The sequence below is a fragment of the Sebastes umbrosus genome, chromosome 12 (assembly GCF_015220745.1).
Source record: "Sebastes umbrosus isolate fSebUmb1 chromosome 12, fSebUmb1.pri, whole genome shotgun sequence".
In the NCBI taxonomy this organism is placed as follows: Eukaryota; Metazoa; Chordata; class Actinopteri; order Perciformes; family Sebastidae; genus Sebastes; species Sebastes umbrosus.
Genome location: NC_051280.1, coordinates 16,834,112 through 16,906,200, shown reverse-complemented (window position 1 = coordinate 16,906,200; position 72,089 = coordinate 16,834,112). Strand labels below are relative to the sequence as shown.

The window sequence follows — 72,089 nt, the reverse complement described above, 5'->3', positions numbered from 1 at the left end:
TGTGTGTGTATGTGTCCCTCCACGGATTGTACGATGTGTGTTTATCCTGCCACTCAGAGTCAGATCAGACAGCGACGAAAAGGAGTGTAGCGGTGATACAAGTAAAGCCATATACCTCCTCCACATGCTGCCTGACACCCCTCCTCTTCCTCCTCCTCCTCTTCCTCCTCCTCCACTCTCCCCTGCTTTGTTTGTGCTCATTTCATTCCGTGTGCAGCCTCCTGGCAGGCAGGTCAAGGTTTACCCTCGCACCACACACCATTTCCCTCGCACGCCGCCCGGGGGAGGAACACTAGAGGCCCGAGGCAAGGGCAAGCCCAAACAGCTCACACAACATTGCCGCCATCACCACCTCTAACCATACTGATAGGAGGACAGAAATACTGAGCTCACAATCACACAGTTGGATCTTTTCCTTTTTCCCTTTCTTTCACCAATTATACCTTAGTTTTTTCTCTCTTTCTTTTCTTCTATGCCCTTTATCTTATTGTACATTATTGATTTCTGTCAGCAGTAAGGTATATGTCTATTAACCGACAGATTTAATAGAGCGACAATATAAAGCTACTCATTTGTTCCCCCCGTAGTGTAAGTGTTCATTTTGAGAGTCTGATACTAACCCTGGCTAGGAGCTAGTGCTGGATTTTTAGCTGTAAATGGAAAACGCCTGTGGGCTTTTCATTTTCTGGGCCCAGACGTTCCCTTCATGGTGTCGGAGCCCTTGTGTTCACAGAGTTCATGTTTTGCTGCGGGGCTTTTTTTTATTTTGTTTTATCTCATAGCTTAGACTAGCAGGGCTTTAACTCCCAGAGGACTCCTGCGTAGCAACAGCAGAGATCAACAAAGTAAGTTTGTTTATGTTGGCTGTGTCCGCATGTTGTCGACTTATACATTTCTCAGTCTCCATTTCCTGCCTCTCCTTGCCCCAGGGGAAAGGAGCCCTCTAATTGGATCTTGTTCTAATTGAGCCTAATACTGGAGCTAACCGGAGTTGGGCCCTGTGGCTAATGAAGAGCTGAATCAAAACTAAGCACTAAAACTTTGGCTGTGTGTGCGTGTGTGTGTGTGTGTGTATGCCTGCGTTTTTTTTTGCTCTACATTCTATCATGAATGCATCATTACTCCTTTCGGTCTTTGCTTTTTACCTTATATTGTGTAGCCTACAGCCAATACGTATTCTTAGCCAGGGAACAAGTGTTTGTGAGGACCACAGACAGAGCAACAATAGTTTGTCAAGTCACAATTGTTTTTTTTGTTTTTTGCGAATCACATAATTAAAATTGCACGTAACTCACTCTCAAACTCACATTTAGCACGCTGCAGATTCTCCACAAGAGAGAGCTGTTCAATCATTGTCAGGCCAGTTTTACACATGACATCCTGTGACACCAGCTGCAAGTTAGATCTACATGGAGACACTATAGACTGTATATAAAGATGGGCGACAAGACCGCTCTCCAAAAGTGAAGCCAAAACATCTCGATCGCCCCCTGGTGGCTGGCTGCAGTATAGGTCATAAATCCCGCCCCCTCCATGTTAGCGGATGGGACATGGGCCAAACTAAAAAGTCAAAGTACACGCCAAATACATTTTTCCCAAAGATGGTTTCTGCCATTTTTGGTAGTTCTTATCACGCTGATGTACAAGTGTTAATTTTTCTGACAAATTTGGTTTTAATTAGTTATTTGATGCTATAAAAAAAGGGGTTAGACGTCATGATTGACAGCTGTGATTGATAGCTGCTCTGAGTGAAGTAGTTGCGGAGCCGGAGGCTCGGGAATTGTACGAGAGAGGAGATGTAACTTTAACTTTCCATAACTGTCACAAGTCTGTGTAATAGTACATGTGTCAATTTGATCATAAATGTAGATATAGAAATATTATGGTTAGTTGTTGTGTCTTTCTAGCCAAACAGCTACCGTGGTGCTAACGTAGCAGCTAGGTGGCTCATGCTAACAAGCTACGGCCATGCCTGGCTCGTCCTTACCAAAACAAAGTTTATTCAACTGTGCTATTAGTATACTTTTTTTAAACTTAAAATAAGTATACTTTCAGTTTACTTTTTATGTACTCATCAGAGATTTACTTAATCCCTTGCTGTCATAGCTGTTGTTTTGTTTGCTTTAGACATTTTCACACATCCACACAAGCTTAAATTATGGATTACTGACTTTCCATGTTTGTACTGTTCTTTTTTGGTTACTTTGTAAATGCCTACTTATTACTTTTATACTCATCTGGTCTCCCACTTGTGTTGTGTTGCAGCCTTTTCCTCAAATTCCCTCTTCCTCATAGACTATTCAGACATTTTCCTTCCCTCTTTGCCCCATTACCTGAGTGGCACACCCATCGACACACCTGCTTCCACTTCCCTCATCTGCTTTGCAATTACCTGGCCTTCCCCGCCCACCTCACCTGTATCTCATTGTCTAACCAGTCACTCACTACATATACCGGTTCACTTCCTTTGTTCCTTTGTCCGTTCTGGTCTCCTGCCTTCGCCGACGCCCTCCTGACCAGTTTCACCTGTCTGTCCTGCCCCTGCGCCGTCCGCCTAAGGGGTCTTGCTCATCAGCTCTCTGTCCTCTGGGCCGTCCTCCGGAGAGGTTCTGCCCGTCTCCAAGCCGTCCGCCTGAGGGGTCTTGCTCATCAGCTCTCTGTCCTCGGGGCCGTCCTCCAGAGAGGTTCTGCCCGTCTCCAGGCCGTACGCCTTAGGTTCCCTGCTCCACCTCTGCCCCCAAGGCCTATTGAAAGAGGCTGTGACACTGGTCTTGGGGCATGAGGTATAACACGTGCAGTGTAACTGGAGCTGCAGTCGTGCATTGTGATTGGCTCAATTTCGGCGAGTGCAGACCAGATAATTTAAATTTAGTTTTATATTAGATAATGAAAGCTATAGGGAGTCATGACTAAACATTAACTTAGCTTAAAACAAACAATATATAGACTAATCCTGCTCTGCAGGAACTTTGTTGTTCCTGTATATGTTTGTCCTTCATGTCAGGATCAGTGAGCTTTTCCTCTTATTTGAATGGCCTCTTCATTCACAGTACTCCGCCGACGATATTGTGAATGTAGCTCTCAAATGCATATTGTAATCCTTTCTGTCTACCTCTCTGAGATTTCAGAATAATTATTTCAGAAATCTGCCGGTATTTCCTTTGGAATATATCTTACTTATATCGTTAAAAACGCCATATTGACATGCCGGGTGCGAAAGCTTGAAAAGCCTAGCAAAGGGTGAATTCCATTTAGCGGCTTCGGTTTGAGGGTCCATTGTGCATGCTCGTGCGCTCTCACACTGTCCTAAGTCACTGGGACACTTGAATAGAACAGAGCCATATTTAATATTATTTTTAACACCTGTGCTTTTCCTATTATGACAAGTCAAAATGTCTGCTGGAAAAAAAAAAAACGTCCATGTGCGCATCCTCTACATGCATGTCAAAAATTGCGGTTAGTTTTCTTGCTAATAGGCGTCAGGTTGGACTGTCACTGCAGCTCTGAAACAGTTGTCACTGCAGCTCTGTGTGTGCCCTTGTTCGTAAACTTACCATCAGACACTGTAGCGCTGATGAAAAACCCATTTTCAAAGGATTGATTTTTTCACTTATTCTCTTTTCCTCTGTCACACTAAATGTTAATCCATTGGATATAAAATGGAACAAGCCAAGCACATGCTGCAGTTTCAACAGTCGCATATAGACAACAGAGAAATGGAAATGAATGACGCCAAGGTTTGCTGCTAGAGGGCTGGAAAAAGAAATGACTTCTCTCTCTTGCCTCCAGCTAAGAGACTGTCTTTAAAAATATTTTTACCTATCTGCAAATCATCTTCCCTCTTAACACAAGAACAGACACGTGTGTACAATGTGAGTAAATATACCAAATGGTCATCGTACATCTGTGTCCACAATGTGTTATTTAATCACATTCATCAACATTGGAACATTCATATCCATCCATCCATCCATCCATCCAGTTTCTGTAACCGCTTATCTTATTCAGGGGCGCGGGGGGGCTGGAGTCGTGGACTGTGGGAGGAAACTGGAGAACCCGGAGAAAACCGGAACATTCATATATATTAATTAATTCATAATTGATTTTTAAAGTTTAAAGAGTGTATCTTAGCAGTAGTTAAGAAACTTTTAATTTGTTTTGCTGCTGTAACATAAATAGTTTTTAGCCTGTGCAGATTTTGGCACTTCTAGGCAGCCTAACCACATATGGCTCAATTTAAGTCTTACTTTTTATTTAGCAATCTACTTAGCTGTCTTAGTTATTATGATTACAAGTCCATTTTACACCTCCTTTGCATGGATCTTGAAAGTTATTTTAAGGGAATATTAGCTGGCAAGAGGTGCTAGCTCAAGGTGTTGCTGCTGTGGAGCAAACTGTTAGCCAGTTGGTACCAGAAATAAACATGGGAATAGTACAGTGTGCACTTAACAGCACACAGTTCAACTTTCTTTTTCTATACCCAGCATCTCATCTCTGCTTTTAAAAAAAAAAATCTAGCGTGTATATGGTAACGGGGGTGCTGCCATAACATAGCTGTGGTCAAGCTTTCTATTGGCCACATATGCTTCAAATCCATTCTCTCAGCTTTGTACTGTACAAAGTGGTGTTTGGAATCTGGCATTATTCAATCTTGATCTCCAGATTGTGATGTCTTTCCAAGCAGTTTGCTGTAGTTGGAGGCCTGCGAGGCACAAAAAAGCAATGCTGCACAGTGTCGGTGACTACCACCAGAGGGGGGTTGGGTGGAGACGCAGCACTCCAGGTGGGCCGAGTTGCACCCCGCCTCCGGCGCTCTCTGCCATGTCTCGAGAAGGAGGGAGGGCACGGTAAATGGTTCCAGAGCAAATATAGCCTTCCAAACCGCCTGCCTCGAGGATATAGCCTAAAGGCCAATAGGAAGATTGGAAGCAGATGAAAGAAAGAAACTTTGGTGGCTGTTATGAAACCCTGCTGGATGAAAGCTTTTTCTGTTTCATTTTCTTCTATATTTTCCTTTTTTTGGGTATGAACAGTTGGACATGTATAGACCTGAGAGTACACATGGGTGTGTGTGTTTCATAGTCATTCAAGAGTGGGATTGCATTGTCTGAGTAGCCCTCCAGCTCTTGTCTTTGTTTGTTGACAGTATTAAACAAATGGTCAGAAAGCCCATTACTCAAGGGAGAATGAAGTGAAACCGTATGTGCATGTTTTGTGTGGATATGTGTGTGCTCTGCATGGCCCCTCCCTGGCCCTGCAGCTTTCTCTGGGGTTTCTTGTCACCCTGTGTCTTGGAGGTGAGAGGGCGGGTGATAATTGAACACTCTCTGGCACTTTTAACAAATGTATTGAAAGGGGGAATCGAAAAACCTGTTAATGAGATTTCCCTCCCCAGGCGACGCTCAGGGATATTATTCTTATAATTTTCTTAATCTAATGAGTTACTCAAAGTTTATTTTCAAATGTATTTCTCTCATTCGCCCTATAGGGCTCCTGTTTTATTAGCCTCCGTTCCTCGGCAGCACACAAACTTTATTAATAAATCAATTTACAATACTTTGGAGGAGGAGGAGGCCTCTTCTGAGACTTGAGCAGTCAGAATCTTTCAAACCAAAAACAAATGCTAAGACAAGGACACATAGAGCACAGTGCGAATGATGGAGCAGCACTGGCTCTGAACCAAGGTGCACATCTTTGTACTTGTTTTTTTTTATTTACCTCGCAAGATGGCTCCTGGCTTAGGGAATGGACCATGAAAATGGCTGCTCCCATGTGCCTGCAGCGCTCTATATAGATTGGAGTTTTTTCATGTGGCAGTTAGGCTGCTGGGATATCCACCCCAGGGGATGTGCTCTCATTAAGGACAGTAGCTCTGGGCACTTTTTGCACTGCTTCCTGTGGCCACTGACCTCCTTTTCACCCGTTGGGCTCGCAGCTACACACCACAGCTCTGCTTCTTGGTCTCCCTGTCACTCCCAACAACGCCCTGGGGTTGTCACATGACTCGAGTGACTCCTGACCCGCTTGCCCTCCTCGAAACCCCTCCCTTCCTGTCGGCGAGTCTGTTAGAATGATCGCAGACAGCGTAAGGGTCACATTTGCCCCAACCAAAATGGCGGTTATGTCCTTGGGCTTTTGAAGGAAGAATTTTCCCCGAGTTGACAGTGTCAAAACATCATGTCAGAAATGGCCAGCCTTATGTGTCATCTTAAAGCAGTACAGCTGCAATATTATTCATGTGGGAAAAAAAAGTTTGGGCACTACAGTAAAACTAAACATCTGTCATTTCTACAATAGTCACTGAGAGCAAATTAGTGATAGAAAGCACCTGTCTTACCTTGAGTTCAAGCAAATACTTTGCTGCTTGAACGGACACAAGCGGGATAATAACATTGCTTCGTCACCGTCCTCCCTGAGCCATTTCTGCAGCCATTTCCTCCACGTTGTGGTTCATTTTAGCCACAAGACAAACTAGCTTTGCGAGGAACACCTAAAGGTGATCTACGACCCCGACTAAGGTAGTTAATCATTGATCAAAAAAACATTACTGGGGACTCGGGGCGTTATAGTCCTGTGCCCGAAGTGTGCAGAGAAATATCAATAAAAATCCCCCTGATCTTTTTTTAATTAAAGGCTAAAAGCCTGATGCTCTCTGTTGCTGTCGTACTTGAACACAGACTTTAAAGCATCCTCATTTTCATTGTCCCTTTTAGGAAAAAAAACAGATTTTATAAGCATGTTATGCTCACATACGCAGTATTAGTACATGTGAATTTGAGAGGTAGGCTGCGGGGTGGCCCTGCGTAGCCGATTGGTGGATTGAGATATCAGACCAGTTCTCATCAGCACCATCCATACTTATACCTGCAGGCTAAACAATTTTGTCCTCCACTAGTAAGCAATTAGATTATATTCAAACACGCATACACACAGACAGCCTCCACAAAACTGTGTTCCCCCTATGCAGCAGTCTTCCTCAGTATGACACTTGCTTCCTCCATATGTGTGAGTTTTTGTTAACACAAGGATGCGAGCAGACACACACACACACACACCCTGTAGGTATAAGGTTCCAGTTGGTATATCTCTGTCTCTAAGCCCCAGTTTGATGCCCTAGTCTCATGGTATCCAACCCCCACTCTTTTCTGCATCCCCTCAGGCTCCTGTGTGTGTGTGTGTGTGTGTGTGTATGTGTAATATGGCTACTGAACCAAGAGGGCATTGTTTCTCTCCAGCGGGGTTTCATAATTGAACGTTCACATTTATGCACTCATTCGAATGGATACTAAATGTAGAAGTGAAGCACGTAACCACGTTCTACACTCGAATTATCCACGGCCAAATTGAAACTCAAGATGGAACTCGGAGATTATTGTCGCGAGGTATCATCATGCGCGACTCCTACATGCTGAAAACATTTTTTTTTTGGTGGATGGATGCACATGCAGCAGATGATAAGACATGCACTGATTGGGAGGGTTTCCACAGGAGGTGCAAACTCCAGTCAGCCTGCATCAGGTTGTGTGTTTCTTTTTAGGCATGTGTGTGTGTGTGTGTGTGTGAGTGAAACAGGGAAGAGAAAAGACAGCGGGCAGCAGGGACAAACCCGTCAGCCACTCAGATCACATCAGGTCTGTCGGGACACATTGGAGCACAGCGAGCCTGATGGGAAATGCCCCCCGGGGGTGCGAAGCAGGCCAGATGACATACAGACGCAGGGGCAGGCGAAGAAGGAAGGAAGAATAGAGGATGGCACATCCTGCCTTCAACGCACAATATGTTCCAATAACATGCATGCACTTATGAATGCTAACCGTGACTACATTATGTACTAATTATACAGTAACACCATAGCATCACTGGCGTATACAATCACGCATTCTCCCACCCCCAACACAACGCACATGCACGCACGATATCGCCATAAACATGTAGCCTGGATCTCACACCAGATAACCTACATCTTAAACAACATGGCACATATGCTAATGTGAAAGGCATGATGTTTACGAGCTGCACACGATGCATATGCTCTTGCGTGTGGGTAAATGCGCAGACACGCTTGGGTACATATGTCCGCGGGGGGGACAAAATGGGAAATAGACACTTCTCTTCATGCCTGTTTTTTAATTGGGGCATTTATTGTTTTGTGGTGGTGTTTACTTCATTAAATTAAGGCACATTTAAAAAAAAAAAAAAATGCAGCATGTTTCAAGGTTTATATAAGCAAAATGATGCTTTCAGCCATTAAGTTGCAAATTAACATATCTTTATGACTGTGGGATATGCCAGTTGAAGACGCTTTTACATTTTCACACTAATCAACTTGACTTTAACATGTTGGATTTCAGTTTGATTTGCTTTCATCACAAATATTGTTTCCCCCCTCGGCTGTGTGTGTGTGCGTCTGCACGTGTACTTGAGTGGAGCCGCGTTAGTGTGTGCGTGCATGTGGGTGTGTGTACGCTTGTGTTAGTTGTCCATGGCACCGTCATGTCACCCCAACTGTTCTCTCTCTTAGTAAATCACAAAGTGTGTGTGTGTGTGAGAGAGAGAGAGAGAGTGTGTGTGTGAGGAGGGTGGGTGGGGGGGTGGTACAAGGACAAAATGAACTAATGTTGAATATTCCGTATTGGTTTTACTGTAATTCTTTTCTAATTCTTAGTTTATTCAATTTCATCTCCTTGAGGCTGGTAGGTATGGAAATGAGGTCTGTTCTTTTTTTTTTTTTTTTTTTTGCCTGTGTAAATTGCAGCTATCACCTCGAGCCTTTTGAACAAGATTACCCAGATGGCCTTGCGTGGTGTGCCTGAAGTTTTATTTTCCTCCTTTGCCTGCTTTTCCTTCTTGGCTGCGGGGGAAAGGAGAGGGAGCTGGGAAGCCTCCTGAATACTCTGGGCGAGGCCAGGAGGCAGCAGCTGTGGCAAAGAGAGATCTGGGGGAAGAAGGAGAAGAAGAAGAAGAAGAAGAAGAAGAAGAAGAGGAGTGAGTTGGGGAGGGAGCGCTGGGGGGTGGATGAGACTGGTGCAGGGGGCGTTGTTGTGTGCATGTGTGTGTGAAAGGAGGGGGCACTAAAATCTAAAGCTGAGAACACCAGCTATTATGAACACTACCCCCTACCTGGCTTGGCTGTCAAGGGGACCGGAATAACCCTTGGAGTACTCAAAGAGGGGGCTGGTGGAGTGGGTACGGTCTGGATGGGAACAGGAAGAACTTGGGAGGGGACGGGGACGTGAACATGTGTTTGGAGTAAGGAGTTGTTTGCAGATACAGCGAAGTGTGTCCCAGTGTAAACATAGCATTACCACATCACCAGTCACATTAGCAATACTTACAATTCAAAGAATCGCACTCCCTTAAATGTCAGGATTTGGTGAAAAGCATGATAAATAGCAACCTCCTGCCCAGGTGATCATTGTTGTGTGCGAGTGGTGGGATTTGTCATTGGGTTTCCACTCACCGTGCCCTGGACATAATCTGCTGCTGGTTTTCTGCCCCGAGGAAGAATATGATTTTAATACATTAAAGGTGGCGCAGAGATAGAGAATTATGCAGAGTTAAAGTGTTCACCTGTTTATTATTCTAACATGCAACAGCCTCCATCCACACTAATCTCCAAAAGAACACACCCAACACCCAGATTGCTGATCTTGGCTCGAGGGCGACAGTGAAAGGAGATTCTCACCTGAGATAAGGTGAGCAGAGGAGCAAGAGGAGCTGCATATATCACTTAAAAATATACTTACAAAAGCGTATTGGAGGAAAAGATGCTGGGAGACAGTGATCTTCCACTTCTAATGGTGCCTTCAAATGAAACTCGTGAGCTCGTGTTTACAACAGGGGAAGTGGTGTTCATATGCGTTGGCGTACAAGTGGTTCAAGTCGTGAGAACACCGCTGCTGAGCGATAGCAATATTAACGTTACTGTCAGCATCTAGAAGCCACATAGGCTAACAATTTAGCAAGCTGGTAACATAATGCAGGAACTGCAAAAGCATAATGACAGAGGAAAAATATGAGGCTATTGGAAATATCAACATTTTCCTCAGACCTATTATAAAATTATGAAGAAAAACAATAGAGTGCTCCAGAGATGACGTATTTTTGTAGGCCAGCCAGGAAGTTAGCATCGTCTTGGGTTCCCCTCGACAAAAAGCCAATGGGATTTTTCCATTGGGTTTTGGATTATTGCAGAAAATAAGCTCTGTGGCAAACAAACGTTTATGATACTAACAAGTTTTGTTCAGCAAGATAATCTTCACATATGAACACCACTTTTATGACTTTTGAAGTGTAAATGCAATCACCAGAAGTACAAAGCTAATGTTAGGCTATAAATGAACTACACCACGGTCGCATGAGCTTGTGTGTACACAACGAGGCTGTAAGGCAGACAAATCGGCATGATGACGTTTAGTAGTCTCATTTGTTAGCAACCACCTTTTTTAAGACACATAAAGGCTTCAAAATTCACGAGTTGTATTCTCTACAATTTGAATTTGATGTATCCATGACTGAGAATCAGTTAGGTCCTTTGTAGCCAGCTGTGGCTGTCTGTGTGTATGTTGGTGTCAGGTATGATTGATTGATGTGTTGTGTCATGGGTGAGTGTTGTTCAGGAAAACAAAACTTAACTTTCCCTGTAGGGTGACTGTTCTATTGATTTTATGTTGTAGAACAAAACATTAAAATCTCTTTAGCTTGTGTTAACCACAGCCCTTATTTTAGGCATCTAAGTAAAAACCCATTCAAAAAGCCCATTGACTTCCAGACGAGGGAACGAAAAGTGCTAAAATGCTAAATCATGTCTGGGTTTTAGGACTCATTCCTGTAGCACGACTATATACGACGAAAATTACAATATATTCACTTGTTATGTACCAGAAAAATAAACTTCCATGGCCTCTGCCATTTCTGACAACATCAACAAACACGTCACAACTCGGGAACTCTGAGCTTTCAGAAATGTTGCACTTACGAGGTCGTGAATACCGAAAGAGGGGGTCGTTCATACGGACTCTTCTGGTGACCACGATAAGCACGACCCCATTTGAAGGGCACCGCAACTCTAAACAAGATCCAGAACACGTGCATTTTATTAAGTGCACACACTTGCAGGTGTGGTGTTGTTTGATTCAGTGATATACTGTAACAGAACAAACGTCTCAGCACGTAACCCGTATGGTCAGCCTTTTCCTAACATTAAAGTGTGTTGTTGGATCACAATCCCTGCATGTTATTTCAGCAACAGCTTTTCAGATGCCGCTGCCAATGGTATAGGCTATCACTGCTTGTTTTCACTCCCCTCCATTTGTTTGTTTTGTTAAGGTTTTGCTCTCCATCATAATGAATCACTTTTTTTTCATCTTGGTCTTATTTATTCTCATGGCTGGAGGTAGAATGTGGTGGTTGATGAGGGGCTGAAATGAACTGAGCCTTAGCCTTAGCCCGGGGGCTGGCGCATATCTTAGCATAAGTGATGGCCGACCGGAGGGCTAGAGCCGAGCTGAGAGCGCCCCCAGGACAGCAACTCTGACAGATCATGTATTTATAGGTCTGTTGAAAGACCTCTATTGTGTCCCACATAGCCTCAGAGCATGTCTGTCCTCTGTATTATAATAAAGCCGCTGGCCTTACCGCTATGATGGATGGGTGGCCCTCGAATGGCAAGCTCCAGAATCATTAGAGCACTCCTAACATGCAGGTCTGCCCATGTGAAAGGCTGGTGCAGGGAGGGGCGCTACCGGTGAGCAATACAGTACAGTTGAGACCTTTTAATCAACGATAGGTAGCCCTTATTAATTCTCAACCGAGAGAGGGAGGGAGTGAGAGAAAGGAGGAATGTGTGGGAGGGGAGGGGGCAAGTTTGCTGATGTTTTTGCCAAAGGATACATTTGCAATTATCTCAATGGCTTAAAACGCCCTCGAGGCTTTTTCAATACAGGTTAGAATAGGGCACCTATAGCATTTACAGGCAGCTTCGCCGGTCAGATCTCATTGCTGCTGAAAATTTCACCAAAGACCTGCATTCCATCAGACATCCACCGAGCCGTACACAGCGTCAGTTTACCACGAAGGTAGAAACTGAGCACAGCATATATATTAGGAGATTTTTTAGGAGAAACTATTACAAAAAAAAACAGAAAAGAAAAACAGAAACTTGCTTGAATATGCTCTGCAGCCTAAAAAAAAAAAAAAAAACAGCTTGACTTTTTTCTGCGCCTTAAGCCTCACAAGCAGAGTGGTGTTTGAGCTGTTTCCCAATCTCATGTTCTTCTGTTACCTCTGGAGTAGAATATAAATGATTCCCTCTCAGTGTACAGTGTATGCCAAGGGGCCTGCAGCGACCATAGTCCGGTCTAAAATTCCTCACTGCAAGTGCACCATAACTCAAGGCCTGACTGATAAATAAACAATGGAAAGTGTAGCATGCTTGCACTACCCCAAATCCACCACTTGGTACACTGTCGCACATTATAGCCCAATCACCATGAGGTGAGTACAGGGTCTGATGAAGGTTGGTGTAAAAACAATCTGCTATTACATCTGCTATAAGGAGGCAAGCCAAGGGTGCAGGATACATGTATATATATACATGTATATAACACTGTACAAAATTGGTGAAACACTGTCAGGATGTATTAATTACTCATAATTAAGAGTAAAGATTTACATTTGATAATAGAGAGTTAACAGAGCATGCATTATTTGGTACATACATGGAGGGCCCCTCTATTGATTTTACATGTCTAAGTCAATTTAGTAGTCATGGAGAGCACTACATAGCCTAAAGGCCTTGACACACCAAGCCAACGGTCAGCCGTTGGACAGTTTGGGGGCGCCGGCGAGCGTCCGTCGGCCTAGTTTTTTCCGGTGTCCCACACCGTTAGCTCTAGTCTACCCATATTTGGGTTTTTTCGGCCGATTCAGCATGTTGTATCGGCGGCGGAGCTCATCGTGAGAGAAATCACTCTGATTGGCGGTTCATCTTAAATGAATCAGTGCACGAGAACAGAAACAGAAGTGACGAAAGTAAGCCAACGAATAAAATCAATACGAAAAACACAGAAGGCTAGGGAGAGTCATTTCATCTCACGCAGGTGCAGAACGTCCGTGTTAACTGGCCATTGGCTGCAGTCTTTGTGGTGTGTTCGGGTGCAATTTGTCGGTCAAGACAAAGGCGACGTGAGGCAACGTGAGGCGACGCAACAGTCGGCCTTCATCGCCGCTATTTCTCTGATGTTGGGTTGGTGTGTCTGGCAGATGTATAATGCCTACTGTGGCTTGGCCGAAGCTTTTTCAAGTCTGGCAAAATGACTTGAGTGACATCACTTGAGTAATCGCATCTTGGGCTTGGGGACTACAAAATGTTAGCCATGGCAGCGTGGCTCTGACAGCGGCAATATTGGTCAGTCGGTTGGTCCACCAATTTGGCACAGACTAAAATAGCTCAACAACAGTAAGGTGGATTGCAATAACGTTTTGTATAGACATTCATGGTCCCCCTACTGACTTTTGTGAGCCCTTGACTTTTCCTCTAATGCCACCAGCAGGTTGTCACTTTTTAGTGAAATATCTCAACAAGATTGCCATGACATTTGGTACAGATATCCATGGTGCCCAGAGGATGATTTCTGGAGACTTTGATGATCCCCTGATTTTTAAACAGGTCAAAGGTTTCACTTATCCTGTCAAATATCTCAACAGCTAGTAGCCGGATTGGCAGAATTTTGTACAGACGTTTGTGGTTCCCAGAAAATGTATCCTAATGATTGACATTTATGGTTTTGAGTGAAGTGTCTCTACAGCTATCAGATGGATTGCCATGAAATTCCATACAGACATTAATCTCCCTTTTAGGATGAATTGGAATAACTTTGGTGATCCTGACTTTTCCAATACTTTGGTTTATGACCAGTTCCTGCAAAAACGAATGACATTCCCATTAGCCTCAGCATGCTGTTTGTTTAAACTGAAAATTAAACTGAAATGGTGAGATCTTCTTTATCCATGGCTGATGCAGAGATCTTAATTCCTTTGTATCATCCAGACTGGATTATTTTAATGTTTTCCTATCAGGCATGCCTTGTTCTAGTATTAGAAGTTTTCAAATGGTTCAGAACGCTGCAGCAAGAATCTTAACTACAACTACAAAATGTTACCATATTACACCAGTTTTAGCTTCATTGCACTGGTTCCTGATCTATGTCAGATCAGACTTTAAGGTTCTTCTGATGACCTATAAAACTGTAAATGGGCCTGCTCCTTCCTACTTGTCTGATCTCCTTAAACTGTAAACTCCAATCAGGACTCTCCGCTCTCAGAATACAGAGCTCCTGTCTGTCCCCAGAGTGAAAAAGAAGTTAGTAGGCCAAAGGGCCTTTTCTTATCGGAGGCTGTTGGAATGTTTTAAACTAAACTTCTGGCCATATCTTACACATTGCACCTTTAACATTATTGGAAGTGTGTAGGATCCAATGTTTTGGGACTAAAAGTCAGAATACTTCAGGTTCTGCTGCATCGATTTCTCGCAACTGCAACACAAAATCAATGGAGTACTCTTTTAAAATTTACGTTATTGAAAGTGATGTGGTACTTTTTTTCAGGAGTCACAGAAACTAATATAGAAAATTAGAAAAAGCATGCTCTTGTGAATAGAAAAAAGGTTATTGTTGGCTTTTGCCACTAGGCATCCATTTCAATTGTTGCTTCACTATCTAAGAATCTGTGCTGCTGCCAGAATATCTTGTATGGCCGAGCTGACAAAACCACCACGGACGTCATCAAAGCTTACTGGGTTACAATCTGTTATACATTAAAAGTAGATTATTACAAGTTGCCTTGGGCTCCTACAAAATAAAAAACTTGAAGGACATTAAGGATTATGTGTTAATGTGGTACTAGGAACAGGGATATCTCTTTTGCATGCAGCTTTCTTCTCAAGCAAGTTCAAGCCCAAGAACCCAGCAGCATGAGGTGCTGAGCTCCACTTTTTTGTATTTAGACCGGCTCACATTAAGACTTGAATTTCTATAACTCAAGCAAAGCCACTGTGACATATTATTCTACTAGCGAGTGTCCATTTGAGATATTATCCTACCAGCGATTGTCCATCTAAGAACATTTAAAGCCCCAAAGACTGTGCAGGCATTCATCACACAGATGAACTAATTTCTCCACTAGAAATAATGGGTAGAAATATGTGGCCATTATATTATAATAAAGGTATTTATGAGCCTTCAATCTCGCAGCCTCACTATGAGATATCTTTGAAAATTTGAAATCAGCTCCCGAGGCTTAGGGAGGAGGAAGGGAGAGAGAGAGAGAGAGAAAGAGAGAGAGAGAGAGAGAAATGGCAAGGGAGAGATGTGGGAGTTGTGTTTTGCTTTTTTGCCACGGGTTACATTTATAATTATCTTGCTGGCATAAAATGGCCCAGGGGCTTTTTCAATAAAGGTAGGAGGCACCTACAGTACAGAGTATTACCTACAGATCAACACAGAACAAGAGAGAGGACTGCAGATAGAATAAGACTAAACCCAGAGTACAAAGTATATCATCTAATAAGTGTATTTAGTTAGGACATTCATTAGCCACTGCTTGCACGGCGCTATAGAAGTGAGTACTGTGAGGGCTGATGATTTGAAGACGAGGTGAATGAGTCCATCCACTGACCTTCACTAGTGGTGAGTAAGCAGAGCCCGGGGAGCGAGGGAAAGATGGCCACGGCCACTTTTCTCCAGGCCCTACTCTGCCTTTTGATGACGGGAAATAATCACTAGAGAGAAAGCGAGTGAGAGAGACATGATCACAGACGCGCCACAGAAGAGAGGAGGATCTCAAATTACTTTATTCTCCTCGAAACCTCCGTCCTCTAAAGGACTGGAAGTCAACTTCTTAATGCCATTCATCTTTTTCTCCAACAGGCTGTGTCCGGAGAGGAGGATATCTCTAATTCCTTTTCAAGTTGAGTCTGAATCCAGGAAGTGAGAGGAGATAGGGCTGGATGGGGTCTCATTATACTCAGGCTGCCCCACAGGTAACACACTTAAAAATCACATATGGGTGCACAAAAAGTACAGCTGGATTTTAAACTAAACACATGTTCTTTCTCTCTCTTACGCCACCTTTTAACAATGTTTTATTTTAGGAAAACAATTACTATTTTTTATGGCCATCCATTGGGGTTCATGTAGCTAACCAAACTTTGCTACCCAGATATACAGTATGTCAATTAAAAAAATCAATATCGACATGTATTATAATAATTGTTCGAATTGTTCTTCCTGAGAGTTGAAGAGATGAGAATAAATATGCCTACCCGCAGTTATAAAGCTCACTATCTAACATGTTGTGTCTTTGTATAATATGTAAAAATGACAGACTGGTTGGTGGTTTTACAGTCTTTGTGCTAAGCTAAGCTAAGTGGCTGCTGGCTATAGCTGTACCTTTTTATCAAATCACTTAACTCTTGGCAAGAAAACCAATACGTGTTTTTCCAAATGTCAAACTATTCCTGTAAAATATTTGCAATTTAATGACAATAACCAACACATTCTCGTGTCGTCACAACTCGTCACATACTGATGCTTTGTCAGACCCTTTTCAGTCGCAGTAAACACGTGCTTAATGTTGTGAATTTAACTAAAATACTTGCTTAGGTTTAGGCAACAAAAACACTTAGTTAGGTTTAGGAAAAAACAAACATGGTTGGGCTTAAAATTAATACGTTTTTACAGTGCAAATGTGAGTTGATGTTGTGAACACGGGACACGAAGGAACAGCTGATTGTAAAGTGAAAGTGAAATGTAACGCACGGGACATGAACAGCGGTCTTCTGGATGAAAGCCTTCTGTTTGTTGGACCCATACACCTCCCCTCCCGCCTGCTGTGTGTCTCTTTCACAGTTTAAACTACGTCACCACAGCACTTTCCCCGTGCGTTTACTGTTGCTGCTGATGGGTTTACATTGTGGTTATTGGAAAGCCTGTTATGTCTCCTGCCGTCGCGAAAGGGTGATTACACAACGGTATCGAACGCCGACATTCGTGACAAAGCGTCGGTATTTGCCGCCCTGGGAATGAAAACGGGCTGAAATAACATTTTTTTTAATATTTATCAGGTAGTATTTTTATATTTCAATTTCTTAAAAAATATGCTCCATCAGCGATATATCGCCTCTAACACTTGAACGCTGAGTTGAACTTATTTTCAGTCTGCAAACTCTAATAGCTTTATCTGAGTGTTGATGTGCTTGATGCCTGCCTCTGTGAATACTTTGATTTTTTATGATTGAGAGCAAAGCATCGCTGTGTACCACTCACAGTTGCACCTCTAGCCTATGAGAATAACAGTCAGTCAAAAGGGAATCTAGGGCAAAGAGGCCTGAAAGGGAGACATATAGCATAAACCGTAGATAGCCAAAGAAAGTGGAGATTCTGCCAAAAGGGATGAAGACAAGACGACAGGGCTCCGTGTGGGATTTCACTTTGGATTTTGGCCCTGCAGGGATATGTGGAAGCACAACTGACAGGACTTGCGTGGAGAAGTCGGCTCCATTCAATATAACTAAGTAAAGAATGCCCCATGTAGTCACTGATGCACCAGCATAAATCCTCCAATGTACAATACTGCCTTGGTGAAGTTAGCTTTACCTCTCTGGTTGTAGAGAGCTAAAACACTACATAATGTAAAAGATTTTGTTTCCACTGAACACATTCAGGATGCCAAAAAGAGGTAGGATGGATGCCGTAAATTCTAATTTAAGGAATTACCATCTACAAACACGTGAAAGCAGTCCCTACAGCGATGTGAAAACAGCGAACAGACACCATGACAACTTTAGTTGAGATTTATTTCACTTTTTTTTGCTACATTCCTCTTTTACTCAAATCTAGGGAGCGTAGGTGGGTCAGTCATCTTAGAAATACTTTATATCCAACTTCATATCAATATGTGCTACAAGTAAAAGTGATCTTGGAGTGGGTAGTACAATAAGCTTTAATCTGTTCAGTCATGTCTGAGGCTTTAAAAAGGTTCAATGTAAAAAAACACAAACACATATACAATGATCAAACTTTACAGGTCATGACTCGGAGGAATATTATGATCCAATTAAATAATCCCAAAAGTAGCACATGGGGGTTAGTGGTTCATACTCCCCAGTGAGGCAAATGGTGTGACATAATAATTTACTAAATTATTTTCTTTATAGAATGGTCTTTGATGTTTAATTTGATAATGTCAACTATTTCATAGTGTAATCCAATAAAATAAATTCAATTAAAGTCAAATAAAAACACTTCATTGGCATCACAATATTCAACATGATGTTAATTGTGAAAAAAAGATGCTTTGTTGAAACTAACTGTTTATGACAACTGAGACATTCTGTACTGTAAGCAACACATTAGTGACCTTTTTACAGCGGGGGATAAAAAAGCCAATTTGCCAGTGAGACGTCAAAATCAAGTCACCGGTGACAAGCTATGCAACATACTACATAAGCAATAAAAGCCTTTCTTAAAATTTATATGGGTATAATAGAAATCATATTCAACCTAATGTAGGCTCCAAGTTTTAAAACAAACTTTGTTTGGGGATCCAGCATATATAAATCCTTTTTAAATTGGTTTATGGGGGGCTAGACATTCACAAATGTCCTTGCAATCTCAAACTTATCAAATGTCTTGTATCTTCTTATGGCAAAAAAAAAAAAAACTCCTGTTGCACCTCATTTTTTATTCTCTAGATGGTTCTCAAGTTTAAGAAAACAAAAACATCAACAAGGAAACAAAGAGAAAACAGAGTCCACAGAGCTCTGCAGCATCGAGCGGTTTTGGCTGCCACAGAAAAGTCTAGCACCTCCTGCTGCCGGGGAGGTTTCTAGTCCAGCTGCTCCTGCTTTATCCTGTTTGAATTGGATCCTCGCTGACTCGTCCTCCTCAATTCCCTCCTCAGGACGTACTCGCTGAACTGGGACGAGTCCACGCCTCCACCGCAGGAGCCGGCGATCTCGAAGCCGCGTTGTTGGAGACGCTCTAGAACCTGGGATAGAAGGAGGAAGAGGTCAGTAGCGATAAGGGACAGAGGGGAAAGCATCATTAGCATCCTTTATTAGCACTCTGGCGACAGGCAGTGCTTGTATACTCATACATCTTTGATAGTCCGGGCCAACCTGGCCAAGATGCCCAATAGAATCATTCGTGGAGGTTATAAATTGTGATGCTAAAACATTAAACCTGCAGTCGGCAGTATATTTTTGGCATCATTGGGCAAAACTTCCATAATAACCTTTCAGCATATTGTAATTCAAGTGCTCTGAGAGAAAACTAGACTTCTGCACCTCCTCTTGGCTCTGTTTTCAGGCTTTAAAAAAAGGTCATTTCAGAGAGAGAGCGTTCCTATTGGCTATACTCCAGTTGGTGGGCAGTGCTTGGTATTTCCTCAACTGATCTCAACATGGCTGCCAGGTCACAAATGTTCTCATTTTACAGCTAAACAGTACACTACAAGATGTTTCTGAAAACATTTGTGGCGAGAAATATGCATTACAGTAACAGAATATTGATTCATATTTGATCAGCGCTGTCTCGTTTGATCGGAGTTTGCAAGTGATTGACAGCTGCTTAGAGACGGCAAGGCAGATTACCGGTCTCATGTACTACTGTCAGGATATAGTGTCCGTTTTATAAGAATAACTTTTTTTGAATCATATTTGCTCCATTTCTACCCACTGCAGCTTTAATGTAACCTCTAACCTTTTGTTTACTACCGCAAAGCTGGAAAGCACAGAATCATCCGAAACTCTTCTAGTTACAAGTCTAGCACTGGAAGCAGCTCTGGGAGTAAGCTGCAACATACGGCCTGTGACGGGAATTTGGATGAGACTTTCACAAGACTTTCACAAAAACCAAGAGCCTCTCGTTTTGCCTCGTGCCTCATTTTCATTGTTTTCTGGTGTACATGTGTGTGTAGCCACTCCTGATCTCGCAGCCTTGCAGACATCTACAGACGTGTCCGGGGGGGCTGTAGGATCACATTCCATCGAAGAGGCCCCAGGGAGCTGTGAGGCTTTCTCTCTGCCACTTGGCTCAATGTGGGCTGCTCAGCAAACCCCCCCCCCCTCTCCCATTTCTCCCCCAGCCCCGAGGCCCAAGCCTCCGCCAAAACTACAAAGGTCCCCCTACTGCTGGCAGCTCTCTCTGCCCCCCCCCCCCTCCCTTCCTTCTCTCAAAACCCCCGCCCTGCCTCCATTAGCCGCAGATACAGCATCCACCGCCGGCGTGCTTTAATAACCAAACAGGATTATGGGCCCTGCCTGGGGACAACCTGCCAGGGAGCATGCTCACTCTCCTGCTCGCTCTCCACGACTCACACACACTTCAGAGACGGGTTTGTTTGTGTGTGTTTTTTTGGGAGGGGAGATGGAGATTCGACTTCCTCAGATGGAGACGCAGTCCAAATCATTGTGAAATCTTTTCAAATGTGCCTCTCCTCCATCGTTTATTGATGCGTATCTGAGGATTTTACCATGAATGAATTAGCAGAATATCAATATATAAGCAGGGAAATGCAATATTGCCAAAGACATGCTGAATATAAAAGATGAATTTAACACATTTTACTGAATGTGGAAGTTTTCTTTGTAAAGTCTTGTTTTAGTCTGGTTTGAACTAGAACCCATTATGCCTAAGAAATGGTAATATTACACGGTATATAGAAGGATATCTTTGGATAATTAAAGACTTTGAGTCAAAGTTTTGCTCCCCAAATCATAACTTTCCCAACACATTAAAAGTCTTAATAAAGACAACAGTATTTAATTTACAAAAATAGCCTCATATGGCAAGACTACTTTTCTAACTTTGCTTTATTTTGGTGTAGAACAACTCGCCTGCACAGCCTCAAATAAGCGATGGTATTCAAGTACTTATGCATGAGGAGTCTAAAAAAGTCTACTTAAGTGTTTCACTGCATCCCAAATTGCCCACTTCCTCTTTCTGTCTGCCAGTTTCCCCTCAGTTTGCACTCTCCACCATGATTCAAGGTGTCGCCCGTTCCTTCCCTTGACGGGTTGAAATTCACCATCAACCCGTTTACTGTCCCGTCTGTGCAGGTTGGCACTGATGCCAAATTCAAAAAGTAAAGTTTAAAATGACTTCTGGATTTAATTCTATATGTTTTTCATCCACGTGGATTGTAGAGGGCAAGAACTGGGTGAGATGTGAGGACCATATTATGAGTGCTGCGTGATATTAAAGCTGACCATCTTCCAGCTCCGAAGTCCAAATCATTATTCCGGTCAGATCAGAGAAAAGTAAAGATAGTGGTAGACTTGTGTAATGATGGCTTGCCAAATTGATGCTTTGATGAACTCATCAAAGAACCCATTTTTCCGCGAGGCTCTTCTTGTGACTCGATTAGATTAAAAAAGATAAGATTTTGCAATCAGTGAAATTCTAAAAGTCTACAGTATAACAGCAGATGAAAAAAGTTGAATGAACAGATCATCACCTCAGTCAATTCCTCGGGCACATAAGTGAATGGAAAAAATATAGAAAAACATACTTTATCTAACCTTTGAGTGTTTATCCTGAATAAAATGCTCCGTATAAATGGCAGCCCAGTGTTCTCCTTACCTGGACAGAGTTGAGGTGGCAGTACCCATTGAGCGGGAAGCGGATGACGTGCGTGGAGTCGTGGTTCCAGCCAGCGTTGACGGAGTTGCACATGACGTCGCCGATTTCCGGAAACACGTCTTCAATCAGGGCCTTGTCGCCGCTGAGCGTGATCCTCTCGCCCAGGTCCGGCGCAACGCGCACCACCAGGCACTCGCAGGGGCGTGACACCCGGCTCAGGTCCTGGTCCTGGCGCCAGCTCTCCAGCTCGGCGAGCATGGGCTGCAGCTGGAAGTACCGCGCCTCCTCGTACAGCAGACTGTAGTCCTGCAGGAGACAGACAGGGACATTTTAGGATGTTATGTATATTATCTTACATGTGCCACTTGATATGGTAGTTTGGTTTATGTCAACTTTTACTCTACCAGGTTAGTTGTTTTTAAAGAGCAGGCTTGGGGCTTTCTGGTGAAAGAAACTGGCCCCCCCATCCCTCATTTCCTGTCAGTTTACATTTAAATGTAATTTCAATGCAGTGTAATATCAATCAGTGATCTTTTTTGTACTTTAAAAAGGTAGTTAAAATGTTGCATACTGTATAAAATAACAGTGAGAACAGCATGTGATTCATGCTGGGTCATCACTGGAAGGATTGTGATCAGCAAATATACTTTGAGTTGTGTCAGTATCATTAATATAATGTGTAGAAAAGGCATTCTAGTTTGTTTTTGATTACAGATACTTAATATCCCAATAGCCCATAATCTCTCTTGTTTCTTTTTTTTTTACATAAAGCTCAGTAATTCCCTCAAGCAATCCAACAAAAAACATTTTATACACATTGTATAAAGATACTTCCCCTGTATTTTAAGGAGGACTAAACTGAATTGGATACTAGAGAGCAAAATAACCCAAAATACTGAATTTATGATGTAGATCCAAACCAAAAAAGAAGCTGCAAAGGAGTTTGAAAACCGCCGTTCTACATGAACGAGCAATAAACCCTCGCGAAGACACCATTCAGCAAAAATTACAAAAGCTCCCGAGTAGAGGAGATGTAGTGCGACATGTAACACAGGGTTGCGTGGGGTAGAGGAGCAGATCCTTTACCCGCAGGACTGCAGGGCCTAAAATCTCACCACATCCAAGTTTTCTCATGCTCCTCTCCGAATCTGCTCAATGTGAACGTGGCCTCAGCTTGAACTTGAGCCTGTCTTTTGTCTCTGCTTATTTTAGCTGACATACTTTCCACTGTGATTGAGTCACACTGTGGACAGTCCATCAGATAATGCAGTTATTTGTTTTCTCCCGGGGCAAGTTAAGTAATTACCGACTAAATGACACATAAGAGTAAAAAAAAAAAAAAGAAGAGGGAATGCTAATGTGTCACATACAGTGAGACTCAGCCTGGACGGACACTTGGCTCGAGAACGCTGATGAAATCTAGCACATGCAATGTGGTCGTGGGCGCCAGGGCGTTTATTTATTTGTCCTGATGCAAGCTTATTGTTTTGCTTACATATCTCTAAAGAATCTAAGAGCTGGAGGGGAACAAATCGCATCTTGTGATGAGTAAACGCATTATGATCGAGCTTTGTTTGCCCTCATATTTCGTCTCCAGCATGGGAACCGTTTCAAGAGAGGACCAGCAGCGACCAAAGGCATTCCACGGCCTTAGCATTCATTGTGTGTTGTAGGACTGCTGACTGGCTGATGGGACTTTACAGTTTCTAGGATGGACATGCACTCACTTTGAAGTCGTCTGGGATGAGGAGCTTGGACGTCCTGAGGAAGTTGAGGATGTAGCGGAACATGTGTCCATCCCTGTCAATGAAGTAGTGCTGCTTCAGGCTGTCCAGGACTATGGGCTCTGTGCCATCAAAGAGACGACCAATTCTACCCACAGAGAAGGGCCGGGGTGGTGGGTGAGGCAGAGAGGGAGAGAGGGAGGATGGGACAACATGGCAACATTAGCAATCTCACATTTCTGGATTTTTTGCATGCAAAAGTTGAGCACTATTGAGCTTGTGTTTTTTTGCACAAGAAAAAGAAAGTGAGAGAGAGAGAGGCAAAAATGTTACTGTGAAGCAAGAGCATGAGCAAAGGGATGTGACTCACTCATTTTCTCAAGCTCTGAAATGTTTTCACACCTTCGCACAGACATGAACACATTATCGAGCTTGATACACGCATCGACCATGAAGAAAGGAAGAGAGGAAAAAAGGAGGAAAGAAGGCAAGAAGGCACGAAAGAAGGAAAGACAGAAAGGAAGAACGAAAGAGGGAAAGAAAGGACAAAATAAGGAAAGAAGGGACAAAATAAGGAAAGAAGGGATGAAATAAGGAAAGAAGGGATGAAATAAGGAAAGAAGGAACGAAGGGACAAAAGAAGGAAAGAAAGAAAGAAGGGACGGAAGAGGGAAAGAAAGGACAAAATAAGGAAAGAAGGGACAAAAGAAGGAAAGAAAGAAAGGACGAAAGAGGGAAAGAAAGAAAGGAAGAACGAAAGAGGGAAAGAAAGAAGGGACGAAAGAGGGAAAAAGGGACAAAATAAGGAAAGAAGGAAAGAAAGAAAGAGGACGAGAGAAAGAAAGAAAGAAGGAACGAAAGAAAGAAAGAAAGAAAGAAAGAAATGACGAAAGAAGGGACAAAATAAGGAAACAAGGAACGAAGGGACAAAAGAAGGAAAGAAAGAAAGTACGGAAGAGGGAAAGAAAAGACAAAATAAGGAAAGAAGGGACAAAATAAGGAAAAAAGGAAAGAAAGAAAGAAAGAAAGAAAGAAGGGTCGAAAGAGGGAAAAAAGGGACGAAATAAGGAAAGAAGGGAGGAAAAAAGGAAAGAAAGAAGGGACGAAAGAGGGAAAAAGGCACAAAATAAGGAAAGAAGGAAATAAAGAAGGAAAGAAAGAGGACGAAAGGGACGAGAGAAAGAAAGAAAGAAGGAACGAAAGAAAGAAATGACGAAAGAAGGGACAAAATAAGGAAACAAGGGACGATAGAGGGGAGGGACAAAAGAAGGAAATAATGGACAAAAGAAGGAAAGAAAGAAAAAGGACGAAAGGGACGAAAGAAAGAAAGAAAGAAGGAACGAAAGAAAGAAAGAAATAAAGAGATAAAAGCAGAGGTGGTCTGAAAAGGTCAGGGCCAGCTGGTAGGTGGGTGCCTGAGGCCGGGTGCCAGTCACCCTGGGGCGCGTGCTGGGAGCGACAGTGCGGCCTCCCAGCCTCCAGATGGCCCCATGCCCTTTGGCCCTTTACTGCTGCTGTGACATCTGTCAGAATAACCAAATTGCTTTTGTCTGTGCACTGCATTCTGACTGCTCCTACAAACTGTTTACTGCCTAAAATAACTGTGGGCTTTACTCACACAACGATAAATACGGATAAATCCAAAAGCAACCGATGCCGATAGGAGTAAAACATTTCTCCGTTTCCCCACCGAGTGCATCCACGAGATATTTCTGGTGATTTGACGAGATGTGACATTTGACTGTTTAATGTCACAGGATGACATTAAAACGTTAAACAGGATGACATTCTGACGCTGATAAATCTGGCTTGAAAAGAAAAGACGCTCCAATCTCGCACAATCTCCTTCCCTGTTTCAAGCAAGTCACGCGCTTAACATATATACAGATGTGTAGAGTTGAAGAGCAGACTCACCGTGATTCTGGGAATTTTGTTAAAGTGGCCAGACTGCTGGTGTACATGTGCCCGCCCACGTCAATGTGCACGGGGGCGTTGGACTTGGTGAGCTGTGCAGCTGTTGGGATGCCCTGGTTGCTCAAGGGAGACACCGGTGATCGTGTGATCATGGGCCTGGACATGCTGGAGCGATGATCCTATGGGAGAAAATATCAGAACACAAGATGTTTAAATTCAACCACAGGGGGATTTAATCATTAAGATTTAGACCATTTTAATTTGGGAAAAAAGCAAATCAATATTTCTGCAACACAACAGTCCACATTCACAGGAGTGAAATGTGAGATTTGTTTCTTCTCTGCAAGTTCAGAGCATGCCTGACCTTGACCTGAATGTTGCCAAAAATCCACAAGCACCCACTCCTCCTGTGGGCCATAATAATCTCCAAAACCAAATTAATTTGGAGCATCAATCTCGTGGCAAATGAGCAATAATAATGACTCTTGATTTGAACACTGTAATAGGATTTGGAAAGAAATTGCCCGCCTGTTAACCTACAAACACCATTATAGGAGACAATTTCTGGTTGAGAAGCAAATTACTTTCACCACCACCCCCCAGAAAGTTTCAGTGAAGATGGGAGCAAAGTCTGAGACATGAGGATTATTAAAAGGAGTTCTGAAAATGATGGTTTAATAAAAAAAAAAAAAAAAAAAATGAAAGCAGGAAACAAGTGTGCGTGCGTGATGTTCAAATAACGTGCGCACTACATTTTAAGGACAAGCAGGAAATCTATTCACACACACACACACACACACACACCACCGCATCCAATAAAACCCTAAGTGTCTTGTCACTGCGCTCCTCGTTTCCAGCTCAGCGGTCCATTTTTACGCACAACAATAACATCTTTGGACTTTTACTTTACGCGTTTTTACCTGCGCCGGCATCACTGTGTTTGGAGAGGAAGTCACCGAGGAGTGGTGGTCATTGTTTTGCTTGAGAGCCGCTGCGTGGACCGGCTCTCCTCTGACTGAGAACATGAGAGAGGAGTTGTCTCTGCACTCCGCCGCCCGGATCGGCATCCGTTTGAGGGAAGCGTGCACCGACTCGTCCGCGGAGGAACTGATTGGACGCGGTCGCTTCCTCGCTTTCTGATGCGTTAAGTCCATGATGTCCGTCTCGTCCATTGTGGTAAACAGATAGGAAAGGCTTCTTCTTTTGTTTTTTCCTCAAAAGCACCTGCTTCTTCTTGCCAAAATGTGGAGGAGAGCTGCACCGTGGCTGTCACACGGAGCAGCTTCTTCTCAATGGCTGGGAGAAGTCAAAACCCCCCGACAACATTAGCATTGGAGCGCCTAAGGGCTCTGTTGGGCTGTCGCTGTTTCTGCGGCAGGTATGTGTGTGTGGCGCATTTTGCAGTATGCAACACAAATCCTGCCTATAATAAAATAAGAATAATAATAAAAGGTCGTCTATGACCTGTCACAGCTGGCCTTTGCCCTTTTTGGAGCAGTGTTTCTGCTCTTCTCCTCCTCTTCCTCATGTTGCTCATTCATTTGTTCAGCAGCAGTTTTAGATCTCATTCAACACAACAGACCCACAAAGTTCACCACCAACAACAACCCACTCAACCACCTGGACATAAATGCCCCTTATGACTCCCTCCACCCACAAACATACAACTCATAAATATAAGCTCCTGACTGATCATGATCTTCAAATCACATAAAAGCAACATTTTCAGTTGATGCATAAACACTCTTTTTTCGTAATTTGTACAGAATATTACTAATAAAAAAAAAAGTGGCCTTTAAAGCTGCAGTGGGTAGAAATGGAGCAAAATATGATTTAAAAAAATAATAATTATAAAACAGTCACTATATCCTGACATTATAGTGCATGAGACAGGTAATATGAAAAAAAATTCATGTTCCTCTGTTGTCCTCCGGTGCTCCTAATGGCATCTGCAAGATTTCACAGGCCGGAGGAAAACGACCAATCAGAGCCGAGCTGGAGCCTTGCCGTCGCTGAGCAGCTGTCAATCACTCACGGTCAAACTAGGCAGCGCTGATCAAATATGAGGCTGTCGCTGTTTCAGTGGCAGGTATGTGTGGCGCATTTTCGGAATAAAATACAAATCCTGCCCTAACACAATAATAATAATAAAAGGTCGTCTAGGTGATGCGACCCTGTCACAGCTGGCCTTTGCCTTTTTGGAAGCAGTGTTTTTCTGCTCTTTTCCTCCTCCTCCTCATCATGTTGCTCATTCATTTGTTCAGCAGCAGTTTTAGATCTCCTTCAATAACACAACAGACCCACAAAGTTCAGTGGGAAAAAACAACAAAACCAACAACCCACTCAACCACCTGGACATAAATGCCTCTATGACTCCCTCCACCCACAAACATACAACTCATAAATATAAGCTCCTGACTGATCATGATCTTCAATCACATAAAACCAGTGCAGTGATAACATTTGCAGTTGATGCATAAACACTCTTTTCATCATTTTTACAGAATATTACTAATAAAAAAAGTGGCATTTAAAGCTGCAGTGGGTAGAAATGGAGCAAATATGATTAAACATTTTTTTTATAAAACACATACACATACCTGTCGCTGTTTCTGCAGCAGGTATGTGTTTCAGAATAAAACACAAATCCTGCCTTAACAAAATAATAATAATAAAAGGTCGTCTAGGTGACCTGTCACAGCTGGCCTTTGCCCTTTTGGGAGCAGTGTTTTTCTGCTCTTCTCCTCCTCCTCCTCATGATGTTGCTCATTCATTTGTTCAGCAGCAGTTTTAGATCTCCTTCAACACAAGAGACCCACAAAGGTCCGTGGAAAAACAACCACACAACAACCCACTCAACCACCTGGACATAAATGCCCCCCTATGACTCCCTCCACCCACAAAACATCACTCCATAAATAAGCTCCTGACTGATCATGATCTTCAATCACATAAGAGCAACATTTTCAGTTGTTGCATAAACACTCTTTTCATAATTTTTACAGAATATTACTAATAAAAAAAGTGGCCTTTAAAGCTGCAGTGGGTAGAAATGGAGCAAATATTACTTTTTTAAAAAGTATAAAACGGTCACTATATCCTGACAGTAGTGCATGAGAGAGGTAATCTGAAGTAAATCATGTTCCTCTGTGTCCTCCGGTGCTCCTAATGGCATCTGCAAGATTTCACAGAACGGAGGAAAACGACCAATCAGAGCCGAGCTGGAGTCTGCCGTTTATGAGCAGCTGTCAATCACTCACGATCAAACGGTCAAACTAGGCAGCGCTGATCAAATATGAATCGATATTATGTTACTGTAAAGCCTATTTCTGGCCTCATATGTTTTCAGATACATCTTGTAGTGTACTGTTTAGCTGTAAAATGCGAAAGTTTGTGACCCGGCAGCCTTGTTGAGATCAGTTGAGGAAATAACGAGCACCGCCCACCAGCCTGAGCACAGCCAATAGAAAGCTCTCTCTCTGAAATGACCTGTGATTAGCCAAAGTCTCCCGTCACGGGCTTGATTTTTTAAAGCCTGAAAACAGAGCCAAGAGGAGGTGTAGAAGTCTAGTTTTCTCTCAGAACACTTGAATTACAATATGCTGAAAGGTTATTGTGGGATTTTTGCCCAATAATGCCAAAAACGTTCTGCCTACTGCAGGTTTAAGTGCACATTAACATCATAGCTCACGGAGCAGATCATTTCCGTCTATAAAATAGCAGTCTGTCCCCAACAGAAACATCTTGATCAGATTCTCATGACGCCTGACAAGCATCAGCGTTACTGTATGATGTGTAAACACCGCCTCCGTTGACCACATCAGCATTGCAAAAACCACCATGCTAATAACATCATGGAGTATAAAACCAGACCACAACATGCTTTTAAAAGTACTGCCACAGCACTCTCCTGGGCTGTTTTTTTTTCCCTTCACAGAAAATACAGGGAATCCACAAATTTTAATAACATTCAGATTCAAATTAATTAGTTCAACCACTGGCCTTAAAACATCCACATCCCTGCTCCTCATTGGCAGTGTGAGTTTCACACCTAGATACCCAATTAGCAATTAAGCTTGCCTTTGAGTGTAGGCCTCCAATGCGCTGTGTGATCCTGGCCTGATTTGCATGCCGCTTGTGCACGCGCTGATAAGCGCAGGCAGCAGCCATACATAGTTTTAAAATTCAACTCCAGAATCCCTCGCAGAAGGCAAAGGGGCCTGCGGGGCGAAAGAGAGAGAAATCACATGGCTGCTCTTCAAAAGGGGACCTGTGTAAGGCAGCCGGCAAAGTGCGTGGGATCACACTCAGAATGCAGGTAATTTGTTCCCTGACTAATTTGTGGAGATGGTGGTGTGTGTGTGTGAGTGTGTGTGAGTGAGAGCGAGTGTGTGTGTGCCTGTGGAGAGTAAGTTCTGAAAACAGCTTGGTGGAATTGGATTTCCTCAAAGCCTTGTCATCGCAAAGGTGGATTGAGTGTAAAATCTGTAAGGCATTATGGAAAATTGCAGGAGAGAGAGAAGAGAGAGTGAAAGAGAGCGGGTGGTTGGGTGGGTGGGAGGTGGACGGAGGGGGGTAGCGGGGTTGTGGGAATGAGCTCTTATATCACAAAATCATTGGGAGTTGTTGGAAGTGAAGATACACGCGTACATAGTGATGCCCACATGACATGTCTGTCTTTTACACTTTTATCTCAAGGACAGTTCAAAGGTCACCACATCCCCTCATAATCCCATCAGTGAAAGCGTGTGATGCTCAGCCATCAGCTTCGAGATCTTCCACGCCGGCATGTTTCCTACCTGTTGCCATTCTGAATTTGGCGCACAGCGCTACAAAAGTCTCCCATGTGTGGACGTGTTTGTAGACGTGTTCCCAAAGTTTCCAGCCATTTGTGAAACAAGTCGTTTACCCAGCCTGTGTCAGCTTTGTTGCACCACAGTATGCACAAACAAATCCAAAGCAGGCATCAAAAGCCTGCAGTATTTAGGGCTGCTGCAGTTACTCGTATTGTTTTTTCCATTACAAGCCTTTCATGCAAAATCATCATCTTTACATCTCAAAGAACAGACACTATAGCTCTGTTTGCATCTTTAGTAAGCTCATGCACCCATAAAGTGTCCTCTTCTATTCTCTTCTATGTCTCTTCTATTGCAATAGTCAAAAGGGCCTGTTGGAAACAAAATCAGCAACAAACTAGCTTTTCAAATTCTCCATCCCACAATGGAGCTCTTTGGTGTTTCGACATATCGCACAAGACACAATTAGCATTTCAGATCAGAGCATTAACATTCAGTCGGAGGCAGGCAGACTGGTATTTACATAATCTGGATGGGTTGTTTCTGCTTTGTTCGCCCGTGGCCATTTGTTTCAAATGTCCATACACAGAGACAACTGCAGACTGTGGGTTCACTTCAGTCACTGCCGACTGGAAACGCAAAAAAACAAACAGGTAGCGAGGCGGTCGTATAGCTGAATGCTCGGGGTAAATATTGTAGACTGGTTGTTGTGTGGTCAGGTGTGGATTTTATAAATGGTCATTAGGCATTAAGCTCCCAAGCAACAGCAGATTGCTATAAAACGTCAGATATCGTCATCAATGCAGGTATTTTAACAGTATTGTGATGAGTACAGTGATATGTAGAACATTGTCTGTGGTTTGCAACCTCACAAGCCACAACTTCAAGCTGACTGTATTTCTTAACAGCGTATTTCTCAGGAAAAGCAGCAGCTCTGTAAGGAAAGTTGTGGCAACTAATGCAGAAATGTATTCAGTGTGAAAACTACTTCAGTGAAAGGATGAAGAGGTTGCCTTTAGCAGAAAGAAAAAGTTACCAGAGGAAAGTGACCTTTGCTGACCTACTCCTGAGCTATAAGAGAAATGTGATTTTCTGGATAAACCACTTTTTTAAACCCAAATAAGGGTAAATAATCATCCGCAGTGCCTCTGGATTGTGGTTATCCAAACTATGTTTGAGTATCCAACAGAATCAACAATGTCACAGAACCGGAGCCACTCCGTTAACAATGACCGAAAGGCAACCTGAACTGATGCAAAGTTTCAGATTTTTACATCCAAGCCAGTTACATTACACAGCTCCAGAAAGACAACATTATCCGCTGAGTTTTATTACAAGCAAGGGCGACTTGTCTGCATCAACATCATCACTCTTTGTGGAGTTACTGTAGCAGTGCATCAGCATGACATCACAGATAAGGAAGTGTGATCAGTGCGCGGTTGCTGCAGGCTGTTGGAGACACAGTGCTGCATGTTCACTGGCACAGACACAAACTGTCCCAGGGCACAGGAGTGGCACAGCCTGAATGGGAAACAGCATTTTCTCACCAAGGGGATTAAGATTCAGCAAGTAAAAGCACCTCCAATTTGAAACTTAAAATGTGGACTTGCTTTTTAAATATTGATATTCTACCACACTACTCAGTGTGTTTGTTAAGTGTAATTGTACTGGGAAAACAGATGTACAGATGCTGTAGATACAGTAAAGAAAAGTGTGGGTTTTGTTATTACAGCGCCATCAAGTGATCAATCCTGACAACCCAACATCTCAATCTCATTCTGGTTTATTCATGCAACCTCTGAAACTGTTGCCTTTCATTGCAGGTGACCTAAACTTAAGAGGGTTTGTAATGTTACATTAATAAAAAAGTCTCCTCCTCCCTGCAGTGCAGTCAGAAATATTTAAGTAACCAAATTAAATCTATGTTTTTTGCTACGGATGTAATGTATAATTTTATAGTTTGGTACTTTATGAAGCTCAGTAGATGTTTATTTACACAATACATGCTCCCACAAGTCCAAATTATGACTTAGTAAACTATATTTGCCGATTCGCTGTCGGACCTTGGAGCAGTTTACGCACGAGAGAGGAGAAGGTTGAGGACAAAACTCGCTCCTATTTTTTCCATCTTCGTTTACATAAATACCATTCTTTTAACACCGTCACGGCTTACGTTAAAGCATGATTCACACAGCCAGCTATCTGCATTGACGTGTGTTATAAAAGGTACATCCTGTTTTACGGAATAAGAAAAAAAAAAACGCCCGAGGCTAAATTACTCCACAATGGCGTCTTTTCATTAGAAGATATCTGGGGCAGCCCAGGAAATAGACAACGAAAACTGACTTCCCAAAGAAAAATAGGTTACTTCACGACAAAACGAACACAAAAAGCACGGTTTGAGTAAGTTAGGAGCAAGTTAAAACAGCAAAACAGCGACGCGGAGAGACGAGGCGATGCGTTCAGGAGCTCTGAAACGCGCCCAGGAGCGAATTCACACGGTGGACAAGACAAGTAGAGAGTGTTTTGCTCGACAAGACCGCTGTTCTTTCACACCGCATGTTACAAAGCAGAGTATATTGTAGCCACGGGAATACATTTGTACAGCAACTAAAGGAACAATAGCCAGGAAGTGGTTAAATATTTTTTTTTAAAAGAACTGTACCGCTCGAATCTGCTTGGCACATGCGTAAAAGCTGCTGCGCCTCAATGTCCCAGTCCAACACCAGCCTCGGAAAAAATAACAGCAAATAAATCTCCGCTTACCTGATACATAGAGCGGCATAAAGTAGCTTTTTGGGCACCTTTTTCTCTCCTCCGATTTGGCCCACGATCTGCTTCTCTTCCCACACCAGTGAGAAATGCAATAGCTTGGCTAAGGTAGACAGAACAAAATACAGAGAATACTTGCTCCAGGGCTGAGAAAAACCCCTCAAGGCAAAGATCAGGATACAATTAGCTCATGTCTCTGCCCCAGTCTAAACCAATCTGCAGAATAAAAAAAAACTCCACAGCAAAAAGCAAGAGGGATCACAGCAGCAGCAGCAGCACTACCTCAGTCTTTTTTGTTGAGTTTATGTTTTTATAAAAATCAAATAAAGATTTTTTTTTTTTTCTGCATTTACAACACCCTCACTCCTCCTGCCTCCAACTTGCCTCCCTCTCTGCAGAGAGAAGCTGATTTTAATCGTTATGATTAGTTTTGATGTAACGTTCCCTCGGGCGATTGCTACAAATGGATGGAGTGTTTCTTTGCCAGGGAGGAAAAAGCAGCAGATGATGATAATTATATAGATTGTTGGTGGACTCCTTTGATTTTTTTTTTTTTCTCTTTCCCTCCTTATACCTCTCACACATCTAATCTATCATGCTGTGCTTCTTTTTAACACATGTGCATCAGACAACTTGTTGATTATCACAACTTATTAATTTAAAGGGAATGTGCTTAATGAAAATTCTCCTTTTTGTAATCTTTTCTGTCTCCTTTTTCCTCCCTTTTGGACAACCTCCAAATGACGTAGTTGTATAAATAAGCACTTGCAGCTTGCCTTGCCCCAATCAAGTCTGAATCAGTGCCCCAGGGTGATGTGCGAGCTCATTTCAAATGTTCAACCATGCATGATTTTCAGGAAGATTGAGGCACTTCTGAGGCTTTTAGATTTACTTGGTGGAGTGCAAGGCAGCAAAAAGGAAGTACACGTTTAAAGTCAAAACCCCCTTCATGTGAACGTGCGTAATTATTCTGTCTAGAGTCAACAGTGCTATTTTGTGCAAATCTGGACTGAGAATTGACAGTTATATTCCTTTACATTCTCAACAGTTCTCCATACACACAGTGGGAATAAGGCTGCTCTTGCGCCCCCTACTGTTGAGAGCATCAACTTGTTTTTAACAGCATGCTATGAAAGCAAATCCATTTTGCCATGTTATTGTAACATTACCCAACTTTAAAAGCAGAGAAAAGCATAACAAAAGTACAGAGGAAACATCCATTTGAAACAAATATTTGCAAACTGTGTATTTTAATCCAAGTTTGTTCAAGCAACAGTGGAATAAGAAACACATACAGGCACACAAACAAAAGCATTTTCCAATTCTCTTGTCATCAAGAGAGTTTCCCCTCTCACAGCATCTTTTGTAGACGATAAACAGAAATTCGTTTGAGGAAAGGCCAGCTATCCTTTTGGCCATCCGATCCAAGGGCCATTAAACTTTCCACTTGTTTGACCCCGGCACGTCCCACGGGAAAACAAACACAGGATTAAAGTGTTACAATGAAGTTATTTTGCCCTAGAGGTTACTGGCTGGCGCATGACACACCAAGCCCCAACTATCATCCCACACACACACGCACGCACGCACACATTTTTATGCCATTAGTCTGACAAACTATAGTGAACAGAGGAACACCCCAGGCCTTAAAATCCCATGCGTTATCCATTTTCCACACAAATGGAGCCCATTCATAATGGGGTCCTCTCACTTCAGTATTCAAAATATGCATCAGATGTTGTTGAAGCTAACCAGTGCAGATCTTTGAGTACATGTGGTGTTTGATAGCAAAAAAACAAAGCCATTGTTCTGATGCCGCTGTGGAAGGGTAGTATTTTCCGTGGATCTAGACCTGACTGCTACTCAGCAACAGCAGGCGAGGGTTGGCTGAGCTGCACCATATTTTGGTGGGACAAATTATCCAGATTGGTTGCAGATGTGAGTTCGCCCCAAACAGAAAACCGCCTTGCCTGAATGACATCATAAGGATATTAATGCATGAGAGGAGCCCTGGAAAACTTATTCTGCTTGCTGGAATTTATTTTCTCTGTCACAATTTAAACACTTTAGCAAGACTATGTAACACATTTTTCCTCTTACAAATGAAAAGTTACCAATTCACAACACTATTTCCAGCTACAGCCTAACTTTCTAAAACTTATTATTTTTTTATTTTATTATCATTGTTATTATTATTATTATTATTATTGTTATTATTATATGTTTAATTTAAATTTTCAGTTTTTCTTTTATTGTTTTTTTAAATTATTTTAAATTATATTTTAAATTTAAATTTTTAATTTTGGTTTGGTCTGACCAGTAGCTTATGGTGGCTAATATTAGCAAACATTAAATATACTCTATATTGGTGTATTATGGACATCACTAAGTCCATTTGCTGACTTTTTTCATTTTTAAAATTGATTTTTTATTTGAATAATATTTGTACTATTTATTTTATTGTATTATTTGTTTATTTTTTATTCTCACTTTATTATTTTTTATATTGGTGTATAACGGACATCACTGAGTCCGTTTGATGACTTTTTGACTCTCTCTTTACTTGTGCTACTGTTAGACAGCATTTTACCATTATCCTGTTCCTGTCACCAAAGTGGCTGCATTATTAATTTAACAATAACGCAGTCTAGCCTTTATGGCTTCTGAATGTGCATTTTGATATCTAGGAGCAAAAATACTTTGCTCTTTATAACATTAATTTCTAGTGTCAGATCAGGTTAAACTTTGTGTCGCACCTACTGATTGACATCGTCTTTCCTGGTAACCTTGCAAACCAGTCAGCGTGACCTAAGAGAGATGTTGGTTTCGCCTCAGACCATGTTAATAACTGCTGCAATACTCGCCACACCCCTCTAATGGCCTGTGGTTATGTAAGGGAGTGGGATGGATAAGGCAAAAGCTGTTCCAGAGCCTGAAATCAGCCCTGCGGGGTTACACAGTTTCAGGCCAGAACTATTCATCAAATATTATCTTTGGCACAATGACATTTAGCTCTGGAGGATGACTACAAGTCATACCATCAAGTATGGCGAAACATTAACAATGATAATTATATGACAAAGGAGCTCCTTTGTTCAGTTAGTTATAGCAAACAGTATACCGTGCCCTATAGTTGTGACTTTGTTCATGTTCTACTCCAGAAACTTCAGTGGAGCTGTGCATGTACATGTCTCTGACTCACTGTTACTATTACAGCTTACAAAGCAAGTGTGGCACGCACCCGTCAGAGTCTTTTCTGCTCGTGAAGTCATTTTATATTTGACAAAAGTGATCACAAATCGAGATTTCACATGACTTTTTTCTGTAACTAAGAAAAGATGAGGATCCCCGTTGTATGGGATCACCTTGGTTGCCCCAAATCCTCCCTAACCCCACCCTCGGTGGACGGAGGAGTCAGTGACACTACTGTGAGGGGGAAGAGAGACAAGAGGAGGGGGCTGCTTGGGTAATGCTGGGAGGCTCTAATAAAATGTAATCCTATTATATGGTTCCCACTAGAGGGCAACAATAATAAAGGTTTCCCTAATAACACGAGCAGACCAAACCCAAATGGAAAACATCTCCTCCGGTCAAGTCCCACACTTGTACATATATCCTCTCATTAACCCAATTGCTGTTGGGGCCACATTACACCGACAGGCCTTCGAGATTTAGCCGTGATGGCGAGGCAAGAGTTAAGTCAAACAAATGTGTTTCATCAAACTGCAGTTTGGGCTTCTCTGCATAAAGGAATTGAAGTGGGGGGGGAGTGAGGGAATGTGTGCGGGTGGGAAGTTGGAAGCGAAGCCCCGAGGAAACCAATCAGAACTTCTCCTCCCGCCCTTCCTGTGTCAAAGCCACCGGGGTCTCAGGTGTGCTTTACATGAGCTAATACCTCCCAAACTTGATTGTTTGTGTTCGAGTAATCAGAGTTTGCCATTTTGGAAAATGATAGTCGTATCATTGATAAACAAAATCACAGTAGAGTATAGAGGAACACCACATAGAAATCACAAGATAAGACTCCAAATGAGGATGAGGTTGAATTCTTCCTCGTGGGCCAAACCAAATAAAATATTTCTTAGTAGTAAAGTTACAAACGAAAGATCATTTTTACAAACAAACTCTTCACACATGAACAGTGACTTTCTTTGACTAATATTTACAAGAAATGGCAATCTCCCTACTGGAAAAAAGACGTAAACACAAACTCTCATATTTCTGTGATTTGATAATGTAATGAATGAGTTATTCCTCTTCTTAGCCATCTCGCGTAAACGCAGTGAAGTATTTATCATAAGTGACAAGGTGAGTGAGAATATCAATCATATTCTCAAGACAGCTTGAGTTATTAAGTGAGCCAATGTAACAGTATTACAAAACCCAGAATAACAAAGTTATTTATCTCCCTCTCTGCATGTGTGTTAGTGTGTGTGTGTGTGTGTGTGTGTGTTTACGTGTCTGACAGCATCAGACAGAGAGAGAGAGAGAGTGTCGCATGCCTTCCTGTTCCTGTACCACCCTCCAACCCCAGAGCCGCAGACTCAAGGCAGTTTCCAGAATCAAACAATTTCACGCAGCTACTGGAGGAGGAAATGAACTGAGCCCAGAGCAATAATAAAATTATACAAATGTTATTACAGACTCGCCTGCTACTGTCCTACTTTAATTCAAATTTGGGCACTCCAGGCGGCGCTGGTGGCAGAGACCTTCCTGAATAAATCAACATTAGCTTACGTCTAAATTATTAAGGAAGTGGGAGACTTTCTTGTTTATAGTATGAATTATTAAACAAGTGTTTAACGCTGTTTTTCTCCACGAATCCCCAAATATTAATTGCTAATGATCTTTAAGGTGTGTGTTTTATCTTTTGCCCCCTTCTGTTGTATGCTGGGAATTCAAAATCTGAATTTTCAAGTCGCAAGAAATCTGCCTGCTCTCAGTTAGATAAGATGCACTTTGAGATATACTTTGCTGGCATGTGTATGATGTGCAAATGAAGCCCCAGTTATAACAACAGTCCCGTCATATAGCCATTGTTGGTATTTGCAACGACTGTGAATGTAAATTAATGAATTACGGAGGCAGCCGCTGTGAAGGCCACCCATGCATTATCAGTTTTCTGCTCAACATCTTTGCTGATAAGCCGCGATGTTAACAAACAGACAGCTGCAAAAGTGTTCCTCTATCACTCGCTGTCACTTTTTATTTGCCTTTTCCTAATTGAGGTGTCTGCAGCAAGCCTTTGGAAGTTTGTCAACACACAGAGAGGACATTTTTCTAATGACATTTTTGGATTTGATTGGCACCTTACGGCATCTGCTCATTTGTGCAAAGACTATGAAATTGTATCACGCGGAATTTCCACAATATATTGTTCTGTGTGCGCTAGGGCTGTCAACGAATATTCTAAAATCGAAAATATATATTCGCATAGTCAAAAAACAGATATTCGAATATGAAAATTTATATTCGATTGTGAAAAAAAGCAGCACGACCGCCGCTGTCTGCCTCGTGTGCAGTCACACAGCGTCACTTTCATTAACTGAAAATGAAATGTAACCTTAGGTCAAACTGAACGAGGAATAATTCAACGACAACCGTAATGATGGAGAGAACTCGGCCGCAGAGAGACCACGTTACGTTACATCATGTAAACAAACCACATAACAGATCAGACTGGAGACGTAACCACGTAAAAGATGGGTGAGTAGTACTTGCTATCTGCCGACATGTCTACTTTTTAAACAGAAAACTTTCAGGCAATCTCGTGGTGTAGTGGCCATTTGTCGCAAAAATCGAAATCAAACTTAAATCTAAGGGCCACTGAAGCACCATGGCATAGGTATTTGGTTTACGCAGACAAAAGAGTCCATTGTCCATGCAAAATGTATATGTTTCTGATGGTTTATTTAGCCAAAAAGCAAGCAAGCAAAACAAACACAAAGAAATGTATGCATGTCTATTATGAAATGGATGTCGCAGCCTCTCTTGTTCTGGTAAAAAAACATAAGCCCACCCAGGTGCATGCTGGTCCTACCTGCCTATACCATAACCACGGATGCCCACAGTTTTACCCAATTCATAAACAAAAGAAAACTAAATTATAATTACCCAAAAAATGAAATATAGGCAACTAAACAAGAAAATAGTAAACAAATAACTAGCAAAAGAGAACACTGCCAAAAATCAAATCTATATAAAGTAAACATCTCGAATAATAAATCAAATAATACTCATTATTAGTAAAACAACAAATAAATACTAACAACAAATAAATACCTCCTACACTTTATTTCGGTGTTGGACGAATATATCGGCAATAGGCGATTGGCTGAGTACATCACCGGTTGTTGTTTTTTTGTACATTTGTCATTTTATTTAGCTAAGGAATGGGGGTGGAGGGAGAATAGATATTTGAATAGTTCGAACCAATGTGTTTTTTAGAACAACGTCAATTTTGACACCCCTAGTGTGCACACAGAAGCCCCACTTTTTGCTCTCCATCACCCCCACCAATATGAAATTCATAACAAAACCAAATTGGCAATCCAACAGGGACCTCACCTGTCTCCCCCTATTTAATCTTCAGATGAGCAAAGGCCAACAAATCAAAACCTAGTGAGCCCGTTCCCCCCATCGTCTGTCCCAAGAGGAAATGCATGAAACATCAGATTTATATACTCATTTATTTGGGCTATGAAGATGATTAAGTGGAGCTGAAAAGGTTCTGGCCTTGAGCCACTGAAGCCTTCAGGGACGCAGGTAGAGGAAAAGAGCTGCTGAGAAAATCTAAGTATGACCATTTTCAACTTCATTAGGCCTTGAAGAGCAGCATTCAGTAGCATCAACAAACTCCCACTACTTTAAGAGTTAAATCTGTGACACTGTCTGCAACCTTTTTATACAGAAACTACTGAGAATGCAGCTTGGGTGAAAATAAGAATCCTCTCATAAAATTGTAAAAATGCTAAGAACACCAAGGTTAAAGGCTCCTGTTGGAGTAAGGGGTTCCAGTTATAGGGCCATGCAACCTTTAATCCTCCTGTGTAGTTCTGAATTAATGCCCTGGACCAATTTCAAATGAAATGTGGCTCAGACTTATGAATAAAACTGACTTGTGTCTACCCTCGTCTGCAGTGTAACCTGTCCATCCAAGGCTCGTGGGTGCCCTCCCCTGGAGAAATACAAATGGGAGCATTATTGCAAGGTAGATGATTCACACTGAGGCCAGTAGGTGATGCTGTTGTCACACATAAAGACTACATGGGCTGGGAGGTGAAATGGGGGGTGGGGGGAGAGTTGGTCCTTGTAGGAGTAAAAACAATTTTGATTTAGTATCTGAATTAAACTGGCGTTCTAGCCTTGCAAACGCAATATAGCTGCACCATGTAGACAACCTCAGTTGATGCAGCGGGATCAGTGGGGCCGATCATTTCCTCCACAATACAGAAACAGATTGAATTGCACCTGTTCTCTTAGAAAAGGAAATAAAGTGCAGACATAACAGATCGCCTCTATCTCGTAGCACAAAGTGGTATCATTTCCTGTGCTCTCTGCTGATGGACTGAGATTGCATGAAGCTATTCTCAGAGACTTAACTCACAAGGAACACACATCCTGGACATTTATCTGGCCATAGGGAGACATAATCTAAAGGTAGATGAGCCAATCCATCATTGATCTGAACCTTTCCTCTCCCCAGTGCCCGGCTCTGTCTACCAGAAACAAGGGACTCAAGTGAAAAGCCTTATAGGTATTATCACTACATTTCTTATGATTGTGAGGAAGATAGGTGCATCGACATATTAATAAGGTAAAAATAAATCATTGATAATGACTTAAAAATAAAAAAAAAACTTTATTATTACAACTTCCACTTCATGAGAATGAAACAAGAACTGAGCAAAAATCAGAAAGACAGATCAGCAAAATATCTTTTCAATAAGTTAAAAACTGAAGCATGAAATACAGCAAATCATACAGAGAAATACAAAATGTGTTACAAGAACTAAATCTAGATCTATAAAACAGCTAAGTATCACAATTTTTACTAAATAGAAAAAATTAAATCATTATGTTGTAATAGACATAAAACAACAACAAAGAGTGGAGATAAACTGTGGCTGCGGTCGAATAGTCTAAAAATGACGTCCTGATGTCTTTCCCTGACCACTTTTACTTGATGGAAAAAGTTTAAATTTAAGTTTAAGAGAATCTGACTGCACTTATGCTATTTTTAAGTAATTTTATTTATAACACATAGAAAATGAGTACAGTAACAAACTCAATGCAGTACATTCAAGTAAGCATTTCTGTCTAAAATAGAATCACACCACCTAAGAGGGATGTTTTCTATTGATCCGTAATGTACAAGGTGATGTTATTGATAGTGCGCCGCTTTAAAGGTGCAGTGTGTCGGATCCGCCGACATCTAGTGGTGAGGTTGCAGATTGCAACCAAATTAAACTTCTCCCGTATGCCAAGCATGTAGGAGAACTACGGAAGCTAACACGAGAACGTGCAAACGCGAATGACCCTAACAAGAACCAGCGTTTGGTTTGTCTGTTCTGGGCTACAGTAGAAACATGGCGGCCATGAAGAGGACCCGCTCCCTATGTAAATATAAACTGCTCATTTCTAAGCCAACAAAAACACAATGATTCTTAGTTTCAGGTGATTATACACTAAAGAAAACATACTGATCAATATTTTATTCTATTTCTGCCAAAAGATCCCCCTAAGTCCTTCATACTGTTAATATAATGTAAATGTTGCCGCCACAAGGAATTGTGGGATGGCATTATCTCCTTTCCTTTCCTAAAGGATGGTCCAGTATATCCTATGCTATTCAAGCACCTTTCCTTAGCATTTAGAGAGCTTATTATGATCACATTCGAACTTATTATTACCAGCTTATTATGACGGTCACTTAGATAATCAGTTAGGAACCTTTCTAAGCAAAAAAGACTATATGACCGCAGCCTCAGTGACTCCATGTCCGTGAACTGGTTGATTCCCTGACTAGTGCACTGAAAATAGAGAGCACTGTAATACAACTCTGGTAATAAGCTTGTCAGAGCTGCCTTACATTTCTTGGAACCTTAATGATTACAAGGAGTGCAAGTCTCTCCTGTTATTACTCCTGTTATTACATATACAGTACATGGACCAAATGTGACACTAATCCAAAAATAACAAGCCTGCATTTTCTTCTTCATTTCTCCAATTTGGCGTGATGACCCCACATAATTGGCTGACCCCACTCATATTTCCCTAGCACGGTGTATTGCAGGCTGTCATTCCGCAGCGTGCAATGTGCGCCGCATGCCAACACTGCTGCAAAATCGTTAAGGGACGGGCCTCAGGAGGAGTATTGAACAGGTTACGGGATTGAGCCATAACATCATATTATCTTTATGACAATGAGAGTGATTCTGCCTGGCTGTGAAGCCTCGTGGACAGAAATCATATTCTGCTCTGGAGGAGGGGGACAAGCTCAAGATGGATACTCCAAAGTTTGATTGTCATTCTGCTCTACAGATTGGTCTCCATTTCCAGTGCACGTGATAGTCATACTGAGGACAGCACTTCTCCCGTCGAGTCCGGGAAAGGATCCTTTTTCTCAGATCTCTCCAGGTCGATGGTGTGGATGGATCCCGGCTTGACGACAATGTCCTCTGTCTCCACCTCCCTGTATTTCCCCGATGGGTCCTTCTGGAAGACTTGCGTCAGCCTCTTCTTCATCTCCGGGTCAGGGCAGTACAGGTACTCATACAGACCAGCAGCGAGGATCGCCCCCAGAATGGGCCCCACCCAGTACACCTACCATTAACAGCAAAACAAACACCTTAATTAGTGGTTTATCTGTGCCCGTGGGAGATGTTTTATTACTGTCGACAATATGCAGCATCGCCACCAAAACTGTCAAACTGTCCTGCTCGGTTTGCCAACAGATCCGGAGAAGAGGTCAACCTTAATCAGAGGCAGGTAGATCAGTGTCAGCGGCATCGAGCCTCCAAGAGAGGACGCTTCTGAATATGATACCAGCCACAGTGACAGTTACTGACAGTGTTATACCCAAGCACATCACCCAACACACACAACATTGACACCATGCTGTCTGCAAATAGCTCAGTGGAAATAATTGCCAGGATAGGAGAATTCAGCGCTAATGCTATTTTACACCTCTTTCAGTGACATCTCATTATGCAGCTGGAGGATAAAGTGCTGTAAAATTTGTGATTCCTTGGCACTGTTTTTGTTGGGTGATGTCATAAATTCAAGGGCCATATGTAAGATTTTAAACCACCTCGCCAGATTTACTGATATAAGTGAAAGACCATTCTTTGATCGTATTTTTAGGTGACAGCTGTTTTTACGGTTCTGGCAATGGTGCTGCATATGCGACCTTACCGGGTTTCAACACGGCATACAATTACTTGTCCTCTTCAGGGCACCGTCATTAGCTACTGCAAATGATTTCAAAGCACTTTGACATGGTACCCTAACATTTGAACCAGTACCAGAGAACTAAATACTTAGTCATACAGCCAAGCTGACCCAGACACTGTCAGGAGTAACTGGGTTATATTTGGGTCAGGCAAACACCTAGAAGAAAGATTATCCTCTTAGACAAGTATCTCTTACCCAGTGGTTCTCGAAGTTAAGTGTGACCAGCGCAGGCGCAAAAGATCGAGCAGGGTTCATGCTGGCTCCTGTATAAGGGATCTGGAAAACACAAAACAGCATTGTTTTCAGTCTAAATGATAAAACATCATAGTTTTTTTCAATGTTATCATCAGATATAATATCTTAAGGTATAACGCTGTCTTACTTTGACTTACAGATTATGTTTTATACTGCAAAATATTTCTAATGCAAGTCATGATATATGTACATATTTGCTAAACAGACCCAGGGATAAATCCGTTGAGCAGTGCAAGAGATAACATCTATTTCCCTGTGCATTCATTTGCTCTGCAGGGTTCAGGGGAGCCCCCAGAGATTGGTTGCTATGCGATGGCAGCCTCCAATAAAGATGTGCACGTGGGTGTGAATCAGTGAGAAGCGCACAATATCACACACAGAAGAATAGATGCTTTGATGCACCTGCTCTGTTCTCAAGATGCATCAGTGCTCCAGCTCTCAGTGCACACTAAAGGGGCTCGCACTTGGATCTAGTCTTGTTCTACAATTCTTTAATGTGGTGTGTTGAATTTGATAAGATATTGAGATGACTCTTTGAATCAGCGTTTCAGGGTTGGGAGCAGCTGATAGGTAGATGGTTGCAGAAGATATCTAAGGTTGATGTATTGTAGTTAGATTTCTATGTTTTGAATATAAAGTTACTGTAAATATTCATTGTTTCCTCATAGTCCAGTTGGCCCTCCCTTGCTGGAGACATGGACAAGAGGCAAAAAATATTTGAGAATTGCTGCTATAAATATTCTCCCAGCCCTCTTACCCTAACTGTCATTTCATATCTATCTCTTGTCTAACTTACTGGAAGGTACTTACTGCAAATAAGTGACCAATAGCTACAGCAAAGCCAATGGAAAGGCTAGCAGAGCCTCCTAGGTCCGTGCGTTTGGGGTCACAGGTGGCGAAGACGGTGAAGACCAGTTCGAATGTGATCAGGAGCTCGACAAGAAGGGCGTGTCCCAATGAGATGTTGGAGTTCACCTTGGAAGCAGAAGATTTTCCTTTAACTTTAAGAAAACTTATCATACACACAAGTAGTAGAAATGGTCAGATTCTTACCGTGGTCACACCGAAGGAGCCTCTGAAAGCAGCAGGTGTGACGAGGTAGAGGATCCCAGCTCCTGTAATGCCTCCCAGGCACTGAGCCACCACATAGAACAATCCCTTTGCCAGGCTCAGCTTTCTTGTTACAACCATAGCTGCGGTGACCGCCGGGTTAATGTGTCCGCCACTGATGTGGCCAAAACACTGCACCATAGTGGCGATGCTCAGGCCGAAGCACAGGGAGATAAGGACGAGGTCGGCTGGGGGAGGCTTCTCCTCCCCGGCGGCCCAATTGATGGTCGAGCCCACACCGAGAAGGACAAAGATGAGAGTGGCCAGGTATTCTCCAGACACAGCCCTCCAGAAGTCCTTGGTCCAGATTCCTTTAAATGCCACCATTATGCTCTGACAGTTACACCAGGAAAGGAACCTCCTGGCAAAAAGAATAATGAGCAAAATGATTAGCCTACTTATGTATTCCTGGTGTGTGCATGTGGCTGGAAATGTACTGAACCCTATCAGCATGGCTGCCTCTGGGCACAACATTTATAACTCCACTTGGGATTTAAGCCAGTGACTTTCCATCACAAAACGCCATACAGAGCATTCTTTAAACATTGTGTACAGGGGCAAATTATCACACTTACTGTCAAAGCATACAATGTTTAATTGCCGTCACTCAATGAACTTTGACCAGGATGGACAAAAGATGTACATTTATAGACTGTTATTGCTAAACAGAACATGATTAATCAAAGCATCTGTTACGTTAATGTGCATTCAGAAAAGTTAAATGAAATATCAGCAAACCTCCAAGGCAACAAAGTTGCATTGATAACTTCAGTCATTTCTTTTCCTAAAGGTCAAAAGGCTAAGACTTACCAAAGGCAATATCGTGCTCTCCCTCTCTCTGTCCCCGTTGATGTGTTTTCATTCATAAGTCCTGGTGAGTTAGTCAACCAGCAGAGACATCTCTGTCCTCATCACATCTAAAAGTTGAAATGGCTGTGTGACCCTGCAGTACTTACAGCAAAGCAGCAGGCTGTGTGAGAGCAGGAGTGCAGAAGAGAGCAGGTCTGTCAGACGAACATGATCCACACATTGTGCCCCGGGATTGCATCCAGCAGCTTTATTAAGTTACTAGCTGGGCATCACCTCATGGGAATTAAACAGCTTGCACAGGGGGAGGAGTCGGGACATTTGCTTGCTGTGCAGGCATTGGCACTGTTGCACAAAGACGACCGCACCGTGACTCAGTCAGCTACAGCATCTTAGTCATATCAGAGATTTGAAAACACGCTGGACTGAGCACAATATTTACAAAACCACAATAGAACTCCACATTAAAGGACCATTTTGTTACTTTAAAAATGTATTGACCATTTAAAAAATAGCAAAAAACAAACTATGTTCACCTTAAAGTCATTTTAGAATGACAATGTACAGATATCATATAGATATTATGGATATATATAGATATTATATCAATGTTATTGTGATAGGAGATGCAACATACCATGTGATAAAATATCTGTTGCTGAAAATACATAAAATCAACTATTCAAGTAAAATGTTTATTTGAGCCTTTTCATTTTATGCTACTTCATACTTCTACTGCACTACATTTCAGAGCCAAATATCGTACTCTTTTACTTCGATACATTTATTTGACAGCTATAATTACTTTACAAATAAGACATTTTCATACAAAACATATCATCATCTTATAAATTGTGATGCATTGTTATAGTAGTGAAAAGTTGCTCAATGAAGCTCAACCAAATGCAACATTAAAATGCTAATAACAATGCAACAATATATTATATATTACAACATAAACGTCTGAAAGGGACCATGCTAAAAGATAAGTACTTTTATTTTTAACACTTAAAGTACATTTCGTTGCTAATACTTTTGTATGTTTATGAATTCTACTTGCAGTTGTTTTTAAATTGTGGTATTGGTATTTTTACCTAAGTAAAGGATCTTCTTCCACCACTGGTAAAAATATACTCAGTGCATAACTTATACACACACACCTAGTTCTGGTAAGAGTAAAATAATACAATTGTTTTTATTCTTTAGGGCAGCCGGGATAAGGAGAGCAGCTTAATAAAATAAGTGCCTTGATTCGTCCTTCTGACTAAAGTCACCTCATAGTTGAAAGAAAAGCCAACAGTCTGGTTATTGTGTAACAGGTAGGATCTGAGGATTAATGTCAACAAAGTCTTGGTTTACCATCCAGGTTTGGAAGATGTGTAACTGAAAACCGTAAACCACAAGTTTACGTCTGTGTTGAGAAATAGGTAAATAAAATTCCACATTTCTATTTTATCTGGATCAAGTGGTTAAGTGTTTGCACATTACCAAACACACGCACGCACATTGTTTTTCTTCAGCATTTGTTCCATGATAAGCTTCCAGGAAGAAATGTGGCCTACCGGTATTTGGTACAAACGGAAAGATAAACATGTTATCTTTATGGTGATCAAACAGTGTCTTTATAGGATGAATACAGAGATCGCTGTAAGAAAAGATCCTCTCTCCTGTTTTTTACATTCATCTGTTTTCATCAAAGACATTCCTTTTGGGGGTTACTGTGATCTCTACATAAGTAAATAAACAAATATAAAGAAAACACCATAACTTTATATAATAAGAATGTTTTGAGACCTTTTACAATAATTGCTAAAATCTCGAAACTACTTATGCATAAATTATTCACACATTTCCGATTATTACTCAAGGTGCAGTCAAGGCTCTTACAAGAAGGAACTCAAACTACTACAGATGACTAAAAATAAAGTGCAGTGATCATATTTACTTTTCAGTTCAAGTGTCTGTAATCGTTACAGTACTGTAGCTGTAACAGTACTGTAGCTGTAGCTGTAGCTGTAACTGTACTGTAGCTGTAACAGTACTGTAGCTGTAGCTGTAGCTGTAACAGTACTGTAACTGTAACAATACTGTAGCTGTAGTTGTATCTGTAGCTGTAACAGCACTGTAGCTGTTGCTGTAGCTGTAACAGTGCTGTAACTGTAACAATACTGTAGCTGTAACTGTAATGTAACTGTAGCTGTAACAGTAATGTAACTGTAGCTGTAGCGGTAGCTGTAACATTACTTTAACTGTAATAGTATTGTAGCTGTAGCTGTAACAGTACTGTAACTGTATTGTAGCTGTAGCTGTAACTCTAACAGTACTGTAACTGTAATAGTATTGTAGCTGTAGCTGTAACTCTAACAGTACTGTAACTGTAGCTGTAGCTGTAGCGGTAGCTGTAACATCACTGTAACTGCAACAGTATTGTAGCTGTAGCTGTAACAGTACTGTAACTGTATTGTAGCTGTAGCTGTAACTGTACCAGTACTGTAGCTGTATCTGTAACAGTACTGTAACTGTAACAATACTGTAGCTGTAACAGTACTGTAACTGTATCAATACTGTAGCTGTAACAGTACTGTAACTGTATCAATACTGTAGCTGTAACAGTACTGTAACTGTAACAGTACTGTAGTGAAACATTACTGTAACTTTACTGTAACTGTAACAATAATGTAGCTGTAACAGTACTGTAACTGTAACAGTACTGTAGTGAAACAGTACTGTAACAGTACTGTAACTGTAACAATAATGTAGCTATAACAGTACTGTAACTGTAACAATACTGTAGCTGTAACAGTACTGTAGCTGTAACAGTGCTGTAACTGTAACAGTGTCGTAGCTGTAGCTGTAACAGTACTGTAACTGTAGCTATAACAGTACTGTACAGTTGTAAACATGTGAAAAGTTATACAACTTTTAATGTAAGAAATGCCCGATGTTTTCATCGGTCGGCCTTGAGCATTTGAGGCCATGCTCCCATAAAATTGTGACACACTTCTCTCCTTTTTGTGTCTGAGGGGGAAAAAATGTCTTCAGCGCTTTCAGAAAAAAAAATGTCAAAAGTGTGAGAGCTGCCAAACTGGAACTATTTTGGGTGGAAGCACCTTTTTTTTTTCTTTCTTCTTTTACACTTGCATCTATTTCACATCACTAACTGGCTCACGACTTTTACTCTGATATCTGGTTCAGTTTCACATGGAATTCTTATATCCCAAACCTCCTGAAGAGCTGTGCATTGACTCTTAATAATAATACAATGAACCAAACTGGACTAGTGGCTCAAAGTGACACAATCTAAAGATACTAATGTTTGAAATGAATGCACCCCTTAGCATTTACCATTTCCTAAAGGTATACATGCTTTATTGGACATAATAAATCAGCAGAGGCCAATGTCCCATCAAATATATGTATGGTGATTCATAAAGTTTTTCAGATAAGTGTCTTCGTCCCTTTGACAGTCTGCCATTGCTGTTTCATTCTGACGCAATTAATTGAATAGTGTTCATAAGAACCGATCAGTAAGTAAAATATATAAACATATCTCCAGTATATCTAAAATTACATTCAGCTTTAAATGTTATAATTTTAATGTCACCATTCACCTTGTAGATGTTTGTCACTTTAATGATTATCTAAGCAACAAATAAGCAGCACAGCGGATATTTTGTCTGGACAAAATATTTGTCTCATATCTTGTCTTGGTTGTATTTCAGTCTAAACAATACTAGGACATACTGAACACTCCGTGGATATGCTTAGTGTTTATTGTTGTGGTTGCTTGTTCTGATAAACATCGTGACACACTAAGGTTACCATCAGCTTGTTACGGCTGTCCATCAGTGCATTAATGTGACATACAGTACATTACATAACATTTTTATGACATGGTTATGTTGCCAGACATCTTGTCAGAGGCCCCCCGTCGTTAAGGCAGCACATTAAACTAAAAATAGTGCCAAGCAGCCAACACCGCTTCGTCTTCCTCATATATGTGCATGTAGTCTTCCAGCCCTTCCAGCCCTTGTTAACGGTTACTTACTGCGGTGCAAACTGTACATCTTAAACTATGAAATCATGTAGTCAAACAATTAAATGGGAATCATCAATTGAATTGTCATTCAGAGAGAAAAATATAATGGCTCATGTAAAATCTAAAATCCTGCCCCAAAATGTTAGGATCTACCTTGGTCTCATTTGTAAACTAGATGCTAGCAGGACTGAAAGAATAGTTAGTGACCCCGGCGGCACAAACTCAATACATACTTATTTTGTGTGACCAAAATTAATGATGCATTCAATGACCATGTGAGTGACCTTGCTCTGAAAGGACATTCCCTTGAGTTTTCATGCGTTAATATGTTTAATGTGTTAATATTTGTCTTAGAAATCCTTCACGCTCCTTCAGGCCAATACAATAGTTACGCTCACCATCAAACAACAGGAAGGTCAAGAGGAAAGTGACGTAGATTTTAGATTTAGATTCTGAGATAACAGGAGGCCCACTGGATTGAACAATTACTGAAGAATATACTTGTCATCTTATCTTACAAGGAAACATAAATGGGTTTTTCCTTAAGTAAATTTTCTTAAAATAGAAAATAATTAAATAAATTGTACACAGACTTATTTTCTTTTTCAGTCTTCCTTTCTTTTTTCAATCTCATGACGCAAATACCTACGTTTTCCTTCCATGTGAGTGCAGAAATATTCCACACACACACTCACACAACACACACGTACTGTATGCAATAACGTGTGTAAAATCCCAATGTTGTTTCTTTTTAAATATACGGATTTCTTGTGCTGCTGATACTTAACCTTTGCTCTAGATACTTCACCTTCTCTGCTTGGGACGAGCATGAAGGTGGTAGACGTTCACTTCTAGCATTTCAACGCATAGGGTAGAGGTGCTGCGAGGATATCATGAATGCTGCATACCGCAAACAACTGTGCATCCGTGTTAGAGTTACGTGATCCATCCTGTGATAGGAGTTGACTATTTTTACCATTTACCATTTGCCATTTGGATGTATAGACATGATACTCGAGAAGAGGAGGAAAATATATTGTGGTCACTCGTCACTCTTCACCAGTGACAATTTGTATCCTCTTCAGTCAAAAACAAGAGCATAGAGGGGCACAGATTTCATCGAAGGAGAATCTTCTTGTGTATCTCCAGCATAGTTATCATCCACTTTAGGCAGCAATTTAAGCTTTGGTGCAATATAAAAACAAATCAGGAATTCAGGGTAAAAAATTCTCAGCAATGCCATTGCTTCCAAGTATAGACATTCAATAAAGGAGACATATCATGCTCATTTTCAGGACCATACTTATGGATGTATTTTGTGTTTCTAACATGTTTACATACTTTCATGTTAAAAAAACACATTATTTTTCCCATACTCTCTGTCTGAATATACCTGTGTTCACCCAAAGTCTGAAACGCTCTGTTTTAGCGCCTGTCTCTTTAAGAACCCCTCCGGAAAAAGTCCCGTCTGCTCTGATTGGCTTGCGAGAAAAATATGGTGCACCTTTGCAAAGGTAGATCTCAAACTGTGGGCGATATATTCTAATGACCCTGCATGTGACATAGGAAAGGGAGCCACATCTGAATGGCTTGTTGAATCACATGTTTTCTGATCTAGGCAGCCCACAAAAAAACTGACTTGGTTGTCTTATTTTACAGTTTGTGGGTTGGTATGCACTCCAGATACCCAAAAGTATGTGAACAAGCACTGAAAAAGTGAGTTTTTCATGAAATGTCCCCTTTAAAGAAAACAAAACAAAAAGTCCACAGCACTGATAAGACAGCAAACGGTAGCAGCATCTTGTATTCACCATACAATTAGATACAACCTGCACCACATGCATAATTTGACAATTATGCATGTGATACAGTTTTATTTACAATAGTAAATATGGCCACTAGGCTTGCTCATTCTACATTGAAATTTAAATCTGCACACTATACAAACATGAATATTAATGAGCTACATAAATCGTTATAAAACAGTTTCTCAGTAGTATCATGCCGAGTTCTTTTTCCTTTATCCTGTTTCTATAGCTGCTCCAGGCGTCACACACATCAGAGGAGTCCCTTCTTTACTAATTAAAAGCTTGCCTTAATTCTTCACATTTGCATTCGTTTAAATTACACTTGAGTCAATTAATGTTTGTTGATACAGTGTGAGTTCTGTTTGATTAGAGGACTGTCCTCCAGATCGGGTTGCTTGGTAATTTGTTAAAACTGAATTCTTAATGTGCGTAAGAGTAATTTGTTAATATGGCCCTGTTCACCTTTTCTGTTGTGCTTTACACAACAAATACAATTCAAGTAAAGTGGAAAACAACATCAACTTGCTGCTGTCCAAATACATCAGTGCATTTGTGCTTTTCACTCATGTATACAAATGCAGACACATACTGTAGCTATCATACAGTTACAACCGAGAAATACATACAAACTTAACACGACAAATTGTCAAACAATACAATATTAATCCATACCTAAACTATTTTTTCAATAATCAATTCAGGCTGTAACCCTGGAGATTTACCAAAGGCAGCATAAGCAGCACTGTCTATGGTAACAAACATGTTTTCCTTGCTGAGTATTACTGCCACGCTTCGTTAGACACAAGCTACCGCCTTTGTTAGCGCTGCGCCACGCCAAGTTTTCTACATGCCACAGTGAAGAGAATCCCAACATTGTTATATAATCTATAGGCAGGGAGCCAAATCAGTGACCTCGTCTTGAAAGACAGGACACGTTAAAGGTTTGATTATTATTGAAGTAAATGAACCAAATGGGAACAATCTGCCCGTGAAAGCTCGTTTAACCTTTGACACAGAGAGAAAAAACAAGCTGCCAACTGTAAGATCTGGTAATCATGCAATCATGCATGAGGATGGCACAGCTAGCATGCGCATGCATACAGCAACCAGAATCATTTTCCGAGAAGGATTTTTTCCCTACAAGGCACAAGGAGAAAACTTTTAGTGATAAACCAGTTAAAGCAGCAGTAGGTAGAATTGACGCAAATATGATTTTAAAAGTTATTTTTATAAAACGGCCACTATATCCTGACAGTAGTGCATGAGCCAGGTAATCTGATAATGCCATGTGCATCTGTGTCCTCCGGTGCTCCTAATGGCATCTATTTCACAGACCGGAGGGAAACAACCAATCAGAGCCGAGCTGGAGCCTGCGGTCTCTGAGCAGCTGTCAATCACTCGCAAACTCTGATCAAACGGTCAAACTAGGCAGCGCTGATCAAATATGAATCAATATTCTGTTACTGTAATGACTATTTCTCACCTCAAATGTTTTCAGAAACATCTGGTAGTGTACTGTTTAGCTGTAAAATGAGAAAGTTTGTGACTGCCTAGTTTGACCATTTGAGTTTGCAAGTGATTAACAGCTGCCTCCATTGAATGAACAGCCAATAGGAACGCTCTCTCTCTGAAACGACCTGTGATTGGCCAAAGTCTCCCGTCACGGGCTAGACTTTTTAAAGCCTGAAAACAGAGCCATGAGGAGGTGCAGAAGTCTAGTTATCTCCCAGAACACTTGAATTATGCTGAAAGGTTATTATGGAAGTTTTGCCCAATGATGCCAAAAACGTTCTGCCTACTGCAGGTTTAAGAGTGACTGTATCTTCTCTTACCTCTCCTAGATCATGTAAAACTGATCCAGATGCAAAACAAAAAGCATATGAACTCTCCATATCTTCATGTAGATCAATTTCTTTTGTTTTGTATTTTCCATTTATGGTATTATTTGAAAGCAATGGTAGCAAATCCCTTTTGAGATATCAGTCTCAGGTTTGTAATGGAACAACAGACATGTAGATGAATGCGGTAGTTACATGTTGTACCTCTATGATCACCTTTAGAGCCTTTTATTGAGATTTAATAGATGTGAAGCAGGGTTATGTTGCCCTTTTATAGTTTCAGAACCATTGGGCTGAATGGGATCATGATACATGCACATGCAACATATCAGTATACAGATTCATAGCCCACAGAGCCCCATTATAGGCCTTCAACTTTGATCATATAGTCAAACTAGAGTTACAGTATTTATCATTCTGTTTGTGTACTGATCTGATCTGATCTGATCTGAAAGATTCTTTTTGACTTCTGATTTTGGACTTCTGACTGCAACTGAAAGTATGTTCGGTTTTCCTGAAGTATCTTTTTCATGTCTTGTCTACAGGGTGAATTTAACCTACAATATCGATGTCAATGATCATGTAAAAAGCTGGCAGCAGTGCAGAAGCATCCCCTATTTATAGGTATCGTATAGCGCTGAGTGCGATACAACCGTTAACCACTTAGTGCGCTACAGCACATTTCAGGTTGTGTGTAAAGTAGTAGGTAGTAGCAAGTAAAAGCATTGGGACAGCTTCTTCAGTGCCACTTGTTCCAGTTTGATAACCGAAACAAAAGTTTGACAACAGAACTCTGACAGCAAATGTAACACATCACTCTCTGTTATGGTATATAACTCCAACAACCAACACAGAATATTACTAACAGCAAAAAGGTGAGTGTAAAGTGTAATATGTAGGGCTGTCAAAGCTAACGTGATTATGTTACGGCAAATTGTGATTTTTTGGTTGTAGCGGGCTCAGTTTTAAAGCTAGAGTGAAGATACTGGTATCATATTAAACTAGAAAAACCTAAGGAATCCATAAGTACCAACCATGTCATACTAGCTTGTCACAAAGGAAACTAAATAACGCTCCAAACATACGCAAAATTTTGGCAAGGAAAGAAAGGGGTTCCTTGACCTCTGACCTCAAGATATGTGAATGAAAATGGGTTCTATGGGTACCCACGAGTCTCCCCTTTACAGACATGCCCACTTTATGATAATCACATGCAGATTGGGGCAAGTCATAGTCAAGTCAGCACACTGACACACTGACAGCTGTTGTTGCCTGTTGGGCTTGAGTTTGACATGTTATGATTTCAGCATATTTTTAATGCTAAATGCAGTACCTGTGAGGGTTTCTGGACAATATTTGTCATTGTTTTGTGTTGTTAATTGATTTCCAGTAATAAATATTTCCATTCATTTCCATAAAGCAAGCATATTTGCCCACTCCCATGTTGATAAGAGTATTAAATACTTGACAAATCTCCCTTTAAGGTACATTTTGGACAGATAAAAACTGCTATTAATTTATGATTAATCCCGATTAACTATGCACAATCATGCAATTAATGACGATTCAATATTTGAATCGATTGACTAGTAGTAATATGTGCTTCCCATCAAAACACAAAAATATCAACATTTCAAACTATGAATTAACATTCCTTTAATTACGTCTATCATTACGACACACGTCAGTAAAGGAAGTTAACAAACAGCAACAAAATAAATGTCAATAATAAATCAATACATATCATCAGGGAGAGGCAGCAGACTATTAGGGGATCTTGCATGTTTTATTATAATTATTGCAGCCCTAAATTAATTCCCAGTGGATTTTTTCAAAAAACTGTAATGCAGTCTTGACCTTTAGTGTGAGTGTGATTGACTCAACTCACTGCAATACACATTCAATGTAATCTTTAAAATAGAGTAAGCTGTCAATGCTCTGCTCACTTCACACTGCAGGCATCACTGCACTATGTCGCTGCTGCTCCTGCAGTATTTAATCAGCCTCACCTCAGGCCCTGTTATAGTCATTCCCGATCTCCCCTCAAGTGTAACTGTAGGGCGTGATGACACTGGGCCTAAATGCTAAACATTAACTGCATACACTCAGTTCTCACATAAAACTTTCTCCCTGTGAGTTTGGCCGACCAAAATGTAATTAGTTCCAGTACCTGGCAGTCTGAGCAAATCCTTTGGTCCGATAAACACACACACTTTCTCTTTCTTTCACTCTCCCTTTCGCTACGTGTTTTCTCCCCGTCTGTCTCTCAGAAGCACTCAAAAGACCTTGAGATTATAGTGCTGTTGGACAAAAACAACTCGACAAGATCCCAATGTTTTCTAGTCTCTGTGGGGAGAGGGCACATTCCATGTAAGCTTCATTACTCCTATTCAATCATCCAGAGAGTATACTCTGATTTTCTACTTGGGCTAACTTGAGCAAAAGGCGTCATTGCTGTGGTTCAAATGTAGGGCTGAAAAAAAAACAGTGTATCTTTTTTATTCAAATGTTTTACCTTAAAAAGGGAAAAATGTTAATTGTTTTTTGAACATACCTAAAAATATCATACCTAAAAAAAGGTTGCTTGAAGGGTCAACAACATCAATAACAAGCAGTGTGATTAGCACATTAATAACAATGATTACAAAAATGCCACTCTGGTTATGTTTGACCTGGCAGTGTGAGGTGGCAGCTCCTTTGAGACTCCCCCCTACTGGAGAGTCCTGGTCCTAACGTTCACCACTCCATTCTTAGCAGATGAGGGACAGACAGTGTGACCATTGTGCCCTTTGATAAGGGCAGCATCCATTGTAGGGTTGGAAAGGCTCAACCTAATTTACAGAGCATTAACATGCAAACTGCATGTGCACAGATGCAACCATTGATGGCTGAGGGGGCTCAGCCTGTAATCCCACACATACTGTAGAACAGATAACTATTGTCTGTCCAGCATCGTTGTAGTCTTGCAGTCTCCACCATGTTCCTGACATGCAGGACAGGAAATGTGTTTAGCTTGATACAGAATCACATAAAATGTCCCTGCTGGAATGAAACTGCAGTTGCACCATAAAGGGAACTAAGGGGTATTCATTTATTCATTTAAGGAGACTGAAATCATCACAAAAAACATAGTTTTTAAATATTCCCAGTTTTTCCCCCCAACTTTGTTTATTGGATTTTCAACACAGTAATTGCACTTGTGACTTATTAAGTAGGGGTATAGAACAACACATCAACAACAACAATACAACCAAAAAGTGTAAGTGATTAAAAAAACACAAAAAAATGTAATCGAAAAAAAGAAAAGAAACAGACAAAAAACAACACACACACATATACATATATATATATGTATATATATATTTATTTATTTATATATGTGTGTATATCGAGATATGTATACAATTTGTTCTTAGACTCTTCCCTTTAAGAGCATGTTTTTTCCAACCTTATGCAATTTAAAATGGTTTTAATCCAAAGAGCATGAGAAATAAATAATTCAATATTCTCAGTTATGATATTCACCTAATAGATCAGTGATTCCTAAAGACTGGGTCGGGACCCACAGGTGGGAGATTTTATCAGGGTCGCCAAATAAATTTGCAGAATTTCTTTAATAGTCTTTTAACATTTTTATCTGCATACCAATTAGAGCCACATAAAGGAGCCTACATGTTCGCATTGTTCTGATAATTGTTGCCTACTTATAACATTGAATGTAATCTGAAAGGCTAGCATACATTCCGTTTGTTTTACTGTTTAACTACAGCCTGTTTACTTCAAGATAATATAAGGTGATGCGGAAATGGCAGTAAAAGTGGTCAGGAACAATTATTTATGCACAAATTCGCCCTTGTCTTGATTTATAGATAAGGCCTATTATGAATTGGAATGTGATATGTCATTTTTATAAAGTGGGTACCCAGAAAAAAAGTTAGGGAAGCACTGTAATAGATGGTGTGGCCTGGATAACACTCCTCAGTCATGCCATGTGGCAATACCTCATGTCATGAAGGGCCTTATGGAAAAATCGCATCATCTTCAGCACAAGTCATCACCTGCAGAGGATTTAGATTTAAGACCCCATTTCTTTCCCTCTCTCTCTCTCTCTCTCTCTCTCTCTCTCTCTCTGTCTCTCTCTGCGTCTCAGTGTCTGTCTTGCTCTTTCATTTTGACTTCAAAGAGATTCAGCGGCTTGATAAGAATTTTCCATTGCTAATACTGTTATAGAGCTGCAGAAAGAAAACGTATGTAAACATTAAGACAACAAATGGAGGGCTCCAGATACGAAAAACTATCAGCACTCAGAACACTGCAACATTCAGCGTGATCACTCAGCTGGAAAATGGCAAACAAGCGATTGGACTCTCTCCCTCTCTCTGACACATTTTCACCCCTGTGTTGCATATTTTACAAGATGTGACAAACGTGCTCAGTGGCATTCAAAGTTTTTAATATCCTGTCAGACAGACAGCATTGCAGGATCATTTTAAACAGAAGGATGACCTGTCCACCTTAGTATGCTGTGTCTTCATTTCAGTTCACTTGTGAACTGAGAGTGCCCCTGCTCTTCCTGGAAAAACCAGCCTCGCCAAGCCTGTTCCCGTTCTCTCTAGATGAGTTTGTGATCCACAGCCCAGTGAGCAAAGATCATAAATATCTTGCGTTCACAGCAACTAAGCACCGTTGAGTGATTTGGTCTGCATCTTTCCCCTTTTTTGATTTCTGCAGAGAGCAGGCACATTAGAGGGGAACAAATTGTTCTGTGTTGCGGGAGGGCCGGTGTGAGTAAATACTGATACTGTAGTTTCCAGAGCTTTCAGACAGAGTCCACAGACAGCCTCTCATAGACCGTATCACAGACATCCAGCCTCTTGTTACATCCCACCAAGGAATTTGAGCTTCTAACTTTCCAGTTTGACACTTTCTGTGATTGATGTTCAATTCTAAATTAGTACATGGCACAACTGGTGACTGTACAGTAAGTCCATGTTTTTCCTAAGCAGCAAATACCCATTTGGAGCAGCAGAGTGGGGAGGGACTGGCCTTCTATAACATACTGGCTTTCTATAATAACCTGTCTGATCTTTCACCTAAAGGTACACTGTATAGGCTTTGGCAACGTCTGGTGGTGTGGTAGCAGATTGCAACCAACTGAGTACCCCTCCGCTCACTCCTCCCTTTCCAAGACTGCAGTGACATGAGCTGTCAAGTGCAAAACCGTGGTAACGCATTTTACCTCGCTTAGAGGCCATCCTTAATACAACAATACTACTTTAGGAGCAATGGAAGTCAGACGGCGGCTGGCTGTTTTGCACTCTGCGGCTCACGCTATACCGCAGTTTCACAAGCGTGTCGGAGAACTACGGTGGCCTTCAGGTAACGTAAAAACGTGAAAGGTTCTCTCTAGAACCAGTGTTTGGTTTGTCCGTTCTGGGCTACTGTAGAAACATGGCGGAGCAACATGGCGGACTCTGTGAAGAGGACAATGGATGTTTAAAGGGAACTGGATACAGTGTTGGAGGCGGGCTCACGTTCATTCCTAGGAGAGTTGCTCAGTGGCGCATGAAGCCAAAATAGCTCGACTGCTGAGTGTTCAAGTACCCGTATCATCTTCCGCATCCATTGGGCCCATACAGCAGGCGCAGTAGAGTTTCTTTTAACTCCGCCTCCCAGCCCTCGCTCCAGCCGCCGTCTGGGTCTCATTAAAGGGACTATTTGTAACTTTCAGAAATACTTCTTAACAGCGACACCTGTGGCCGTGAAATCAACGAAAGTCAGCGTCGAGCTCGCGCTTGCTCGCTCTAAATATACCTGAACGAGCATCGCTCAAAACAGTGAGGCGACACACGTCAGCTAAAACCACAATATCACTCTATATTTCAGCTGCTTGGCAGTAATGTTAGCTGACCAGACGAAGGTCTCTCCATGAACATGATTTAGATCTGATATTAGTGTTGGCTTTTCCTGCATCAGCGCAGGCTGATGCAGCGGGGCTCTGCAGCGTGTCTCCCTGCTCTCTCCGCCCGCAGCCGGAGAGAGCAGAGGAGAGAGCAGAGGAGACACCGGCACCCGGTCGGTAACGAGACGGTAACGTTACTCGCTGAGGAGCTCCGTCACTTCACAAGACACGGGAAACCTCTGTTGGTCTGGAGGAGCTGCAGCATTTATTTCTGCACAAACGTCCACATTCACTAGATATTCTCAGAGCTAAACTAACTCTTCTGCAGTGTGGAGTGAGCACGCGTTCACGTCTAGAGGTGGAGCGAGCTGAGAACGCGCGCTCTGTCTGAGTGAAGGCAGGCAGGCAGAGGAGGAGAGGTAGCGGCAACACGCGAACGCGCATATGCGAGCGCGCATGTGTGGCGACCCGCTACATTTATACGCTTAAAAAGTTACAAATAGTCCCTTTAACAGAGGAAGGGAAATAACTCTGGATTCGGCTATTAGTGCATTTTACAACTTTTAAGACCTACTGATTTAAATGAGGGCTATTCAAGTGTTCACACTGGGTAGTTGATTTACCAAAAAAAAAATTATCCGCTGAGTTAGAGATGTCTCTTTCCCAATGTAAGTCAATGGGAAAAAGTATTTTTGGGCCCAATATCAGCACGTGACGGACACGGAAGTTGGTATTCAACCGTTTGGCCACTACGAAAATTTGCTTCACAGCCCGGAGCTCTTCCTGGGGGCTTGAGGAGGACCCGCTCCCTATGTAGATATGAAGGGCTCCTTCTAAGGTAAAGGACACACAATAATTCTTACTTTCAGGTGATTTTACACAAATGAAAACATAGTTATGAATATTATATTCCATTTCTGTTAATAGATCCCCCAAAATATTACACACTGTTCCTTTAAGGAAAAATACGACAATGTAGAAAATACTTTATTACAGGAAAAGGTTCTACTTTATATACAGTTGAGTAGTTTAGTCCAGTGGTTCCCAACCTAGAGGTCAAGGCCCTTCAGAGTTGGGGGTTGTGAGATGATTAAAGAAATAAAACAAAGTTGTGCTGTTACATTTGGATTCACTTTTCTGTAATCTTTGTATTTCTGTGAAATATTGAAGAGTTTTACCTCTTTGGGCCTTTTGTTGTAGTTGTTTTCAGCTAGTGGTATCGTTATTCTGTTCCTGCGTGCGTATGTCTATCCTTTTGTCCTTGTGTAATGAAAAAAAAAAGTTCGCAACAACCTGTTCTCTTTGAGAGTGCTGCCTAATTAAAAGGCTTTCTGCCTGTTAGGCCAACTTAGGACACGGAGCAGCCACTGAGTGAACGCTGCTACACAGCCTTTAGTGCAAAGCAGCCTCAAGGCCATGCACATTTTGAAATCCATCTTGAAGCACAGGGAAAATAAAAAGTTTGCTTTTTGTGTCAGGTTTTAAATGATGCATTATAATGGTTAGACGGGGGTTGACGTCAAACAAAAAACATGAAAAACACACGATGGAGGGCTTTCAATGTCTTCTGCTCAGTGCCTTAGATCGGGTTGGATTTTCACCCGCCTCTGGTAAACTGAACTGCTGGATTCACATTGATATTCATCATGAGGTTCACAATTCGTAGGTGTCATTACACCACTTAAATATAGTAAATCATATGAGGATGATACGACTTCCCCTGATATATTGACACCCTGCTGTTCAGCAGTTTAGCTCACAAATGATTTTCCTTGTGACATCTTTACAGATGGCAGACACAATAAAAAAAAAAAAGAAGCTTTTTAAACATAGTCAAGCACAATAAAGCAGAGTGACTATTGTTCTTAGCGACTGGTAGGCTCAACCAATAAAACCCGTTTGCATAATTTTCTGCCAAAACCACAGTTTGTGCCAATGCTGTCTGTCTGTCGCCAATCTGTGGTCTGTGCCAGTAACATCACAAATCACCAGTTAATTTTTGATGTCTACTTGACAAGACCTGTAAAAGAAAATGTAGCACCAAGACAGACAAAGTTAGTTGCTGGTGAACATCACATTTAGCAGCTAAAGAGTCAGTAAATGTTGTTTGCTAAGACAGTGGTTACCAACCTGTTTCCTTTTCTATCATTACTGACGATCCCTGACTAAGCAACATATTTTATCGATATTTCACGTTATATTTAATGCATAACAATAACAGTACATGAACTGATAAACAGCACAATTAACCCAAATAGAGAACACAATAACTGGATGAATTTCGGATGAATTTATTTCCTTTGAATATTGCATCAGAGATGAGCTTTCCTGTTATTTTTAATACAATTCTCTGTTTGTATTATTGTTTTTTATTTCAACAATCATACATACCTAATGAGTTTATTTTTTTTGTTGACACATTCAGTGTTCAGTGTTTCCTTCTCCCTGATGCTTGGCCATTTTAATGGCGTATTTTTCGATTGCAGGACGAGGCTGTTTAGCAGAGTGGGAAGGCTCTGTGAATATAGCTTGTGTTCAGCTCTTCCCCGTGCCCTTATCCTGTTTATACCTTAAATAATAATCCAAACGTTTCAAATATAAATTTATTTTATTTTTGTTCACCGAATGAATGAAACGCTGAGATATAGGCCAACTGTATACTTTATTAAAAAAAGTTGTTTTACAGCCCTTAAAATCAAAAAGGCCGACCCCTGTGAAGCTCTCAGGACCCCCAGGTTGGGAACCAGTGTGCTAAGATTCTTTCCATATCAGCTTTATAAGGTGATAATACTGTAAATCACTAACACCTTTTTTTTTTACTGCCCCCAAGTGGCCAAAAAAATCAATTAATGCCTGTATAGATTAATAAAATTGGCCTTTAAAATGTCTTGTTCCTCCATATGCATAGCTCTGAAACTTCTACATTCAACATCACTATCATTGCTTCCATTACCTTTAACCTAGAAACCGCAACACAGCACCCAAAGGAGTTGTTTGCGTGGCATTTGTACTACATTTGTCACATGAAGACAGAATTTCACGCCATAAGCTTCCACCAGAAACACCTATAAAGCTGCCGATCACAACTTCCAACTATAGATGTTGTAGATAAATGGCTGAATGTTGTTGCTGGTGTTTGGTAGCTACACTTGTCAAGCAATGCTTAAGGAAAACCACAGTGTACACAAGCTCCAAAAAACACTTGTGTATGTGTCATTCTGACACATGTAGACAGAATGAACACAGCCTTTCTCATTACCAAGCCTTCGTGGAGACAAGCTGTCAGGTTGAAACCCACAGGAGCCTACTGCAGATGCTGCAAACCATCAGCCTCAACTCTCAAAGCGAAGGAAATGGGATGTCTGCTAGCATCAGCATTAGAGGGAAAAGAAAATATTTACGGGGGAAAGCATTCAAACTGAATTTTTGATTATGAAACCAACTCTTCTGCCACTCTCCTCTTCAGTTTGAGTTAACAATCTGCTGTCAGTGCTGCCAGTGGAGAGAGTTAACACTAATACGGCTGAAGATATCTGGATGTCTCAATAGCAAAACCATCGGTTTGCATCCCCATGCACTATTCATCACTGATGAGGAAAAAAAAATCAACATCGGTGCTTCACTTATTGTAGAAGTGAGGGAGAGAAATCCGCCAAGACGTCCACTGACAGCTCCTGTATTGACCAATGTGCTCAATATGTTGTTATTATGAGTTATAGCGCTTGCCTCACTATGGATATTGATCCAGATGTCAAGATGCTCTTGTTTAAGCCAAGGTCAGACAATTATATTCAAATCCCTGTGAATAATGTCGAAATGTGACAATACAGAAACAAAAATTGCATGGTATGACCAAGATAATGATCATTTCAGAGGCATTAATCACAAGAAATCAGCCCAAAACATCAATATATTTAATGTCAACTGACTAGATATACATAATATTTATTATATTACACTAATATTCATACCACATATCACAGATAATAAATGTTTTACTTCAGACAAAGTTGCTGTTATCAGAGTGGACTTTGGAACAGAAAACTTTATAGGCCTACTTGTCAATAACAAGTGTAACAAAGTCGTTTTTTGTGTACTTCAAAAAGCTATACAAAAAAAAAATATTTTTGGGAGGTATATGGTTGAGGAAGAGTTGTGATAAGGGTTGCGTTAAGGGTTGGTTTATAACTACTTTTTAACTCCGGATGGATATGTGGGTTGTAAATAAACTTGGGATGCTGTTGATATATTTAATTTGGGATGTAAATAAATCTGAGATAGTTTGTATATTATATTATATTATATTATATTATCATTCTATGATACATGAGTTATTAGAGGAGAAGTGAGAAAGGGGTAGCAAAATATAAGTTTTACTTCTACCTACTCCTTTTTCGGACACTATTACTCTTGTTTTGTTTGTTATTATTTTGTCCCTGTTTTTATTTATTTTTTATATTCGAAATAAAGTCTTTCATTCATTCATTCATTCATACTTGTATTTTCTGTGTGTTTGTTTTATCTTTGCAGAATATTTATATATATATATATATATATATATATACACACAATAATTATATATATAATAATAATAATTATATATATATATAATATTAATTATATATATAATTCTAATAACTATAAATATAATACTATTACTACTACTAATAATACTAATACTAATAATATATATATATATATATACAGTATATATATATATACAGTATATATATATACTGTATATATATATATATATATATTTGCTTGATGTATTTTGCTTGACATGCATATATATATAATAATAATAATAATAATAATAATAATTATATATATATATATATATACACACAATAATTATATATATAATAATAATAATTATATATATATATAATATTAATTATATATATAATTCTAATAACTATAAATATAATACTATTACTACTACTAATAATACTAATACTAATAATATATATATATATATATACAGTATATATATATATATACAGTATATATATATACTGTATATATATATATATATATTTGCTTGATGTATTTTGCTTGACATGCATATATATATATAATAATAATAATAATAATAATAATAATTATATATATATATATATATACACACAATAATTATATATATAATAATAATAATTATATATATATATAATATTAATTATATATATAATTCTAATAACTATAAATATAATACTATTACTACTAATAATAATACTAATACTAATAATATATATATATATATATACAGTATATATATATACTGTATATATATATATATATATTTGCTTGATGTATTTTGCTTGACATGCATATATATATATATAATAATAATAATAATAATAATAATAATAATTATATATATATATATATATATATATATATATATATATATTTTTTTTTTTATTATTATTTTTGCTTGAAATGCCCATCCCTGACCAATAATAATACAGCATCCAGAGGCGGAACTAATGACTGCAGGTCAGGTGTTCCGCAGGTCATAATTAATCAACACCTTGAAGACAAATTGGCACCAAAGAAGCGCAGCTCTCAAACTAATTATGTAACGTTATATTATAAACATACTATAACCCAGAAGAAAGAAGACAAAAACAAGGACGAATTAATTACGATTTAGCCCCTCTACAGTAGAAGTAAGCAGCCTGCAAGGTATGTTTGAGTTCCAGTTCATTGCTATAAAGTGTGACATCACACACCTTACCAAATTGACATGATGTTACCTGACGTTAGCCTAGCCATAGCCACATTAACGCTAGCTTTTAATTTACACTAGAGTTATTGTGCCTATGTTATGTGCGAGTAGCCTATGTTATGCTTTTCTATGAGATATTTCAAGTGCATCATTTACATATGCTATGTGAGTGTATGTTGTGCTCTGACCTGTGTGTGTTATCTTATGCAATGTCCTGTATGCTATAAATGTGTTCGCTCGAAATAGCTATAGGGCAGGGGTCAGCAACCTTTACTATCAAAAGAGACATTTTAGGCAAAATAAAAAAAAAAATCTGTCTTGAGCAGCAAACAATCTGAGCATTGTAATGAAGGTAACACAGTTTAAAGTCTAAGTTTATAGTATATAAGTCTAATGCAGTGAGGGCCAAAGAGCAAATGTACTAGGGAGTATTAGGGCCACATTGAGGGGAAAAAATCTGAGATTTCAAGAATGAAATCAAAATATTACGAGAAAAAAAAATCGTAGTATTGCGAGAATAAAGAATAAAGGTCATAATATTATGAGAATAAAGTCATAACATTCTGAGAATAAAGTCATAACTTAATGAGAAATAAAGTCGTAATATTACGAAAATAAAGTCATAACTTTATGGGAAAAAGTTGTAATATTACAAGAATAAAGTTGTAACTTTACGAGAAAAAAAAGTTTTAATTTTTACGAGAATAAAGTCATAACTTTATGAGAAAAAAAAGAAAAAAACACTTAAAATTACTACTTTATAATATTATGACTTTATTCTCATAATACCACGATTTTGTTTTCTTAAACTTATGACTTTATTCTCATAATGTTTTTCCTTTTTTTTCTCGTAAACCTATGACTTTATTCTCATAATATTATGACTTTATTATCGAAATCTTTTTCCTTAATGGGGCCCTAATACTCCGTCGTACCATAGACCTACGACAATGATAAATAAAAATGAAAATGTAAACAAAAAACAGATATTCATTTCCATTTTTAAAAGTCCACAGGGAGCCACTGGATATGAGCTAAAGAGCCACATGTGGCTCTCTGAGCTGCAGGTTGCAGACCCCTGCTATAGACCATTTAGACGGAATTGCATTGCTAGGCAACAGCTTGCTGGGTCCATGTTTACTTCCTGTCAGCCTATGTCCCACTGAGCAGCGTCTTCTCAACATGCCTCTATGCTTTAGCTCTGATATAGACTACAGGATGGTCTATATCATATATATATATATATATATATATATATATATATATATATTAAAAACATTATTATATATTTAAACAAATACTTAAATACCTGTAAATATAAGTAATATAGTGTAACATAAGCACTGTACTCCCCCGCTTTTATAGTATAACTGTTTATTTTTTGTCAAATACACCGAATCACAGATTGAAAAAACGCCTAGATGTCTACTAAACTTTCCCTTTTCAACCTTGAATAACCTTTATCCAAACTAAACATCTACAGACAAATGGACAAATAATATACATCTATTAAACATATTTTCAATGTCAAATTGCTTAGTGGGGTCATTCACATACACTGCAACAGGAAATACTATGCACTACATACTCAACAAGTGTACTATTGTTCAACATTCTTTTGTGTGAATAAACACCCAGTATGTATCTTTTCGGACACATTGAACTGTAATTTACGTCGTCACTTCCTGAGAGCCTCCTTGCCAGTTGGACACGTGTAACCGTGGTAACCCGTGCCAATCTCATGTGACAAAAACGACAGTTTGTGAGAATCTGAATTAATTTAAAAACTATATTACGCCTAGCTAAGTGAAATCTTATACTTACAGTTAATTAGTTAAGTGTCATTGATGTTACAGAGCTGTCCGTCAACGTCTGTTATGAACGTTGTTGTCCCTACTGTATTGCATTTTGGGATAATTATGCCGCTGTAGTGTCCAGTGTTGCATACTGTAATATTTCACTGGAAATAGTATGCTTTTTGCGTACTATTTTTTTCCTACTTAGGTTGCGGACATACTTAAATATCTCACATAATGTTTTAGCGTACTAAATAGCATGTTAGTATGGAATTTCGGACGCAACCTTTATGGTTACAACTGTGAAATGGTCTATAGGGGCATGAATTGTAAATACACACATGCATTTCAATTTACTGAATCTATTTATTTTTTTTCTCTTTCAACCCAGTTCTGACGGGATAGTCTCATCTAGGAATAAACCCCGTTTTTTTAACAAGGACCTTGTGTCTTTTAAAGGAGGGAGCTAAAGGCAATATTCAGCATTGAGATTGAGCGACTTTGAACCTGGAGCAGCAGATTGAGGAGGACATCGTGGTGGACAAGACTCACAGAATGACATCCAGACAAGTGAGTGCAACAACACACACTCTGATTGTCGTAAGGTACGCAGCTATGTGGTGTGCAAAAGCTGTGCAGCTCTCCTTTTGCTTTAATATGTGTGTTTGTGGCTGCAGCTGCTTGTTTATGCATCTCTGCGTTGCCTGACTAGGTGATGTTTTATTCTGTTACTTCTATACGAAGCGTCAGGCTATATAATTTATGTGGTTTAATAATGCGTGTTGCACCATCCTTGGTGTTATTGTTGGTCCTTTCTGTTTAAATCCTCTTTTCTGGTTAATTGTAATAAAGCTGCATTGATGAAGGTGGTTGTATATATTTATAATTGATAATCAGTTGTATGCACAGGCTGCAAAGTAGCGTCTATAGAAAATTAATTTATTGTTGGTTGGACTTTAGGGATTGATGGTGTGATGCTGACCTTTATTGCTATTTATTGTGTAGCCTAAAGGTGTTATTTTACACAAGTACTTTTATTTGAGTAAAAGTAACCATACTTTTACTTCAGTATAATATTCTAGTAGTCTTTCCATCCCTGCTTGTCATAGTGCAAAACATCTTTAAGGGCATTAAAGCTAAGAGGGAATAGAATCACTTATTTACCCCAGAAGTGTTGCGAGGTAGCACTGTGCCAAAGCCCCAATCACTCTCTTTATTCCTCTGCCTTCATTCACTTTGAGTCTGAAATGTCACACTAGCTCTCAAATGACCAAAGCCAGCCGATAGAGGAAACGCCAAACACCCTTTAGTGTCATCCACACACTCTCTGCTCCATCCTGCTGGGCTGGTCACTGGGGTAAAGGGAACCCCATTCAAAAAACTTCTTGTTTTAGAGCAGAATCACAAATCTCAAGCACAACAAAGCACCACCTGATTTTGCTTTCAATTGGTTTTGGTTATGTCTTGTGTGAGGGGTTTCTAAGAAGGGCAAATCCTCAGGGCGGTGCAATAAAATGGGGGAAAACTGAAGGACTTGTTGCACAGAACAAGGGCCATTCAAACTGATTGGAAAGATTACAATCAGCAGAGGCTATGGGACAATAAATAAGGCCGTGCACTTTAGACAATGAGTTTTTAGTGATAGAGGCTTTTGTCTGCATTTTATTACTTTGGTGGGAAAGGTTCTTCCCTTTTATTGTATTTAATATCTCCCACTGAATTCCCTAACAAGACAGCAGTAGAGCACACTTTTACAAATAAAGCTGCTCTGGTAGCTCCTGTTCCCACCAATTAAATTAAATATTTTGATTCACTATGCATAGTATTCATTGATGCAGCCCTTTGTTAGTGTCCTTCCACTAATAAATTAGTCTCTTGTGAAGAGCCATTGGACATTGCTTCTTTAGCCTCAGTGCCAAGCACGTCCTTTTCACTGCACTCCGTACACCCATCCACTCTGAGATGGACACTCACTCACCGGCTTAGTGCTGCAAACATTTTATTCCTCTTCAGTTTCCAAAAATAGACTGATGTTGGAGTCGGGCCCACGAAAAGAAACATACCACTTGCTCGTTTCATCTGTCACCTTGCTGACAGAATGTAAAGCCACCTGGCGGCCTAAAAGACAGACTGAAGTCTTTGCATGAACTGCCCACGGGGCAACAGATGTCCTGAGCTCTGGACTATCAAACCTGTGATTAAACAGCAGAAAACACCAAAGGCAAATTAACTAGAAAGAGTAAGAAAGTTGACAACACAACATCTGTTTGTTAAAGGGGCATTCCAACAATTTTACACTCAAAGATCAGTTCACTCATCATGGGGTGTACTACTCAGTCAGGGAAAAAGTAATGTAAATGAAATTCATTCTGACCATTCGTCTGTCTCAAGAAAAGTACCCCAACTTTATGGAAGTGCAGTACTAAATCACTGAAATAATTAAGATAATGTCTAACAAAGTAGGCGTATGAGGTGCAAAAATAGATCAACATTATTGTGGCATTGTATGCACTGATCTAAAAGTATAATATAGCATATCAGAATCTGTCTCTCACCTTATTTTTTATCTCGAGATAATACTTTGCACATTCTAGGACAGTCTTTCCCAAAGGCTGTTGGGGTCGGCAAATAAATTTGCAGAATTTCTTCCATAGTCTTTTATTTAAGAGCTATATCTACAGTACATCTTTGAGCCACATGAGGGAGCCTGAATGTTCGTGTTGTTCTGATAATTGTACTTACACCTTTGAATGTTGTAAATTCTGTTTGTTTTACTGATGAAAGGAAAAAAACGAGAGCCTGTTAACTCTGCCTGAATGTATTTATTTGATTTTTCAACCGTGTCTCTTCGGCATGGCTGGTTTACCTATTCAAGGTAATATAAAGAATACAGAGGCCCAACTTCTTGAAAATTACAAGCCCTGCAACACATCTACTGTAATATAATTAGAGCTTATTATCCAATATGTATTTGCCTGGATGATAATGTGTCAAAAGCTTTGATTAAACCACGATTAAAGAGTTAATCAACACGAGAGAGAAACATAATTATTTTCTACAGTTTTGAAATTATTTAGAGTACATATTATGAATACCTTGGCGTAGGCTGTAGAATATATTTGTTGATAAAAAGAGAGCGGTTAAAAATCCCACATACAGTGTCAATAAAAACGGAATAACAGCGGACTATGTTCCAATAACAATATGATATAAACATAAGCAATGAGTGAAACACAAATGAGGTATTTTAATTAGGTTACTTTTACATATTTGTTTCTCTCAACCCTGCTGATCTGTCTGAAAATGATGCAGGTGCTGTGTGGTGCCTCAGGATGGCGCCAGTGTGCTTTGAAACACAGAGACCTCCGCCACCTACTGATTCCACACAGACTCACAGCTTTACCTTCTGAGTGACAACTCCAGTGGCATTATATAATATTAACTTAATGGTGGATGTACTGTCACAGTACGAGCTGCCTGCCAGCTTTCTGAAGCTATTCATATTTCTATCAGTCTTATCCCTCTATTAACAGGATGATGGCTTTGCAGTTGCGTCAAAATCTCAGCTTGTGATATTTCACACATTCACTGTCTGTACACAAATACTGTAAAAGCTTAATGCAGAAGATAATGGCTTGAAAGTGGTAATAGTATAGCACATTAAACTAGCATAATAAGGTTTAGTATTTTCCCCTACTGTGAATTCAACTCCAAATCTTGTAGCTTTAAAAAGTCAGTTCGGTATAACTCTAACAAGCTGTTGGTTTGGGACATTGTTAGGTAGCTAACTGGGGCGCATAAAAGGCATATAAGACATAGTCTGGCACATAAAGGCCCATAACACATTTTTATACTTCTGTTTTTGTACGCATTAAACAAACAACATTTAATGTGTTCATTACTGAACTTTAGAGCTGCTGCAAGGCAAATTTGGTCAGCTTTGGATGGAGACAATATAGCTGTTTCCCCCTGTTTCCAGTCTTTGTGCTAAGCTAACTGGCTGCTTGCTGTAGCTTCATATTAACTGGTCCATACAGACATGAGAGTGGTATCAATCTGGCGTAGGCTGGTATCAATCTACTAACAGGGCTCCAGACTAACTTTTTACATCGGCTGTCAGGTTGTTTTTTAACCACGCCTTTTGGCAACGCAATAATACATTTTAAGTGTTTTGTAAGTTCCCATACACTAGGGATTTCACGATCACGAAATTCCATGATTCTCGATACTAATTTGATACCACAGTACAAAACAAAAGTAAAACAATCAATCCCATGTACTTCAACACACACTCCTTTATTACCGTTTGAATACTGTTTTATGTTATGAAGTTAAACAGGTCATAATTCCCTCTCTATTATCTACTTTATATTGCTATGAAAACATCTCCTTCAACCAACTGGATTCATTCAAGGTTCTCGCCAAAAACAAAATTTTTACAAGATTACATTTGAACACATCATGATAACGTTATAATTTACCTATACTTTTACAGAATAGAGCCTGAACGCATCATAATGTAAATCAATGGCGCCTCCCGTTAACTCGCTCTCGTCCTGCTGATTTCAACACGGACTTCTTGTTCACAATGTAGCATTATCAGGGAAAATCCAGGGTAGGTCCCCTATTTCACAGCAATGACGGCTACTTACTGAAGCAATGGTCTGTTATACATAGCAATGGTTTGCTATAAAGAAATAACAGACCGAACGCCGTGATTGACCAATCAGAATCAAGTATTTAACAAAACCATGTAATAAAACGAGGCTATAACATGACAACGGCAACTTTTCTTTTCTTGGCTAGTAGCAGAGAACAACAGAATGACTGCAGTAAACATTAACAACAATTTTAACTTCTTTACATAAATGAAAATGAACAGCGGTGTGAGTGTGTGTCAACTCGCTGTCGGAGAGAAGAGAGAGCAAGAGCAAGAAAGCGCAGCTGGCACCGGTGTATCGATAGTATGGAAAATGAGTATTGAAAATCTGAAACGATATGTATCAAACAAATCAATCATCTTGACAACACCGAAGCGTTAGAATCACAATTTAATCAGCTGTATAATCCCCAGTGACATTGCACATGAGCCCTAACCTTCAATATAGCCAGTGATCAGAAGAGATACAACCTCACCAGAAATGTCTTTATTTCAATAAAACATTTTTCTTGTGCTTAATCGTGTAACATGCTATAGGGCTGCTGCAGTAACTCATAAATTCAGATGTCTCTTTTCTCCTTTATGCCTGAGTTCAAACTGCATAATTGGTAGCCTACAGTGAATGTTTTGGAGAGCATGCATATATGAGGAATATTTCCCTGTGGTGACATATAGTTGATGCAGAACAAAAATGACATTTTCTTCCCCACATGGTTCAACTGCCAAGTATAAAGCACAGAAAAGAACTTTTCTCTGCTGAGACAGCTCTCACAGCATAGACCGTAACACAAAAAGGTCTTCACACTGCTTTCTTCAACATAGACACACACATATAGTGTAT

At 40.4% G+C, this 72,089-nt stretch overlaps 2 protein-coding genes and 1 long non-coding RNA gene across 6 annotated transcripts; 1 reads left to right on the top strand and 2 right to left on the bottom strand.

Moving 5' to 3' along the window:
- Nucleotides 1-17,835: 17,835 nt before the first annotated feature.
- Nucleotides 17,836-33,556, bottom strand: LOC119498727 (BTB/POZ domain-containing protein KCTD1). Of its 3 annotated transcripts, none has more exons than XM_037787776.1 (5): nt 32,842-33,556; nt 25,280-25,458; nt 23,369-23,513; nt 21,642-21,947; nt 17,836-19,047 (listed from the first exon to the last, which is right to left on the bottom strand). In XM_037787776.1, the coding sequence occupies exons 1-5, from the start codon at nt 32,848-32,850 to the stop codon at nt 18,886-18,888; spliced, it is 801 nt and encodes a 266-aa protein (XP_037643704.1). In that variant the 5' UTR covers nt 32,851-33,556; the 3' UTR covers nt 17,836-18,885. The 3 variants fall into 3 exon arrangements, with proteins under 3 accessions (XP_037643704.1, XP_037643705.1, XP_037643703.1); XM_037787777.1 differs by lacking the exon at nt 32,842-33,556 and adding an exon at nt 32,741-32,818; XM_037787775.1 differs by lacking the exon at nt 32,842-33,556 and adding an exon at nt 26,200-26,769.
- On the top strand, nt 29,312-37,484 carry LOC119498730. The gene is made up of 2 exons (XR_005209178.1): nt 29,312-29,597; nt 37,316-37,484. It is a non-coding gene; the product is annotated as an uncharacterized LOC119498730 (long non-coding RNA).
- A 3,206-nt stretch (nt 37,485-40,690) lies between these two features.
- Nucleotides 40,691-45,887, bottom strand: LOC119498728 (aquaporin-4-like). 2 transcript variants are annotated; one of them, XM_037787778.1, is made up of 5 exons: nt 45,624-45,887; nt 44,611-45,028; nt 44,368-44,532; nt 43,498-43,578; nt 40,691-42,672 (listed from the first exon to the last, which is right to left on the bottom strand). In XM_037787778.1, the coding sequence occupies exons 1-5, from the start codon at nt 45,713-45,715 to the stop codon at nt 42,421-42,423; spliced, it is 1,008 nt and encodes a 335-aa protein (XP_037643706.1). In that variant the 5' UTR covers nt 45,716-45,887; the 3' UTR covers nt 40,691-42,420. The 2 variants fall into 2 exon arrangements, with proteins under 2 accessions (XP_037643706.1, XP_037643707.1); XM_037787779.1 differs by having other exon boundaries at nt 45,478-45,713.
- Between the last annotated feature and the right edge of the window lie 26,202 nt (nt 45,888-72,089).

What these genes read in the sequence shown, in the direction of transcription:
- LOC119498727 (XM_037787775.1), bottom strand. Translation starts at nt 26,451, where the DNA reads ATGGACGAGACGGACATCATGGACTTAACGCATCAGAAAGCGAGGAAG. An exon ending in ACACAGTGATGCCGGCGCAG is followed by an intron (nt 25,459 to 26,199) that starts GTAAAAACGCGT and finishes TTTCTCCCATAG; the next exon opens with GATCATCGCTCCAGCATGTC. An exon ending in GCCACCTCAACTCTGTCCAG is followed by an intron (nt 19,048 to 21,641) that starts GTAAGGAGAACA and finishes CTTCTATCCCAG; the next exon opens with GTTCTAGAGCGTCTCCAACA.
- LOC119498728 (XM_037787778.1), bottom strand. Translation starts at nt 45,715, where the DNA reads ATGCAATCCCGGGGCACAATGTGTGGATCATGTTCGTCTGACAGACCT. An exon ending in GCTCCTTCGGTGTGACCACG is followed by an intron (nt 44,533 to 44,610) that starts GTAAGAATCTGA and finishes TCTGCTTCCAAG; the next exon opens with GTGAACTCCAACATCTCATT. An exon ending in CTATTGGTCACTTATTTGCA is followed by an intron (nt 43,579 to 44,367) that starts GTAAGTACCTTC and finishes TGTGTTTTCCAG; the next exon opens with ATCCCTTATACAGGAGCCAG.